The sequence below is a fragment of the Mytilus californianus genome, unplaced genomic scaffold, assembly GCF_021869535.1.
Source record: "Mytilus californianus isolate M0D057914Y unplaced genomic scaffold, xbMytCali1.0.p SCAF_10, whole genome shotgun sequence".
NCBI classification, from domain to species: Eukaryota; Metazoa; Mollusca; class Bivalvia; order Mytilida; family Mytilidae; genus Mytilus; species Mytilus californianus.
In genome coordinates, this window is record NW_026262582.1 from 77,238,160 (window position 1) to 77,310,248 (window position 72,089).

At 31.1% G+C, this 72,089-nt stretch overlaps 1 protein-coding gene and 1 long non-coding RNA gene across 2 annotated transcripts; one reads left to right on the forward strand and one right to left on the reverse strand.

Annotated features, from left to right (window-relative positions):
• Window positions 1-542: 542 nt before the first annotated feature.
• Window positions 543-6,896, forward strand: LOC127718625 (uncharacterized). Its single transcript, XR_007989942.1, has 3 exons — window positions 543-624; window positions 2,720-2,894; window positions 6,689-6,896. It is a non-coding gene; the product is annotated as an uncharacterized LOC127718625 (long non-coding RNA).
• A 22,415-nt stretch (window positions 6,897-29,311) lies between these two features.
• Window positions 29,312-52,977, reverse strand: LOC127718584 (hemicentin-1-like). The gene is made up of 13 exons (XM_052224649.1): window positions 52,936-52,977; window positions 51,558-51,851; window positions 49,622-49,924; window positions 43,755-44,102; window positions 42,753-43,040; window positions 40,893-41,210; window positions 40,087-40,386; window positions 39,587-39,886; window positions 38,877-39,170; window positions 37,631-37,681; window positions 33,963-34,026; window positions 30,806-30,834; window positions 29,312-29,766 (listed from the first exon to the last, which is right to left on the reverse strand). Exons 2-13 carry the CDS (start codon window positions 51,778-51,780, stop codon window positions 29,738-29,740), a joined length of 2,547 nt encoding a protein of 848 aa, XP_052080609.1. The 5' UTR covers window positions 51,781-51,851; window positions 52,936-52,977; the 3' UTR covers window positions 29,312-29,737.
• Between the last annotated feature and the right edge of the window lie 19,112 nt (window positions 52,978-72,089).

Consider the following 72,089-nt stretch of genomic DNA (forward strand, 5'->3'; position numbering starts at 1 on the left):
TGGTATAACTGTTTTCTGATTATTTCTTGTTGAATTCATCATGAACTATCCTTGTTTAAATATTTCGGAAATTTCCAAACACACAATTCCTGACAATAAAAATTGATACATCTTATATGTTTTGAGTCTTTAGCACAACAACAAAAAAATCATTTATGACTTACAGAATCAGAATATACGTATCTGATATTACTACAACAGTTTGGATGCATAATGCTGTGCTTCGGGCCGTTTCTAGTAAATTGGAAAGTTGTAACACTAACAGTGTTGCTTATGAATTACTTAATCGGTATTCTTACCTTATACTTTCTACAAATGCAATTCTCTTTGCCATTTAAATCTAAAAAAAGTATTTTAATTGAGTGTAAAATAATGAACATTACGAGATGTACAATGAATCAAATGACAAAAGAAAAATAATGGGGATCAAGTACACTTGTGACGTCTAGACTAAGATATGTATGGATTATGTAAATCAAGTTTGCATTTATCTATTTATTATACCACTTTTCATGCTGAAGAGTTACATTGAACACACATATGTTTTTGTAGATCAGATCAACATGAATTGCAAGGTGATGTTTTTGTCTGAATTGGTGATTTTGTTCTGCCTTATTGGTCAAGGTCAGTAATGGAAACGTTTTTAAAACAAATATAACTAGTTCAATTTAACGATTTAAACACACAAAAATAGCTACAAAAAACAACAAAAAAAAACCCAGCCCAAACAGATATACAATTGAATTACAAATAACCGAGACTTCTTTTTATTTTGTGTTTCATAAAAAGTGAATACGAAATTTTCTAGTTTACGCAAAAAATAAAACTAGTTATACAGTGTGTATATTATTTACTGGATAAGTTTATTTGTTTATTTAGATACAGTTTAATTTATTTATTACTTTGTTCCTTTATCTAGTTGTTTCTCTACTTTTAATACGTGTTGTGCTTGCAAACGTATTTTTTTTTAAAATATTCTGACATTTTTCATTTATTAAATAATTACTTGAGGTAGTATGGGGGTATAATCGACCACTGATCGAAAATTTTTAAACTTTGCCAAAATGTAGTATATATTGTGATTTTTTCCTCAACATAAAGATAATACATTGGGTCATCTAGTTGTTTTCAAACTACATATTGTGAAACAAACGATATATAGTGTATGAATCATACAGAGATAAAGTAGCATTGCATGAATACAAAGTTAAAATAGCTCTCATAAATTTCGTAATACTGAAAGAAAAATATGGGTTCACCGTAAGTTCGTTTTTTTTTTCTGCTATCAAATACAATTAAACAATATTCTGTATGTTCCTCTATAAATTATAAAATGTATATGAGTTACCCCTAAAAAATATGTTAGGTAAAAACATGAAATAAATCAACAATATTTTACCTTTGTGTACATTTGTCTTTCATTTCCTTTTTCAAATGCCCGTGGTTATTTTGTTGGTAGTTTGACAGCATATCTTTATTTAATCTTTAATTTTTGGGATATATGTCTACATAGGTCAAGGAGCAATTATAATTGTAATTCGATAGGTCACATTCGGTGCAAAAAGGACGGAATTGTAGTTACGACAATTGTAATATATACCTCGTCATATACGACGAATACATTACCATTGTTGTGACTACAATTCCGTTCTTTTTTCGCGTATTGTAAAGTCAATCAACTCATGAAGGCGTCTTTTAAAATTTCGAAAGGATGATTTCAACTTCAGCACTTGGAACTCTTGGTTTAATACCTTCCTAGTGAGCAACAACCCTCTATCATGAAAGGAAATGGAAGCCCCCCCCCCCCCCCCCCCTGACATATTGTATCAACTGGGACGTTATACTCCATATGCAGAAGCTGCTAAAAAGTTGTTACATAGAAAAGGAAAGTTCAGAATTGGGAAGCTGCAATGATCTCTTTTGTCGTAAAGTGTGCTTTCAACCGACCATCATTGTTAATATCAAGATGTTTGTCAAGATATGAGACAAACTTAACTGTATCTGTTGTATCCTTTTATGTGTACATGATCCGATTATGGGTAATGCACAACAATTAAGATTTACAGCAAAAGGCAAAGCAGTAAATTTTATTTCTCTTTAGACATCTGCAACTTTCATTATTATGATGCATGTTTAGAAACAGCTATAACTATGTTCAGGCTATTAGATTTAAAAAAAAAATAAATTAAATTAGGTAAATCAAATAGTGTTAGATACAGTGTCAATTAAACATCAGCCAAGCGATAAATATTCATGCAAAAGATACAAAATTACGTGCGTTTGGCATAGAAATATTTACTTTGTTCACTTTGTCATTTTCTCTTTTGTTTTCAATTGTATGTTTAAATGTTCTGATAACGGTTAGTGCACAGCTTCTAAGATTTGCAGCAAATATGAAAGCAGTTAACTTCTCAAGTCAATACTCGTCTGTTTTAATTAAACGAAAGACATATCACAATGACATAATTGACCGATGCATACATATCCCACGTATGTGAACTCGTAAAAAATATACCCTAATCGAAGAGTGCGCCTGCATATCATATAGCAAATTGAGACGGGGAACATTATAATTGAGTACAAAACAAACAAATCAGTTCACAGTTTTGAGGGAAAAAATAGGTTATGCTGTTATGAAGCTACTAATGATTGAAAAGTTATTAATTTAAAAGTAAAAATTGACAATAATGTATTCAATCCCTTTTAATTCACATTCCAGGTCTACAATTCAAGCTTATCGTTTCAACTTATGGTAAGATTAAAGAAGTAAACTTGCAGACTAGGGCCGTCACACATCTTTTGACCGATCTGGGAAGTGAAATTAATTCTATGGATTATGATTATGAAAATGAATACATTTATTTTCCAAGATACAGTAAAAACGACATTTTAAGGTATGTCCAACTATTTTCAATTACATTTTAAAATCCGTATTATGCATTTATAAGTATATTAATATGTTTGAGTGATTTTTTTTTATTAATGTTCACCTTTCATTTAACATGTATATTTATGTTGTTCAAGACATTTTTCCTCTCTCAAATGCATACCAACAGCTATTAAACCTCAGTATGTAATGAGAACGACTGTTATGGTTTTAGACTGACAAGAATTAATATAGTGCATTATTTAATGTCCCCCAAAATAAACTTTGATATAAAAGCAGTTCAGTTGCTGTCCGTATACTCAAAGTCACAGTATGGCACCTCTCTGCAAGTTCCAAATTGTACCTAGCACCTTTTAAATTATATATGTGTGCTAGATGTCGATAAACAAACACATATATGTAAAGAAACTTTAAATATTGACGCTTTCAAGGCGTATACCTTTTTGTAAATTTTCGTTATTTAAATGAGGGTAGGTTGGTTGTGGTTATATACAAGTAACCAAGTCTAAAAATATATGTTTGCGTTGCTTATTACTCCAGTAATCCTTTAAAGGACAAAAACATAGGCGGAAGATATAGTAAACTCTCTAGTCGATGACAACCTGATAACCCCGTAGCAACATAAAATAAACTACCAAAGACAAAAATAGTATACATATCAAAACACAAATAACTATAGACTGAGGAACACGAACCTCAACAAAATGGAGATGACCATATGTGCTCCGAAAGAGTAATCAGACTCTGCCAAACATTTGACACCCGTTGTGTGTATCCTATAAAATATGCTCGTAAGATATGTTAAGTGATTAAGCATCACACAACAGCGGATTTGTAATTTGGTAAGAAATTACCAAATGTATAAGACATCAGGAATGTTCATAAGCCCCGAAACTGAATCAAAATTTCGAAATTGAAATACGTTTTCATGACAAAGATAGACAATATAGAATTAACAAGATATGATATGATTGCCAATAAGACAATTCTCCAACAGATGCCAAATGACATAGAAGTTAACGACTGTAGGTCACCATATAGCCTTCAACAATTAGCAAATCATATATCGCGTATAGCACGCTATAAAAGGATCCGAAATGACAAATATAAAACAATCAAAACAAGAAATCTAACGGCCTGGTTTATGAACAAAACAATAAACGAAAAACAAATATAACATACAGCAACAAACAAATTCTCCGAAAAAACAGTCTCTTGATTTGTGATAGACACCAACAAAGCGTGCTTTAAAATGTTTGCTGGCCCTTAACCCTCCCGTACACTGGTACAGTGTTGTGACAATACAACATATGAACAAACTATACAAATCAGTTGAAAATGGCTTAACTCACCAGATCGATAGAAAGCACATAAAAACCTTAACAAAAACACAAAAGACACAAAGTAGTACTCGCAGTTACTAAAACTAGTTCAACAGCAATATCAACTAATAAAATAACTTGTGTCTAAGACTAAACTATCAATCGGCATATATACAACATCAAATACATTTAGTGTAAAGACGTCATCAACTTTTAAACAAAAAAATGGCCTTGTACAATGCCAAAATATAGGCATCGATAGATTGTAAAACAGTGAATGTACATACGTGTATAACAATGATATTTAGTTCGGTTTGGCTCAGTAAACAATATCCCAGTGAACATTATAATGTGCTATCTTGTTTGTATTACAGCCTAATTTCCAAACCAATTTTTTTTTTTTATCTTTTAGTAATGTGTGGTAACGAAATCCTTCAATCACTAATTTACTAGTAATACACAAATTACGTTTATAAGAATCTAAACCCTCACTACAGACACGGGCATAGCGAACAAGTTGGTATATATACACCGTAACATGGTGCAAAAGGAATATCACCATTAAATAAAAAGGAAAATTTATAAATAGGAAACGAAAAATAGTCCTTTGTGAAGTAAAAAAGTGATGAGTTTCCCGTTTAGACCTGACATATCTAAATCTAGGAAAAGACGGCTATTACAATCTATTTTTGATATGTTTAAAGTGAATTCATCTTTTGTAAATTTCAGTAGTATATTAAGAAAATTCTTGCTTATCTAACGAAAAAATATGATCAAGTTACCTGTGATTGTTAACAGTACTGGAACAATATAAAAATAAGGAGATGTGGTATGATTGCAAATGAAACAACTATCCACCAAAGTTCAAATGAAGTGGTTGTAAGCAATTATAGGCAACCGTACGGCCTTCAACAATGAGAAAAACCAATACCATGTGGTCGGCTATAGAAACTGCAATGAAAAATATGAAACAATATTTCAGCTTTTTTTATTAGAGAAAACGGCTTTTTATGAGTTCCATCCGATGAATTTGCAATCAAATTATCCAACGACAATTTAACTGAATAGGAACACTTTTGTTTGATAAGGTTGTGTGGAAGTGTAGTGTTAAGAGTTGAAAAGTAAAACCTGTCAACCGAATTCAAACAACCATCAAAAGTACGTTATTTATCTAAACTACCAACATAATGTTTTACGAATAAAAAAAAATTCATTTCACTACTTCCATATAATTTAATACAAACTTCAATGATAATGTTAAGGGACTAGTTAAACATTTTAAAGGCAATAAAAGATAAGTTGTAGTACACTTATTGAAAGCCGTGATAAAACTATATTTTACGGATTGTTTGTGTTGTTCAGGTAACTAATACATAGTAGGGACTTTAAAATGGTCAGATGGGATGTTGTGATGATATGATTGTTTACTCTATGACTCTCTGTGCAGCTCAAATATCTATCTCTACAAGTAATTAGAGGTTTAGACCAAGGTTATTCCACCATTTTCTACATAAAAAATGCCTATATCAAGTCAGGAATATGACAGATGTTTTTCATTTATTTGTTGTGTGAGCTTTTGATTTTGCAATTTCATAAGAGATTTTCCGTTTTAAATTTTCCTTGCAGTTTGGTATTTTTGTTATTTTTCTTTTCATCTCAAGGTAGAAGAATTTAGAATTATTTCTTAAGACCTTCCTTTTACATGTATACGGTATACCACCACGACTTTCCTGGCTTCTTTGTCGGCCGATACGAACACAAACCGCTTCGCATGTACTTGAATTTGAAGTTTGTCGTATTCTAGAAATAAGCGTTTTATATACCCTTTTACCAGGAAGAAATGACCTTACCCCTATTTGGCAAAACTATGAACATTTTGGATCCACTATGCTCTTCAGCTTCGTAATTTGTTTTGCCTTTTTAACTTTGTTTGATTCGAGGGTTACTGACGAGTCTTTTGTAGACGAAACGCGTATCTGGCGGATATAATTTTAGTCCTGGTATCTATGATGAACATATTTATCTATTTATTTTTAAATTTATTTCAACATGTTAAATTCAAATATCCACAATATTCATACATTTATCTAAATTACAAAAATTATTAAAATACAATGAAAGAGCGCTTACGTTCTACAAATTTACTTCAGCAAAACTTTTTTTTCTTCCCTCATGAGGAAACTGCAGCTTCTGTGACATCGTGGCAGCATCGCCTAGACTGTATTCAGCCACTAAACCACTCGATCAGCTATATTAAAACATAGCTTTTGTTAATCGAGTAATGGTTTTTTTCTGTCGGCGATCTATAGGGTTGTTATATATAAATATATATATAAACACGTTTAGCGCATTTTCGGCTTTGAAATTACAATTCATTTGTTCTAGTTGAAAGGAATGTATTCCTTCATATTAGATACATACGAATAATAAGTTACATGAGTTGATGATAACAATTTGTTTTGTACTTTTCTTTTATCAGATTTCATTATCCATCAAACTATACGTACCAGACAGAAAATGTCACAATGGCAAATAACCCTATAGGTATAGCAATTGACCCGGTATACCACCATGTGTATTGGATAGAACGATATACGGGAAAGCTTTATCAGAGTAATATGGATGGGTCAAATCAATTGTTAATATTACAGGATGATCCAATGTTTGCTTTAACATTAGATGTTACTAACAGGTGTGTCTATGTCTATCCAATATATCAAAAATTATGATTTAAACAATGAAAAAAAAAACCCAAATACTGCTACATTGTTCACACATCTCTCGGCCATGAAAGTGAACGTATAGTTTTGATTTTTTTTGAAACAACAAAACTAGGCTTATTGTGTCATCATCGTAAAAACCATACATTTTGTATCCATGTTTGACTCATCATTTGAAAATAATAGTTAAAATAGAAATGTGGTTTCTTAAAATTGCTGTCAACATTGATTTTCTTTTTAACATGATGATACATTTTTGTTATCTAGACAAGGATAAAAGTCCAAACAAACCGCGTTGTATGTTAATTATGTTACTGCTTGTACATTTGTGTCGTTTCTCTCTTTGACACAACACAAAGTATGCTCTGTGACTCGTACATGTTTGCAAAGACTTTTTTACATCTCGAAGTTTGTTTTCTAAAAAAAGAGCACCTCGAACGAATAACAATGCGTTGAAATGTGAAATATTAAAGGAAATATCCTCCTCAAAACGATACGGCAATGCTAAAACATCGGGCAATGCAAATGAGAAAGAAAAATCAAAAGCCGAACAGATACTACATGTATGTTATCTTCTGTGTATATAGAAAAACCCAAATGTATGAACTTAATTTGGATTTGGATCGAAAAATCAAATATATATGCATTTTAAAAATGAAGTGCTACACATAGATTTGCACCTCGTATGAAAATATTTAACTAATTTGAACATTTATATAATAGGTGGGTGTATTACAGTATAATTGACACCGCAAACCACGCAATAAGGCGAGCTAGATTGAATGGGACTGAAATACAGACTTTTACAGATATTCATACACAAACAGTATCTGGTTTGAGCATAGGTATGCTACCCGATCATAACTTAAATGACCATAGCACAATAACATCATTGCGGGATGTAGAAAAACCGAACCGCGCCAAAAGTATATAACCAAAAATGGACTAAGCAGTAATGGTTAAAAATGTACAAAGAACATTACAGTTCACAACGTCAGTACCTAGAATCTATACTTCAAGACCGTTATGTATTATTTGTGAAGTTGATACGGAAAATTCATCAACAAGGTCTTGGTATCTTTCATTTTTTTTTTTAGAAAAAGGACGAGAGGTTTTTTTAACATAACCCTGGTTGATCAACTTTCTGCTCAGACACGGGTAACGTTTCATTAAGTCTGAGTAGCAGCTACAAGCTCTTGAATGAGTTGGGAAATGTTTATCCCGTATGCAGGTTAGATTGATATATTGCTGTTAGGGTGCGGGAAATTCCTAATTTCAAAACTAAAATCGTATCTTTTGTCATAGATTCTGGTACTGAGAAGACTGTTTGGGTCAAATTACAGGTATAAGTCTAAAATTAAGGCTGAGAAAGCCGTGTCTGTTGTTAAGTGAATGTCTAGTTCTGAAGGATATATTATTAGAACCCAATAAAATAAACTTAATACACAAATATTACGAAATAAAAAAGCGGAATTATAATTTGATCAGTTTAATGCATACGCTATTGTCTACCTTTCCTGTTGAGTTAAAGCCGGGAGTTATATACATCTGCAGTAAAGTTTAGAATAGTTAGGTTCTAACACTTTCTGTTATTGAATGCAGAAGTTTTGTGTACGTTACACTATTAATTATGACATGTTAAGTCACAAGACTATTGTTAACATTAAGCCAACTCTATCTGAGAGCATGGAACACAAACCATAATAGATGGCGTCTTTGAGATCATCAACATATATTATTACAACTATTACATGCACAGAAAAATTATTAACTTTTAATTTATAAACATAGACAATGTTACCAGTTTAACATTTTTTGTAAATGCATGGAATAAATTATCAATAAAACAATCTTCATATTAGATTCCAACGAAGGGCACATTTATTGGATGGAGTATATAACTGGGGATTTGATGTCTTCAAATATTAATGGAACTGCCGTAACACAAGTTTTCATGACGAGTACAACCAATACAAACAGAGGCATTCATGCATATAATAGCATAATATACTGTTCAAATGGCAATCAAGTACAAAAGGTCACAGTTTCATCAGTAGTTACATCGAATGTCATATACACAGACAAAGAACAAATTTATGGTGTATTTATTTACAATGAAAACTGTAAGTATGTTAACCGGCATCATCTTTTCTTGAAAACAAATATATATTTTTTAACACAACGGATTGCTATTTAGTTGTATCATTGATACTTTCCATTTGCTTGGAAATACTTGACACTTTGAACTTGGAACTTACAGATGCAATGTATTCTGCAATAAGAATATTCTTATATAAAGATAGTATTAAATAGATTAAGATATACGTTTCCTATTTTCATGATATTAAAAATGCAAACCCGCAGTTGTCTTTAAATATTTCATTATTTAATTTGTCAAACGTTTTGATATATTGTTGTCTCAACACATTTATATTAATTTCTGTATCTATGTTTTTTTAATATGTTAGAGCAGCTTTATGCCTCCGCTTCCACGCATATGATTATAACCAAAAACTAGATAATGCTTTGACATATTTATGAATAATTTAATTTGCTTCAATTACAACTAATCCTGTATATAGAATTGAAGAATCACGTTTGGCGATGCGTGATACTAGTATTGAATATTGCAGTTCTTATAATATCAAATCAATAAATACAAATATCACCCACCCTAAATAGTTTCTTGATGTTATTGTATTATTCCCTCGTCAGATTTTCAGTTCATAAATGTCAGCGAAATTTGTTTATGGGAACAAAATGACATCAGTAGCCGATACATAATTGATACATCTGTGTAAATATTCATTTACATTAAAAAATAACCTATTTCTATTTATTTATTTTGCATTTATGTTAAAATTGTTTTTAGTTTTGCAAGTATTTTATTCTCCTGTTTGCTTTGAAGATATGTTTAGTTTTAATTTAGATATCTAGGGACATAACATATAGTTTGACTCCAGTGACAGACATTTAAGAGTGAGATTTTTTTTATCGGTCGTCCCACTGTATATATTACTCTGCTCAGCTCATAATACAATTGCATATCACCACTTTGTGACGTCAAATACGTTGACCCGGCCTTAATAACTTTGACCCGGACATTTCAGCGACGTCACAATATATGAACCAACGTTGATAAGTTTGACCCGAACTTATCAAGTGATCTTCAGTTTTGCTGGCGAATCAAAGAAAACACTTGTTTCTATTATGCAAAATATGCAAATACAACCCGATAAATCGATTATTTGGATGTCTGAACCTTGATATTATCAGATTATTATATGGCATTTTTTATATCAGATGTATTATCAGCCCAAGGTTCATTATCAGCCCAAGAGCCAAAGGCTGATAATGTATCATTCGGTATTCACGGGGTTGCAGTTGCTACTCTGATGTTGACCGAGGGCTGATAAAATATCTGATATTAAAAATGAAATATCATGATCTTTTTATCATATGCTTCAGCAATAGAGAAAAAAAAAACAGTTTAATATATTGATCGTGTTAAGTCGTTCTCAAGTAGAAGTTCAAAAAGTGAAAAGTTTACGGATGTCGGACGCCAAATGTTATACATCCGATATGAAATCTTTCTATCATATGCCACAACAGAGGAGAAAAACAACAGTATATTATATGTTTATATTGACGATAACAACAAAAATTCAATAAAACATAATGAAAACTGTTCGTTGTGCTCACTCGACAAAAAGTTTCATATTGTGACTCGCAGCTTATATTCTACGATATCAATATGCAGACAACCTGATAATCGGTACATATCAATTGATTAAGATGGAAATGCCCATTTTTCAAATTTTTTACTGTTTGATAACTTTGTCAAAGCTAGTACTGCATTCAGGAATTGCTAACATGTAACTATGCACTTTAAGGGAACAATGAAATAAATCGTGACCCTATAATGCAATGTGCGCATGCACATTTAATAGCAAATATAAATTGATGTAGTTCACATTTGTTTTTCGAATAAAGAATGTACATATGTTAATAATGAAACAAGGAAACACAAAAAAAGGTAAATTTTTTTTTATTAATCAAATGTGTTTGATAACACTCAAATATATTGTAGCTTTCAATGAACAGAAAATTCAGATGCGGATTGCAGTACGCCGGGATGTAATAGAATAACAATAACCGTAACTGTCTTTCTTATCGATCAATGTAAGTATTATGCTTTTCCTATGTAAATAAGTCCATACATAAACTTTAATTGTTGTTATATTCACTTTAAATTTCCAAGAGTCTGCAAATATCATATTTTGCACTCAACCAGTAAGGTCGAGCACAGATGTTATTTGACAAGACTCAACATAATCTTAGCAGTACTTACCAAACGGTATAGGTTTTTCTCATTGATGAAGGCCGTACGGTTGCCTATAATTGCTTTCATCCACTTCATTTGAACTTTGACGGATAGTTGTCCTACTGGCAATCATACCACATCTCCCTATTTTTATATTAACTGTAGTTGTCCTTGGTTTAGACTTTATTTAATAAGTCTGATTGAGTACTTGATTATCTAGGTATAGTCTGAATATGGTCTCTACAAATGCTCGGCAAATAACGACTCTTGCATTGACCATTTTCGAATACGTCTAGACGACACGATCAGGCGTGACCTTCAAATCTAGTCTCGACTGTTCTTGACGTAATCTTAATAAGCGCATTAATGTCAATTACATATTGATCTTACAAAATGCCAGGTTATTTGGTAGTTTCATTTATTGCTGTCAAATTTGAGGATTCAATTAATAAGCATAAAAAGCTAGAATTTTCTGTTCAGACCAAATTTAGATAGTCCCCTATAACACTTTCTACAAGTTTTACAATTCAACCTTGATTTTGTTAAAACTCTACAGCTATCTCAATTTTTATTGATTTTACAAAGTGTCACGTTATTTGGTTGCTAAGTTTATTGCTGTCAAATTTAAGGAATTATTTAGTAGGAAAAAACCTAGACTTTTCACTTCAGACTAAACTCAGATAATACCTTTTAAACATTTCTGTGACTTATTCAAATAAACTTGAATTTGCATAATCTCCACAGCTATCTCAATTATATATTGATCTTACAAAATATAAGTTTCTTTGGGGGTTTTAGTATTGTTGCATATTAAACGATTTAATTAAAGTTAGATGTTTCAATTCGGACTAAATTCAATTAATTTCCTTTAAAAATTCTATAATTTTTTAATCAACTTGGATGTTCATAAAACTGGACAGCTATTTCAATTATATATTGAACCAAACTACCAAATAAGCTGGCATTTTGTAAGATCATTATATAATGTCATCAAGGCAGATACAAGTAACCAAGGATCCTTCTTTTTGTTACATTGTTTCACTTTTTTTAATCGGTGACCACAAATGAGTAATCACTCCTATTACATGTTGCAATACGTTATGCTGAAATAGTATTGTATATGTACTTTTTATCGCGGTGCTTTTATTTTCACGATTTCCGCAGTAGTTATATTATCGCGAAAATAAATTCACACGAATTTTAATACCTTGCATAGAAATAAGAAGATGTGGTATGAGTGCCAATGAGACAACTCTCCATCCCAGTCACAATGTGTAAAAAGTAAACAATTATAGGTCAAAGTACGGCCTTCAACACGGACCCTTGGCTCACACTAAACAGAAAGCTATAAAGTGCCCCAAAATGACATGCATATTTAATACCATTTAATACATATCACCGTCACCGGCATTCTACAAATTACCAAGATACACAGTACCTTTCTATGAGTAATTCACGCAGTAATTATTAGAAGTCCAGTTTCATTAAGGGAATAGACGCTTTTTTTTCACGAAAATGTCCATATTCAAGTCAATGCTTCTGAAACGTAGACATGTATAATAACCGGTTAAGATAGACATGGATTTTGAGTTCTACATTTGTAAGTGCCGGTTTTTATAATGATACTGTATCTAGTTAATGATTTAACCATCCATATGCAACATATATATATATATATATATGAGATCAAAGTTGACAAATAGCTTCTTGATCTGGATTAAGAAACACAGGACTTAGCAACGCGTACTGAAACTAAGTTTTTGTTTTCTTACCTTGGACGTAAAAAGTCGGAATGCGGATACATATGTTCAAACTCTGTTAGGTCATTTTTTAGTAGCAACAAACAAAATAACTATGTCAATTGGACGTTGCTTTGATACTATATCTGCCCTTGTATTTTTACTTGATAACATTTTTGTTCGCTTTGGAGATTCCGTATATCGTCAAGTTATCGGAATTCCAATGGGGACTAACTGTGCACCACTTATTGCGGACCTGTTTTTGTATTGTTATGAGTTACAATTTATGACTAAAATCAGCAAAGACCCATCGAAACAACATCTGATACAGCGAGAGAAATTTATGTATTACTGAAAAATTATTACACCAGGGTTTTCGATATCATAAACTAGTCAACACATTTACTAAATTTTATCATCGGTATAAGGACATCATTCGTAAATATAACTCAATATGCAGACATCTTATACGTTCGGGTATTTCACATCCAATCTTTTATGGTAATATTCTTTACAAAGCACAAACATGTCAGTATTCAACTCAAAAGCTAACAAAACCTTTAAACAGACTTATTAAGAAGGGATATAGTTACGATACTGTTGTCAGGTCATTAAAGATTGCATATTTTGGCTTTAATATTGATTCACTTATAGGGTCTTTGCATCGGAATTAAATACATTTATTCTAAAAACAGTTGTTGGCATGACACGGGTTATGTTCTTCTCATATATTTTATGACGGTATAATACTAAACCCCTAACAGGAGGGATTGTGCCTGATATTCATATGATGAAGACATAATCTTTCAATCAGTTTAATTGAGGTCTGGAGCTGGCATGTCGGTAACTGCTAGTAGTCTGTTGTTATTTATGTATTATTGTCATTTTGTTTATTTTCTTTTGTTTTCTATTCTGACATTGGACTCGGACTTCTCTTATACTGAGTTTTACTGTGCGTACTGGTGTGCGTTTGTTTTTGCTACATTGGCTAGATGTATAGGGGGAGGGTTGAGATCTCAAAAAACATGTTTAACCCCGCCGCATTTTTGCTCCTGTCCCAAGTCAGGAGCCTCTGGCCTTTGTTAGTCTTGTATCATTTTTAATTTTAGTTTCCTGTGTATAATTTGGAGTTAAGTATGACGTCCATTATCACTGAACTAGTACACAATTTTATTTAACTAGTATACATATTTGTTTAGGGGCCAGCTGAAGGACGCCTCCGGGTGCGGGAGTTTCTCGCTGCATTGAAGGTCCATTGGTGGCCTTCGGCTGTTGTCTGCTCTATGGTCTGGTTGTTGTCTCTTTGACACATTCCCCATTTCCATTGTCAATTTTATGATGTCTTATGTCTTATGTCCCGTTCCGTTGTCAATCTTCAACACCGGACATTTAAAAACTTTTCATACGCTTCAGAATATCTAATTAAAGTTTGCTAAAAGAAGATATTCAGGTGAAAGGTGTGAGTGTTTTGTATATTAATGAAGAAATCAAATATGTCCGTTGTCATGGACGAAATGTACATTGTCGAATAGCCAATGTAAATGACGTAATATCGTCTCATGGTGATGGATAAGCCAATCAAATTAACGCAGATTTCCGTGCAGTGTGATACGAGATATATCTCGTCATGCTAGAAACAGATAACAGGCCGCAAAGAATGTTTGCTTATTCAGAAGTTAACAGATTAATACAAACAGTATTACCGGAAGTTGTTTACTTCTAATTGTAAAAGCTTGTTTCGCAGTATATTTTCTATGAATGTATTGATATTTGGTAGCATTTGTTACAGACTTTTGTTTCTAATTGAAAGGAAATGTAAGACGTTGCAAAACGCTTTCCCTTTTTTTTCTCAACCCATTCGAAGTTAGTTGAATAACGATTTGTTATAAATTTTATTTATTAATTTGACAGATAGTGGGAATTGCGACCGAAAAATTGATGCAATGGAGAAAACCCTACAGGACTTGGTGTTAAATTATACAAATACACTTAATCAGCTGACACCGACGGTTGAAACTGTAGCTTCAGGTACTAGTTTGTAAAATACTAACTTAATTTTAATTATTATTCGTAGATTGTGATCTACGTTTTTGTACATTGATCTTACTTTAAAAAATACTGTATCAGACATAATGATTGGAAATAAATATTTCTACCAAAGGAGTGGGGGTCGGACGGAGGACGAATAGCGCTAGCAAACAATTTATATTACCTCGTCGTTTCCTGTTAGTGTTGTCTATCATATATGTTGCTGTTGCCACATTTGATATTTCAATTATTGTTTAAGTAGAGTACAGGCCGTTTTTTCTATCGATTGAATTGTTTCAATTATGTTAAGTGATGCCGTTTGGGCGTCTATGCTATATACTGCGTTCTTTGTGGAAAGTCATACGGGGACGTATAGCTGGTTACTCAAACGTCGTGTGGACTCTAACCAGCTATTGTCTTGCTTTTTTAGTCCATGTTGGAAACATTGAATATCTCAGCACTTTGTAGAATTTTAAAATTTTGATACTACAAAAGCGTTTAAGCCATGCAAAAAAACTCATAATAGATACCAGGATTGAAATTTTGTATTTGCGCCAGATCCGCGTTTCGTCTACAACAGAATAATCAGTGGCGCTCGAATAAAAAAAAGATAAAAAAAAAAAGCCAAACAAAGTACGAATTTGAAGGGCCTTGGGGATCAAACATTCATAAGATTTTTGCCAAATATAGCTTAGGTAATATATTCCTGAAGTAGAAAGCTGCTATTGAAACAATAAAAGAAAACTTTTTAAAATTTTATGTTTATTGAATTATGAATAAGATAGAAATAGTTTGGTGAATGTAATAGACACAGCAGCAAATCATAAAATTACAATAAGACTGAAGATATAAGAGTGAATATTTGTGTCCTGCATTATTTTTAGTTGTAATATCTGTCCTGTCTTTTTATTTTTCATTCTATACGGTCCTGCCTTTTTTCACATAAATTATCATCCTACCTTTTTTTGTTTTTGCCAAGATGCTCATCCTGTCCTTTTTTCAATCAGAACTTCTGTCCTGCCTTTTTTTCAAATTTCACTCCCCCCCCCCCCCCTCCCCTGAAAATCAAATAGTACCTTCTTATATTTTCATTTTGGGTTGCTGGATAAAGATAGTAGTACACAACATAGTAAAACATGAAAATATGGACACTCAGAAGAATACTGAACTCCCAAAATATATGTATATAGAATGTACACAAGTACAATCACATGCATATTGAAGAACACGAAATGGAAAAATTTCAGGACTTTTCCTTAATTTGGTTAGTTTTCAAATACCAAACAAAAACTCGATGTGGATTATAAATTTGGATATCATTACCGTGTTGAAACGATTGTATTATTAGAAATTACGTTGTATTTGTGGACATTGCTAAAATCTATTGCACGCTAGGTATATGATTTTTCTTTCTATACACCGTTGCGATCATATTCCAATAGTTGCCGATGCAATAAGAAGCTTTCATTATAAAAAAAAGAAGATGTGATATCAATGCCAATGAGACTTCTCTTCACAAGAGACCAACGGATTTCAACAATGAGCAAAGCCCATAACTAATAGTCAGCTTTAAAGGACCCCGAAACCACAAATGTAAAACAATTCAAACGAGAAAACTAACGGCCTAATTAATGTATAAAAAATAAAAGAAAAAATCGATTATACATCAAGATATTTTTCTAGCAATCACGTGAGGAATAATGTCAAGAAGACTAAAACTACCCAGATGGAAAACTTGTATTGAACATCTAGAAAGGTTTACTTTTCCATTTGATTATGAATTATATTAAACAGCTAGCTGCCAGGAGCCATACCAGAAGATAGGAAAAGGATGTTATTTTATCAGTGATGCCATAGTTTCGGGTAGTGCAGCCTTTGTACGTATGCATTACATATTATTATGCTTTTATAAGAATTGCAAGATAGCAAATTGTTAAATACAGTTTTAATATCCTTTTTTCTAAAACAAATGTTATGCTTAATGTACCTACATTCACGTCCGTGTATGTCCATTAAATAACGAAAAATAACAAGATGATGAGTGTATTGAATAGCATTGTACCGAATATACGAGAAGATATGTGAATGTATAAAGCTGTATACAAAATGCTGAGACATACCAACGCGATAAAATGAAGCCAGTATATTTCCTTGAGGAATGTATGACAGATATTCTATATTGCTTACGAAATAATGCACCAATATCTATTTGAGATTATGTTCACGTATACTAGTTTCCATGAGTATACTTTTGTAGTCTTCAACTATATTCTATTTTAAAATCATACTGATATCGGTTCTTATAATATCTGATTAGTTAATGTTCTTTTTTCTTACTATTGATGAGTAATCTTTATAATTATAAGTTTCATTTTCCCCTTAATTTTGCATGTTAAAAGTTATACCGATATCAGTTCACTAGTCAATGTTCTTTATTCTTATAAACCAGGCGAGCTGTACAGACAATGGTGCTTATTTGGCTAACTTTGAAACCATTGAAGAGGCCATGGTAATGAAATAAGGGACATCAGTTGCCACGTAGTCTAGTAGTTCAGGTACTGTATCGATCACTAGTCTGTCAACACTGAGGATATGAATTTGACTCCAATCTTATTGACTAAGATTGCCAGATTTCTTGCTTAAGACAGATGGTTTTCTTTAGGTACTTCGGATTCATATATGAAAAAAACAAACTGTCAAAAATCCAATAGTGCGGAAAGTTACAATACACACCGATTAATCAACCAGTAAGATAAAACGTATTTCTCCGTTTATCATAAAACATGAATGTACGGTGACCTTTAGTTGTTAATTTCTGTGTAATTTGGCCTCTTGTGGAGAGTTGTTTCATTGGCAATCATACCACATCTTCTTTTTTATATGAAGCGTTGTTTTGTTTAATGCCACTCCCTTTTAATCTTTTTTTTTTAAAGAATAGAATATCTTATCTCCATTATCTGACCAGATTGAGTATTGCAACAGCACATCACAAGAACACATTATGCAAAACAATAAACAAAAAACAAAACCGAAAAACAGCAACAAACAACAACAACCACTTAACTACAGACACATATAGAATGTAGCGGGGTTAAACTAGTTAACCTTGGACAGTGGTGTAACCTTACAACATAAGCACACGATATACAAATCAGTTAATAAGGGCCTAACTCATCAGACATGTCAAATGGATACAAAGCAGAAATTCATCTAACGAAAATCCACAGCGAACGCTTGTCTAAACTTAGTTTGCCAAAGTTATACCGTTTATAATGTAAAACACCAACATATTTCGTCTCCAAATATGGTACCTTTGATTGACAGTTTATGATGTCAATGGTTACACCGAAATGAACGAGATCACTCCCAGTTTTGGTGGGGTTCGTATTGCTTAGTCTTTAGTTTTCTGTGTTGTGTCTCGCGTACTATTATTTGTCTGTTTGTCTTTTTCTTTTTTTGACATGTATGCGCTGTCAGTTTATTTTCGATCTATGATTTTGACTGTCCCTCTGGTATCTGTCGCCCCTCTTTTAGTGTGACTCGCACACATTCAGTTATTATTTATGAATGTACACTACATTTTTTATACATCTTATGAACCTATTGATCAATCGTATAAATCTATTTATTTATTCAACATTGTTTTGAACAGGAAGCTGCTAGAAGATAGAGAAAGGCCGTTACATGGTCTTCAGGAAAGTAACATAGATTGTAAAGTATAAACATTTGCTAATGTAAATCGTACACTCTTCAATCGGATACTATGCCGTCGTGTTGATATATTTTTAAACAAGTTCCGATTTGACTTTCTAAACCTGTACTTAACTAAAATTCTAGCTCACCCAAACCCAAAACAGGTTGCATGCATGTGCCTTTAGTTTAACCTAAACTATGTCGCTTTTCGTTAGACTGTTCAACATGACATTTGTTTTCCTAATGTTGCTTCCTGCACTGAATAATAACGCTCAAGCTCCTCTTTATGCTGAATTTAATATGTCAAATTTGAATCAACAACTGAGAGAGATGTTTAACCAGGAAGTCGTACAGAATACAGTTAAAGGTAAGTGGTTGAGAAACGTCTAGTATATAGAACGATGAAAGCAAATAAGGATTTCCTTTTTTGTATGCACGTATGTTTTTTTTTTAACTTTTCTTTATTAGAAATAGACGGGGAAAACATGTTAAAAAGCCAACAAATGAGCTAAAATGTTAGACTATACAAGAATGTTAAGGAAATTCGCATAGCGTAAATAATTCGATCAAAGGTGAGTTTTAACAAGGTGCGTAGTTTGACGAACTTTGTAGATGGAAAGTGTAAGCATGAGAGTCAATCGATGCAGGTGAAAACGTGGAACGTTACTTGTTACGTATATCATAGTGTATAGATGGGAGTTAGAGGTAGGTCGAAACAAGAAATTACGTCAATGTGGGTTCATGCAGATAAAACTTTGTTAAGTATTCAGTCCGCCTTATTCTCATCCTTAACACTCCTTTTTTCATAGTAGCAAGGTTTTGTATTCAAATGTGTATTATTTATATTGAATTGGATAACGAGTATCTGTTGTGAATTAAGAGTGCACGTTAATATTTATAGTTAACCATGGAGACCGTTTTGACATTTCTAAACATCTAATCATATGCATGTGAACATCGGAACGTAATTTAACTTCATTTATTATTTAAGTCAAATTACATCTTTCTTGTGACCAAGCTTGTTAAACTTACCTATGGATTTGTCGAACATAAAAAATAAGTACTATACCAGAGGTTACAGCAATATGAATGCATTTAATAAACATAACTTATTAAATCCACGAGTGGATAAAAGTCTCATTGACAATCTCACCACATATCCTGATTCCTATCGTCGAGATAACTGCGTATCTTATCCGGATTAATTATTAAGTAGTATATAGAAAAGATGAATATTTTGATATACTAAGGCTTTTCTACCTCAGGAATAGATTACCTTAGCTGTATTTGGCAAAACTTTTAGAAATTGTTGGTCCTCAATGCTCTTCAACTTCGAACCTTGCGTTTTTCACTTTGTTAGATTCAAGCGTCATTGGTGAGCCTTTTGTAGACGAAGCGCGCGTCTGCCGAAAATACAAAATTTTAATTCTGGTATCTATGATGAGTTTATTTAATATGGAATACTAAAAATAATTAGGCCATCACACAAAAGCTAAACAATATTACATATGCTAGCTTTATTCGCGTGAATTTAGTGGCTAGGCAATTATAAGTATCATGTAATCAAGTGTTTTGATGATATTCTCATGGTGTTTTTCCCTTGACATATGTCAGTTTTAAAATGTTTGATTTTACAATGGTTTACTTATATTTGTTTTCCTTTTATATCTGTTTGTTTTGCTCATACATTGCAGTCAATATAATGTAATTATATGGGACTCTCATACAATTCAGAGGTTTTGCATGCTAGGAAACCAGCTTTATTCTACCATTTTCTACATAAGGAAATGCATTTATGAATCAGGAATATGACAGTTGTTTTCCATTCGTTTGATGTGTTTGAGCTTTTGATTTTGCCGTTTTATAAAGGTTTTGTGAATTTGAATACCTTGGAGTTAGGTATTTTTGTGATTTTACTTTCACTTATATCACAGGCGAGCTGTACAGACCCTGGTGCATACCTTGCTAATTTTGAAACCCTTGAAGAAGCCATGATCATGAAATTGTTCGTTCGGGAGAGGAATTTGGGTAATTGTTTCAAAATATTTGCAGAAGTGACTGTTTAATAGAAACTAAGAATTCTCGATTGTAAACTATACCGTGTTTTTGATAAGAAAATATCAAATTGTTTTCGATTTGACATTCATTGAGAACAATTCCTGATACTAATTAACTGTACCAGATATAATATAAGAAAAAGGATATAAATTAAGATTCCAAGTGAGACACGTTTTCATTTGAGTTCAAATGGCGATGATTAGTTTTGACAATTTGATGTCTCCCCAGTGATGCTCGAGGACAAAATATTTTAAAAAAGTAACTTTATACATGTACAAACATTGAGTAGCTAATCAAACGAAAAAGTACTTAAGTAATAACCAAGGCCGCTTAAAAAATCAGAACTATGATAATAAAAATATAATCGTGGATGTGAAAATGATTTTCAAAATCTTACGACAAAATAATTCAATATCTGTATTGTTAAGTCAGTGCTTCAACAGACGTATAAATTCTGCTTAACTTTACGTTCCAGCTCATCCACACTAAAACATACCTGCATGTATAAGCTCAGACAATTTTGGATTTCTTTATAATGTTTACTAGGACACTAAATTCAATATTTACTTTGAAAGTTTACGTAATACATTATACTATCAAGTCAGGTGGTAAATACAGTTTGGCACTGAAACAGCAGTTTTTTTTTTATATATTACAGCGACTGATTGTATTCGTTTTAATAGTTATATTTCATAAAATGTCTTAAAAGGGTTCTGCTGCTACTCTCGATCTCTTTCAAACGCTACCATTGGTTAACAAAGCAACGATGATTACATTGTAATAAAATGCATAGGTATTGCAAATTTCATGATGATGATAAATATGATTTCCTTACAGGTAAACACTACTACGTTGATGGACGTAATATCAATAGATACCTACCAAATGAAGATTGGAGATGGATTAAACGTGGTAAAGCCATAAAGATGACGTATTTTGCCTTTGCCTTTCATCAGGGACCTGATGGTAGAATTGACAGTGAAAACGACTGCATGTTTTTCAATGCTAGAGATAGATACAAGTTCCATGATCATGGATGTGACAACGGAAGTAACCTTGCTGGTTATACTTGTGAAATTTAACTTGTGTTATACCAATTTTAAGAACATCAATGAATAATATAAACTGATCTTAACAATTTTATCTGAAATAAGGAAGCTTTAATTTTTGCTGATGTTTTTTTTCAATATTTTTATTCCTTAACACATAACGTCATTACTACATTTTGTAATGTAAACAACAGAATGTGCTAAAATATAATATATTAAAACAATGATAATATCTACCTTGCCATAAAAAAAAAATTGTGAATCACTTCGACATATTAGACAAACGGAAGAAGTGAGCATTAGATGTAACCGAAAAAAAAAGGATTTTCAGTCGGCTGTATTGTATCTGCAAATTGTAATAAATTTTGTAAGAATTTAATTAATCGTACTTAATCGTATGCTAAGTTAGTAAAACAAATTCTCAGACTACTTAATCTGCCGACAATATAGATGGGATTGTAGTTACAACAATTGGATCATACCGGCTCTTATCTGTGATACGGATATTCCATAATGGTCAGCCAATTTGTGATGGCGTCCGTAAAATAACGACGGGATAACTTCAACTTCACCACTTGGAATTATTGGTTTTCAAGTCAGGAAAATGGATACATACATGTAACTACAGATTAATTCATGCAAAATGGGGATTACACTCAACTTCATCGCTCAACTTTAATGATATGCATTGATCAGTGCTGATATAATGTAGATATCAAAATGTTTCAGCAATCGTTAAGTAAGGGCGACAGCTATTTGAGGGAGTCCATGTACAAATATGATAACAAAAGATCGTCTATATATATAAGGCACTTTGTTTCCTTCAATATAGTAACTGATATTTATTTTGATAAACAACCATTCTTTACAGAGTTTAATGTGTGCATTTGCATATACAACTCGAAATGCGTGTTTAACACCAAGACATTATTCATACATATAAGCTGGTTTGTCCCAGGCATTAGTTTTATACTTGTATTTTCCGTAGAAACTACCTAGCAACTTGCATTTTGCAAAACAACTATACTGTTATGTTCTTATATCGTTAATTGTATGATGGTATGATACTAAACCCCTAACAATGCTAACGGGATGGATTGTGCTTGATTTTCATATTATGAAGACATAATCTTTCAATCAGTTTAATTGAGGTCTGAAGCTGGCATTTCAGTAACTGCTAATAGTCCTTTGTTAATTTATGTTGATTATTGTCGTTTTGCGTAGTTTATTCTGTTACCTATTCTAACATCGGACTCGGACTTCTTGTAAATTGAATTTTACTGTGCGTATTGCTGCAGTGTAAATATACTCTCTTAGTTTTTAAAGTCCTGATTGAAATGAGTTTGAAAGACATATTTTTTACTGTTTAATTATAAGCCAATCACATTTCCTTGTGCCTCTCAGAAGTCAAAATTTAAACTCTATTCGACATACAATGTTTTTGTCATATATAAATCAATATAAATAAGAAGATGTGGTATGAGTGCCAATGAGATAACTCTCCATCCAAGTCAAAATGTATAAAAAGTAAACAATGGTAGGTCAAAGTACGGTCTTCAATACGGAGCCTTGGCTCACACCGAACAGCAAGCTATAAAGGGCCCCACAATGACTAGTGTAAAACAATTCAAACAGGAAAACCAACGGTCTCATCTATATAAAAAACGAGAAACGAGAAACCGTGATGAACCACACCAACAAATGACAACCACTGAACAACAGGCTCCTGACTTAGGACAGGTGCAAACAAATGCAGCGTGCTCTTCATTTGGTGATTATGTTATTGAACATGTGTAGATAAAGAGAAACAGATAATAATGAGGTAATTGCAGTTAAAGCAGTAAAAAGTAAAATAACAAAAATACCGAATTCCAGGGAAAATACAAAACGGAAAGTCCCTTGTCAAATGGCAAAATCAAAAGCTCAAACACATCAAACATATGTAAAACAACTGTCATATTCCTAAATTACATTACATAATTTCATTTCAAGTATTTACTAATCAATGTTAAATCGATATGGGAACCACTCCTCAAAACCAACTGTTGGTGAAGGAATTTCTGTATTTACAATTTCTTAATAGTGGTACTTTATATGTACAATACCACACCTTCACTGGCTTCTCATTACCTGTTCTATTACTATAGTATATCAATAACGTATGGATGGTAAATTTGGAATGTTTTGACTTCATTTTGACCTACAGAAAAGTCGCAGATTCTCTAAAAACTACTAGTAGAAATTAATAATTCGTTGTACAGTTGAAGAAGTCGATTTCAAAGTACAAAACGCATAAGTTAGTACTAATAAGTAATTAAATAAAAAACATATTAACGCAAATACTGAATTCCTAAGTAAATTCAAATGGGGTAAGTCCATACAAACTGATACAATCAAATGAAAATTATGTCAACCAACGACACGATAGGAGAGAACTGTCATGTTCATGAGTAAGTACAGGCCATTTGAAGAAAATTGTGTGTAAAACCTGGTTTTGTAGTAAGTAAAACATCCCCGCGGCATGACAATTATTTACAGTTCAGTTATATTGACAAAATTAGAACCCAAACAGACACAATTCGTTAATTTTACCCGAAAAGAATCATAAATAGTTAGTTATTACTATATTTCTATGAATGATAATTATTTTTTAAAATTAATAACATGTATAGTGTAAAAAATTTGTAAATGTTTAAATAAACACAGTTTAAGATATTTAGAGGAAATCTACAAACAAAATATGTGTTGATCAATGAATAATTTATATTTTGGATGTAACACATCTTCCGATTGGCTGAAAGTTTTTTGTCTATCAGCTCATAGACATAATTTTTTTCATGTGATCGTGACGTCATCAACGTTTTTGCATGATTTACTCTTTAAAGATGGAATTTAGAATTAAATTATGAGGAATGGTTTTGTCCATCGTATTAAGGAATGACGGTATTATTTTTTCTGTCTATTTGAAATAACCTAAAAATGTGGTGCACACTTTTAAATAACCCGCTGCGCGGGTTATTCAGTGAGCACCACATTTTTTATGTTATTTCTTCAAAGACAGAAAAATGATACAGTCATTCCTTAATAAGATGGACAAAAGCTGACAATTATGTAATATTGAGAAGAAGGTCATCAAAACAATTCATCAATAAAAGATCAATATGTTTATGATGTGAACGCCTACTGCAAATGTATGAATGAACTAGTACAAAACCACTACAAAAAATGTAACTTATGTTGTCAATGCAAAGCATATTATAATTTATCATGACAGTAGTATGATCGTATGATCGTTTGAGGAAGACTTTAGTATAAATTTACCAGTGACAGACACTTTGATGTGCTGCAAAAATAAATTAGTTTATTACTTTCTAATTATTTTGGTGTGTCATCAAAAGCTTTAAAAAGGTACAGAAAAACTCACAAAACAGTGGACTTCAAGTCGTCTTAATCTCTAATCTGGTAACATATACCATGATATAAACGTAAAAAACATGATAAGAAAATATTCAACAATCGTCATTTAAGGGCGATAACTACTTGAAGGAGTATATGTAAATTGATGGTTTCAATCATTTTTGTTGTTTACAATTGATGTGTAGCTTTTATAGTTTTCAAGATAATACACAGAAATGCTTGGTTTCACTAAGAAATGGTAATTCAATTACTATAACGCATATACTAAGTCAAAATTGGTTCTTTTTTTATAATTTTGCGTTGTTGTCGATCTTAAAGGTATTGTACTTGGATCTTGAAAAAATAATGAACACTTATTGTTTTCTAGTTTACACTTTCTGTTTTAGCTTTCAAGATATACATGATAAAGACAGCAATGCTTACATATGACAAACAACTGCAATGATTGATATTTGAGGTAAAATGATGTCAATGATGATCTATGTCGACGAATGTCGATTTCGTGCACTTACCCGTAGATTTCCGATTGCACATTGATAATGATATTACGTCGAAGTAAGAACCGATTGTTCGATGCCGTCTCTTACGCTAATTGACCCCGTGTCAACCTGTGTTACTCATATATGATTAAAAACAACTCAAGATTGGCGTATTCAGTAGATCAATGATTGTTTGACTAGTTTTGATTACTGTCGATGTATAAAAGTTTCCATCATAAGAATACAAATAAATGTTAAGATGATTGAGTAAAAAAAACATACTAAAGAAAAATACATATAAGATATGTACTTTTCTAAGAAAAAAATCTAAATTTTTATAATATAAGCACTTTAATATATCTTGCATAGCTGATCATGATGCGTGTTAACTCTGCACATAGTTTGTAAGATATTAGGCAGATATAACTAACAAATAACCGTCATCTAAGGTTTATAACCCTAAAAGTCTTATAAAAAGTATAGACAGTCAATTAACGAGTCAGTCAATTAACATGTAGCTAGGCTGTTCGTTTTTCTCAATTGAATTGTTTCAAATTTTTCACGACGGAGCCTTTTATAGGCGACTGTACGGTATGAGTTTTTCTCATTGGTGAATGCCGTGCGGTTGCCTGTAAATGATTACATCCACTTCATTTGGTGGATAGTTGTCTCATTGGCAATCATACCAGATCTCCTTATTTTTAAAATAATTGCAGGTTGTTTTTGTCTTAAAGTTTTTGATTAAAAGGACACTACGTTAAAATAACAACTGTATAATCAATCCATGCTTTTATTTATATAGTTCTTGAAATGTGGAATAATTTTCCTGAGAGTAGGTAAATTCTGGCACTTGCACATTTTTTCTGCAAGATTTTCTGTTTTTAGAAAAATTCTATTCGTGTGTACTTTCTACTTTAATCCCAAAGTTAGCCATGGCGTTGTCAGTTTATTTTCAATGTATGAGTTTGACTGTCCCTCTGGTATCTTTCGCCCCTTTTTTAAGTGTTATTCATTGCAGCGGCTGGGCTATTGATAAACCGAGATATGAAAAACAACTTTAGCCTTGAAAACCAGAAATCCTGTGAAGCTCATCTAAATTGCATTTTGAAAAGGTTTAGTGACGATAAACGAGTAATGCCAAATGATGAAGGTATACTGTGTTCTATCAGTTTGAAATCTTGTCAATCCATTTTATGTTTAAATAATATTTTTTTTGGGTTAAACTGGACATATGATGGTCAGTTTCCATCTTTAAAGATGCACACAATTTCCAGAATATAATTTAAACCCCCCATTACTTGCCTGTTTATCATTAAATTCATGTTATGTAAAATCAGAAAGTGTTACTACTTAGATCTGTGGGCACTTAAACAAATACTTAAAATCACAGTTCAAACCTATAAAAAAAAAGATTCGACTGGTTAATAACTGAGGACGCTCGACTCTCTAGAGAGTTGACTTGTTAGCAAGCAAATGAACTATGTAATGTTATCTATAACTCAAGTGCTTCAAAAGGGGGAGTTGTATTACACCCAGTCATTCAAGACCCTCATGAAAAGGAAAACGTTTAGTATTTTTCATATATGTATGAATATTTGAAATCAAAATGCAGTATTAAAGTAATTGGGCAGGAGGTAATTTCCATGTCGTAGAGATTTATTCATCTGTGTCTAAAAGATAAGTTAGCTCTCCAAATATAATAGGATGTTAAGCAATCAAGAACCAATCAATCAATCCAACTATGAAATGTCTAAGTTCAATGAATATGTTACAATCGAGCGAATAATTCTCAGAAACAGGGGTGATCATAGGTTCTCCGGAAAGGTACGCAAATCTTTTTCTGCATGTAGCATACGTCTTGTTGTTGCTGTAAGTACAAAACCGGTAATAATTTTATCGGGTAGTTCATATTCGAGGGAAGAGGACGGGATTGTGGTTACGATAATTGAAAAATATCCGTCGTCATCTGTGATTCCACAACGGTCAACCAATTCGTGATGGCGTCCGTACTATGTTCGAAGGGATGATTTCAACTTCACCACGTGTAACTCTTGGTTTAATAGCTTCGTTGTAAACAGTTATCTTTTAACAATTCTTTCGATGTTTTCGATCGATAACGTGCTTGTTGTGGTCCTTTGAAATTGGTTGACAGTTTTGTCATCTAGACTCATTTACGCTACACTTTGGCACAGTTTTATCAAACAAATAAATCTTACTTAATTAGATTGTCGTTTGAAAAACCGTATTGCAAATGTTTTGCTGCAACTCATTTAAAGCCTTTCTCTCTAATGAATATGTTAGATATACTTATAGAAATATGATGAGATGATTAAATCTGTAAATATTCACCTTGACAATATCTATGCAAGTTTCGGCAATACAGTTTATTGACAGGTTGTAGTATCTTATAGGCACTTTTTGTGTCCCTTAAATATCAGACTTGTTCCTGGATTGTTATGAAACACAGATTATGGCAAAACTCAGTATGGACCAGTCTAAACCACATTTGTGAGAACACTTACTGCTATCTTGATGATATGTTTTCGTTATATAATCATGAATTGCCTTAATACACTGCCAAATTACCTATCTATTCATAAATTTAGATATATCAGTTTCACATGGCAAACTCTACAAAAAACTTTACGACAAAAAGGACGTTTTATTCGGTCCAATTTGTTAAATTTCCTTTCATTGGACGGTGATTTGTTTTTAACCATCTGACGTTGTTTAGATATCCCAATTTCTTCTCTGTGTCTTTGTCTGTATTAATGATTTGGATTTTAATGAACGGTATCTATCTTTAACTGGTTAATTATTTAGTCAAGAATTTTGATTTTCGGATATTACTGTATTGTATTTTAAGCTTGGCCTTCGTGAAACGTAGATTTTACTGTCGCATATTGAGTTCACCTAGTGATGCGTAGCTCATGTCAAACATAAACGCTAGACGTATTAATACTTTTCGTACCCTTCTGAATGGTTTAAATAATGACAAAATGAGACTTTTTTGTTTATTGTGTGAGAAATTACATAGCAAAAAAAAAAAACGGAATTTAAAATGGTTGCATTACTTGTTACGGACTGATAGAACGTGGAGTCTAATCCATCAAAATATTTGTCAACGTCCAATGAAAATTATCGTTCTAAACGAATTAAAATTGTCATTTTCACGATTTGTTTAAAAGTTTTATAACAAGTTTAGCCGTTTGAAAAGTGTAAACGTCAAGAAAATGTTTTGCTGTTTTTTTTTTCATTTTTTTTTTTCATTTACGAATAATACGTATAATGGCTGCTCTTTATTGATTTGTTAATAATTTGTATTTTCAAAGACGGCATCATGTTTATTTTAAATCTAAATTTGTTTTTGCGCAGGTTATTTCCACATGAACAGATCGATGATATTTTTACATTAACTAAACTAAAATAAATCGTTCAATTTGAATCACTCAATGGACACTGTTTCTAAGAGTACAATAAGTACTGAAAAAATCCTTTTAAACATTTTTAAAGACGGACAATGTTTATTTTTCAATGTTATTGTACAATAGTCATTGCAATAAAGATACACGTTTAAAAGAAAACAAAACTAATAGAGTGTGTAGGTGTTTATTTATATCTACCAATGAACTACTAAAATAAACTAAAAAATAATTAAGTACATATACATACAAAAGTTAAAGTATTTTTGATGATTTATCAACATCACCGAAAGATGAGATATAGGAATACGATAAAACCACTCAAAACACTCATTTTTCAAGTACTCTACATTTATGTATACGGTTTCTACAATATGCATATCAGAACTAACTGTTAGGTGATGTTTTAAAATGTAAAATTCTACTCTGTTAGATATAAATTAAATCAGAATTCAGTATAAGTTTAATAAATGAAACAAACGAGTAATGTTACATGCATCGTTTTAAGAACTTCAAATCGAATTAAATTACACCAACATAGATTATTCATTGTCAGCCAATACATGGTTTCGTTGAGTCCCATGGTTTCATGAATGCTGCTAACAACTACTTATCACCTTTTTGGATCCTGAAATAGAAAATGTCGAATTTAGAAGTGTAATTGTGTAAAGTATACAGCAAAGGCTAAATACATTATACTTATATTATTCCACAGTTATATGTAAAAAAACTTGGTAAATCGCATGACCACCAAACAGTTTATACATGTATTCAGTCGTTTCAAGACGTCACGATTATAAATTTTATTTAGGCGAAATACTACTGTAATTCTTCAAAACATATTTGATCAGGTTGTAATTTTCAGTGCATATCTAATAAAATTAAACTAAAACTTATCCTTCAATTCCGCCAGGCAAACATTGACTCTTGGTGGTTTTGGGTACTATTAATGGACCTCTTAGCTAATATAGCTCCTCATATATTCAAATGCTAATACACCTTTGATCTTCATTGTTAAGAAGGTTTGAGCGTTCCTGATAAGGGGAAATCAGGAAAATCGTTTCGAACAAATATAATGTATTATTTCTATTTTGATAAAAAACATGCGTGAAAGATAATTACGATTGTAGGAAGTGATTAATACACTGCTTTCTCATTTAAAATGCAAGGTTCTTTTTGCTATTTTTTTATTTGTCGAAAGAAACCTATCTCGTTTGTCTAAATTTTTACAAATAATTACGAATTTACAATATCCTAGTTTTGATTGATTTATAAGCGTGAATTCCTTGACTGGAATATACCATTTTAGATTTCTGCATTTTAACGATAAAAGTCGATTTCATGTGTAGGTACTGATTAATTCAAAAATTGATATAGCGAACATAATCAACATAGATGAAAGCAAAATAATAAAAAAAAACAATATACGATGCGATTTCTCTGGTCAGATCACTGCATAGTAATGTTTGCCTCAGAATTTAATAATAAAAAAAACAATATACGATGCGATTTCTCTGGTCAGATCACTGCATAGTAATGTTTGCCTCAGAATTTAATAAAAACAATCTCGCTTTTCATTCATAAGATTGTTCTCATTAGTCGCAAAATATGTGATCAAACTTTAAGTGTTATTTTCCTCCATCTAAAATGTGCATAAGCTTCCATACCATTTCCATATTTTGCAGTGTTCTTGGGACTGAAACAGAAAAATATTTCTTATAATATGCAAATTATATAGTATGCATTGTAGTTAATTCATGAATGATATTATTCAATTCAAAATGTATTTATTTCAAACGTATTATGCAATCTTGTCTAAGTATACAGTTCGTTGGTTTACTTGCAGAACTGAACGGTGATGGCTATTTGATTTCAAATGATATTTTCCTTTACCAAAATCGAATTTAAGTCAAAGGTATAAACAAACACAGATAGGTCTTTTAGTTTCTATTTAAGATCCAAACATACACACAAAATAGTGTTCACTTGAAAGGAAATCAAATAGGATCTGTATAATTTTTTATGTATAAATTAATTTTCCCGTGAACAGAATTATACAGTAAAACCTGTATAAAGCGGAAGGCTAGGGGACTATGGAAAAGGGCCGGTTTGGACAGTGGGCCGGTTTATTCAGGTTTCCATTTTGACCGGAAGTTAATGACTTGTGACGTCCGATATATTGCATGTAAAAGTTCTGTCTGTCTGATTGTAAGCTATAAACTCATTAATACAAAACGCAATAACATAATAACTTCGCATGATCGTTGTTTTGAATCTCCTTATTCATTGGCTTATACATTTAAGAAACTGGTTGTTCCTCAAGGTCAAAAAAATAATATTTTAACCGTTTTTTCCATATCCTAGTATGTAAAATAGACCTCGGTTGCATCAATATTCGACATGTCACTTTCACTTTCACTTTGTGTTCATGGTTTTCATTTGCATCATAATCCTCGAGCGTGTTGTGACACGAGAGTTTCGTTTTACTTCCATCGTTCATTTCCGACGTTGGTATAGCCGATTAAAAAGCCAGAATTTTATTAAACGAAATTTCATCAAGATCAAAACATTGTCCTACAGTGTACAATACTGATTGATTGTTGTCATCCGGGTGTTCTTCATTATCAGGGTCATTGGTTTAGGGGTTCACACCAGGGAACCCAGGATGTAAATTTTCTAACTCTAAAAAAATTATCTAAGTTACAACGTAAGATCTATCCGAGATATATTCGTTGTGTCTTTTAGTTTAATTTACACTTTTATAGTGTTTTATTAATACAGCTCACTACTGTACCATCGTAAGTTCACGGTTTAACACCTGGCTAATTGATTATCCTGAAAAGCCATCTTGTATAAACAAATATGTCTTGATTGCATATCGATCAATACTGTTTGATTAATTAATTATTAATTAGACAAACCGATTTTGACAGGTAATAATTGATGTAATTAAGAGTATTGGGACTGAATCATTAGCCCGGAATTCGGAATACACAGATGCCGGTTTACAAAGGGTATTTTAACAAAGACTTTGAAGGGGAAAAAATGGGACTTTAATTTTCGGCTGGAATGGACAGGAAACCGGTTTATTCAGGGTCCAGTTTACTCAGGTTTGACTGTAACTCTTGTTTTCTTTTTCCAAAGAAGTATTTTGTTGAAATGTTTTTTCGTATGTCCGTTTCGCATGTTTTATATTATAATAATAAAAAGTCGGGAGTTGGTTATCGGGGAAATGTTTATTCATGATATGACTTGATATTAAGGATAAGATACAAATATAATTTGACAACTTTCTTCAGAGACTTTTGATTTCAAATAGTTTATAATTAAATCGAGATTAAAATTGGAATTAGTACATAATTATAAGAACAAAAAGTTCCGATTGATTACATTGTTGATATTTGAATATGTTGAATCATAGCTGTAGTTAAATCTTTTTAATAATTAATCCCTATTTTCCTCGATTTTTAGCATTTTTAGAGAGAGAAAACGGATAAATACATGAGATTAACTTTTAAATTCATGTTTCTATTAATCCTCATATAGCATGCAATACACTAAGTTTCTTGGGTTAGTGAAATAAGGTATGTTGCAAGTAAATGCGTTGCAAAAAAAATTACATACATGCTATTGAAGAAATAAACTTCTTCGCTTGAAATAAGGTAATTGCCCGTTACTGAAAAATTGAACTACATTATGAATTTAAACAATTATTTTGGTCTGAAACAGGTATTAAAAGACTGACAAATATGTTCTTAAGTCATGTTCAGTGTTTCAGTCATTTTTCAGACTAATCCACTGCAGTAAATTCAGCACTGTTCACACAATTCTGTTGAAGACAATTTAGACTGGTTCAGTCTCTGTTCGGGTTATTAGTTGTTCTCATTTAACTGTACACATTTATATCAGACTGAATTGTCTGAAAAAAGCTACTTAACAGTTTTGGTTTGACTACAAGCGTAATGTCTGAACTGTATCAATGTGTATTGAATTCATCGGAAAATTAACTTACACTCATAACAAGACTTCACCTTTGCTGTTTTCAGGCTTTCCACATGAAGTTAAGAGTACAATTACTGTGTAATACTAAATTGCATATACTTTTGATCTTTTTTTCTTATTTTTATAAATAGATTTTAAAACCCCTACCTAAAGCCCTTTATCTAAAGACACGAAAATCAACTGATGTTGCTTATTTAATTGCGAAGTGCAATGTTTGATCAAGACAGACTGCGAACGGAAAATGTATACCCGTGTTTGCCATTTGCAATTGTTTCTCCTTTGACATTTTGTGACTTGATTATTTTTGTTACTGGCTAGATACTTTATATCCTTAACATATTATTGATGATGATATCGATGTTATTTAGACAATATAAAGTTAAAAGATTATTATGTGAAGTAATGGATCAATATACAAGATAAGACGCGTATGTACTAATATTTAAAACGCTTTAAATTTAAGTAAAATCTAAAAAGATTCAGAACTTCACAATTTTGCATCTTACAATCAGGAACGTGACATTATTTCAAATATAAGAATAAGCCATGTATTTATTATGTTACTATTTAAAGGGAAACTAACTAAAACATTATTTTGAGTTAGTTAATGTCATGCTTATAACAGTAAGCAATACATATTTCCACAAACAAAATGCACATTTTGACAATGTTATTCATTATCTTGTACAATGTTAAATGTCATACTTTAAAAACCTTCTTTGCGAAGTGATAAAAATTAAGGAAACATATCTTTTTAAAATGACGAGACATGGGCACGCATATTTGATTTGAATTTACGAAGAAACAAAAACTTTTACATACCTTGTGCCATGCATACTTCTACTGTCATTTGTCGTAGTTCTGTATTTTTTCCTCTTTTGATCATCTATTGAGCAAAACACAATTTGAATGAAAGTGTTCCGTCATATTTTCTTTCCGTAAATTGTTTTGTTGTACATTAGGCCGTTTGTTTTCTCAACTGAACTGTTTCATAATTTCCATGTCGGGGCTTTTTATAGCAGACTATACGGTATGGGTTTTTCTCCTTGTTGAAAGCAGTAACATTGCCTATAATTGCTTACATCCTATTCATTTTAACGTTGGTGGATAGTTGTCTCATTGGTCAACATACCACATCTCCTTTTTTATATAACAGTCAAACGATTTTCAATAGTTTTTGTTTTGTGATGGAGAGTTACCTATGCTTTCTGTTTTTTTATATTGTTTTGCTGTGCATGTGCTGATTTTGTGTCATGGTTTGCTATCCCATCCTTTGTTTTCCTATTACCACATGTGTCTGAATTTCTCGCCATTTCTATAGATAAGAATAAAAACGATTGACTTTAAATAATTATTGTATGTTAGAAGGATATGTTGTGCGAGTACTGACATCACCTCGTTTTATCTATTTATCCAAGTTAAAGTAAACATTTACTTCACTGGTAACCCAATTTTAATCTGAAACGGTCATTTTCATTAGAATAGCTGTTGAAAGACTAAATACTTAATTGTCATTTTCGGTCTTTCAATCAATATTCAGATGTATCCACTTTGGTAAATTTAGTATTGTTTAGACAATTCGCTTGTGGTCAATTAAGATCTGTTCTGTGTTTGTTCGGACTATTCAGTACTGTTTTACCTGTACATATCAACATCATGCTGAATTGTCTGCAAAGCTACCGAACAGAACTGAATTGACTGTAAGGGAATTGCCTGAACAGTACTGAATTGACCGCCGTGGAAAATTAGATGAATAAAATAGCATGACTGAATGTTTTATTAATGAAACTTTTCAGATGATGTTCAGATCAAAATGATAGTTTCAGATCAAAATTATTTTATTAGTGCTTGTAAGTCGCTTCCGGTGAAGTCATAATCTCTGTAAAGCTACGATAATTGGAACATGAAAACTGTCAGTGGTGACACACATAGTCGCTGACCAAGGCAGTCACAATTGAAAGGATGACTTAATCTGTGTGCCATTAAGAACTCGTAATGCAATAGTTTTCTTGGAAGCAGCGACCCTTAATCATGGTAGTAGTAAACGCTGTACGGGACATTACATCAATGTGGACATTTTAACTCTGTATTCATTTGTTACTGGATTGATCCTAGATAGAAATGGATAGTTCAGAATAAGTAAATTGTAATCATTCTATTTTGGCGTAAAATGTTGTTTTGAACCTCCACTCCTTGTCAAATCGAGATTTTCGACAACATATGAAGTAAACGTATAGATATTGCTGATAACGTTATTTAAAATTCTGTAAAAAAGATGCAATTAAGATTGCCTTCAAATCGGAAGAATTCTGAGAGAGGACACTCTATAGCGGAAAAATAGGGTTTGGGTTGACGCTAGCTTTTTTTCGTTTTTCTTTGAAAAGTCTTATATTTTGTCCGCCTCCTTAACATAAAGGAATGAGTTTGCAGTAAAACAAAATCAATTGAATTCCATGGTGATGCATATTGTGTACCCTTTGACATTTACATTTAACAAAATTGAAGTTAATCTAATGATAATGTGTCCCTTCCTGTAACTTCATATGTGTATTTTCTTTTAAGAACCAAACTTGGACTATTTTTTAAGTTTTTCTTTAAGTGTGGAATTGTGAGTTTTTGTACTAAAGGCATATAAGTCATTTGTTGTAACCAATTGCATTAGAATGGTGATTTAGACTTGATGCACTCTTATAAGTTTTTGTCTTAAGTATCAAAATCAGATTTATATCTATCATACAGAAAACACTATTACAGTGTTTCAAAAGCTTGTGTTTGGAATAGTATTAATATTGATAATGAATTGGAAAACAGGTTGTTTTGACTATTGTTAGACCCAGAAATAACATATTTAATAAGGAAATGTGGAATTATTGATAGGGAGACAAGTATCAAGAGCTCAAATGACGTAGATGTAAACACTTTTAGGTCTTCAGTAATGAGAAAGAACATTATCGCGTAGTCACCTATAAAAAGGCACCGGCATCAAAAATGTAAAAATGTAAACTAATGGTTTAAATTATAACAAACCAACATACGAGAAGCACTTATGACAGACCCGAACAAACGATAACCTCTGTTTGAAAAGTAATTTATAAAATGTGGGTAACCAGTAGAGGGAAGCAAGATCCTGGTCTTGATCTTTGGTTGAATTTCAACAGATACATAACTTTTAAACATATAGATGATTATTCAACAGAGAGACCATTTCAAAGGTGTCTTCTCCAGTACATTTTGTGGGACTGTATATTGTGGTCCAAAGTCAATATCGTATTCCTCTATCAAGCTGTTCATACAAAGTATTAACATTCAAATACGATAATTTTGGGTTAAATCCACGAGGACAAACTAAACGGCGTTTTGAAATTATCAATTACATAAGAATATTGCTATTTCCAATCTAATTCATTCTTTTTGTTTGCACCTGTCCTATATCAGGAACTTGTTGCTCAGTGGTTGTCGTTTGTTGATGTGGTTCATAATTGATTTTCGTTTCTCGTTTTTTATATAGATTAGACCGTTGGTTTTCCTGTTTGAATGGTTTTACAATAGTCATATTTGGGACCCTTAATAGCTAGCTGTTCGGTGTGAGCCAAGGCTCCATGTTGCAGGCCGTACTTTGACCTATAATGGTTTACCTTTAACAAATTGTTACTTTGATGGAGAGTTGTCTCAAAGGCATTCGTACCACATCTTATATCTATCGTTTTATAGGCCTTATTATGACTTTGAAATGAAGAACAGCAATACAAGCGATGTTGCTTTGCTTGTTGTGTATATTGCTGTGCGTGTACTGAGTTTGTGTCATGGATGTATACTCCATATCCTTTCTTTTCTATAAGATTGAATTTATCAGTTTTGTTATCTTAGTACTATTTCACAATGACACTATTGCTTTGTCCCAATTCAAATCAATTATACACTGACCCTGCTTTCTGGAGCGCTTGTAAGCCAAGTAAGCGACAACTAGTGACCCAACTCCTGCTACTGCACTCACCGCACCTATTATTCCTTTAACTACTGTGTCAGCTGTGAAAGTATTGATAACCTCGATATAAAATTATAAAATTAAAACATTTAGAAAAAGTTAAATAATAAAAACTTGTAAGCTAGTAGTGGATGTTCACCTTGGCATTGTCTAGAAAGAAACCAACATCACACATAAAGGGACTGCGGTTGGTGCATTGTAAAACGTATTACTTAACATGACACTCCAAAAGAACATAATATTGTCTCGATTACGGACAATATGTTAGAAGAGAACATCATCACACTCTAAAAGTTATTTGAATCGTTTACCGTCCACACATAGGTCTAATCAATACATTTATATTTATTAATTGGGCATATAATATGATTTTTGCAATCTGAAAATGAAGAGTGTTTGCTTCAACATTGCCACAAATAAATGATGATCAAATGTAAGAGATAATTTTACAACAATTTAGTATAGCATTCAGTATAGGAAGGATATTTTCTGATACCATACGTACTGTAGTCTTCGTTATCCTCAGATTTAGTATCTGGTGTAACACCTGCCTTAACTAAAAAAAAAACAAAATAAACTTTACAATAAAATTTCACAAATCTATTAAAATCATATGATACTGTAACAACAGTATTTAATGAAAAATGAAATATGATTGTTTAAAATTAGAAGTAGAACTATAGATGGGAAATGGTATCAAACTGTCCCGAAAAGAATAAGTTTTGCAAACATTATCAATCATTTCTTCATGAACAATGTTCACATAGTTCAATCTAGCATTTTATGAACAATAGATAAATATATTCAATCTCGAAATATGTATGTGAATTTGACACAAGGAACAATGCAATATATACCTAATCGATTGACTGGTTATTGATAGATTGAAAGAGAAAAAGAGTAACATTTAAACAAGACCACGGTTTACACACTTTTGATTACATGCATGCATAGCAGTACACACTTAAACTGTTGATGCACCGGTCTCGCTCATTTTACAGCTCGTGCGATTTCCTAAAGTTTTGTTTGTCAACTTGTACATCTTGTTTGACTCTTTTGAATTTAATTTTGAGATTTAAACATAGGTAAACATCTGTTGCCTTAATTTTGTCACTGTTTTTAGTTCTGGGAGTATGACATTTTTTATTTGCATTTGTTCAGTTATAGAGGATTCTTCAAAGCAATAACTATATCTAGAGACAACAATTGCTTTAAGAATTGAATGCTCTTTTTAATATTTTTATTGGGTTGAAAATTTTGTACGAAGCACAGGAGCATTTCATACTAAAATGTGCGCATTACCAATGCGTGTACAACTATATAATTAACCAAAGAGAGCATTCGATTGGTAAAATAATATTTGTATGCTACGACCATGAAATTATGAGTTATATCAAGCTTTTCTTTTTTTTTAATATCCATTGTTGTGGCGTTGTCATGGGAAGCATGCGTTGTCATGGATTTAAATATAAAACAAACATGCAATGTAACTTTATAATGATACGTCCTTCAAGAAATACATAAAAGATATAATAAATCAGAAAAAGATAGAAATGATATACATTTACCTTTGTCTCATTTAGTAAGCAGCATTTAAATTTCAAACGTTACATTTTGCACTGTCAATTGCATTATTTTTGTTGTTGTGTCCTACATATGTGTATCTTCAGTATTTTGTGACAAACACAATACGAAAAATAGAACAATTTAAATTAGAAGACACGTTAGTGTAAAAAAAATCATTAGCCCACCTGTCAATTTTGCTGGAAAGCTTCTACCTGTACCGACAGAATTAACTGCCAAACATGTATATTCGCCAGTCATCGATTCCATTGCCAATGGAATGATAAGCGATGGATTGTCAATGGTGACTCCCATGATTCCGATCGAAGCAGATGAAAGTCTTGTTATTGAGCCATGTATATATCTTTCCCAGTACACCCTTGAAATTGCCGGAAAGCCATTTTTAATAGAACAAGTAAGAGTTATTGTATAACCAATGCCTGTAAGGTGCGTTATAGATGGAACATCAACTTCAGGAAGACCTGCAACAATTAATAGTATTACAACGTTGTTCGTTCATCATGTTCATAGTTTGAATAACATTTTAATCAAAGTTAAATGGGACCTTAATCTTTATTATTTTTTTTACCGATACCACTTGCCCATATGCCATAAACATGAACATCATTTACTCTCTGGCAAATATTTCGAAAACTAGTAAAATTAATCGTTAGCTATACTGAAATGATTTTCCGATTATATGTAAGGGCATTTATCGACTTTGGTCTATAATAATGGAAAACTGAGGTGACGCTACTGTTGAGACATTATCTTACACACATTTTGCCGTGCATAACCAATAAATTACATTGCAGTAGTGGTTAAAATAAATGTTCAGCCCTATAAATTTGAAGTTAAATCCAGAAGTCTTTTTTATACACGTTTAAACAAATATTACCTCCTATAACATTGAGTTCAATTGCTGAACTATAGCCCATTCCAAATTCATTGACTGCAAAGCATTTGTAAAGTCCGGCATCCGAATCTGTTGCGTGGATCAATATTAGTGATGGATTTGCAACAGTAATGCCTTCGGTTCCACTGGTCCCATTATCTATAACTTTTTTGATACCATTAAATTCTACTTCCCAGTAAATTTTGGTTGCAGGTGGTATAGCGTTCACAGCACATAATATGTGTACTTTTTCACCATACTTCACTTGTGGCAAATCCGTTGTGATACTAATATATGGCAGCTCTGAAACACAGAGAATAATGTCTAGACGGTTGATAGTTCATAAATGTATCAAATTAGGTAGCATATTTTTAGTTTCTGATTACTTTTTATCGATAATATTATTAACAGAACATCGAATAATCTGTAGGTAAAAAGTTATTGTAATTTTAAAAATCCGACATCACAAGATAGCATATTAATCTTTTTTGAAAGAACCTTACCACCGATGACTTCTAAATTTGTGGCTTCACTGTATCCTGTTCCGACATCATTTGAAGCTATACATCTGTAAGATCCGTTATCTGATGTAGTGGTTTTTACTATAGTCAGCGATGGTGCATCAAATGAAACTCCCTGCACTCCAGCTGTCCAACTATTAATCACTTTTTTCGTACCATTAAATTCTCTCTCCCAGTAAACATTTTTGATAGGTGGATTAGATGTTATATTGCAGAAAATTGTTACGTTTTCACCGTACTTTATTGAATACCTAGTATCTTTAACATAAACAATCGGCACATCTGCAATCGAAATGTGGAACATTAAAATTTCTGATATCATGCGAATTTAATGTAACAATTATCATAAAAATAGGATTATCATATTATCTTCAACCAACAGAATATATTGACAGAAAACACAGAAAGCCAAAAAAAAAATATGAACAGAATAAAACGTAAAAACCCTTGGTATCATGGTTATGTCTGAAAAGAGTCAAGAAGAGAATGTTTACGTTCGTTTAGAATAATTAATATGTTCAGTTCTACCGGGAAAAAATGCATAGAATGCGTATAAACATATGTGGTCTGACAGTTTGTTCCATGAAGTAGCCATTTTTAATGACATAATGTTACTATTCCTTTTTAAATATATAAGGAGATAGATGATATTATGGAAATATCAAATGCATGTAATAGATTTAAAACTTAAACAAAGACTAAATAACGAAAGCCAAAATGTAAACGAAAAAAAAAACATAAATAAAAATAAATACAAAACAGACCCACCCATGTATACAATAACATACCTCCTATGATAGTAACATGTATTGGTCTGCTATGTCCGGTTCCAATGTCATTTGTAGCAAAACAAGTGAAAATTCCAAATTCGGATGTTGTTATATTTGAAATAGTGAGCGATGGTACTTTGATGGAACTTCCAGTTACCCCTTCGGTATCTTCTGAAATTTTTGTTATAACTCCATTATTATTGTACTTCCAATATATATCTGTGACGGGATTCTGTTCTGATGTATGGACTGAACATGTCATGGTAAGAGAACTTCCATATGTCACGATATACCGGTTTGATTCAATATTTACAATAGGAGGCATGTACCTCGGTTCTACAATAGAAAACAATCATCTGTTATTCTATCTGACAAATAACCTGAATTGTTCAACACTTTTATATGTTAGGTGTTGGAGAATATAAAAAATAATAATAATAATTTTTCTATCAAAGTGTCACATACTTGTCTACAAAGTTATAGACAGATTAAATAATATACATTGCACAATAATAAAATAAGACAAATACCAAGCCTAGATACGCTTATATAAATCATAAATATAAGTTTCTGTTTGGATATCTTATCGATAAGACGTCTTATTTAGTGATGCATTTAGGACAATATTTAGGAAATGACTGCATTGTATTTATGTAGTGTCCTTTATAACGACCTACACCTCAATACATAAGGCGACTTGTAAATAATTAGCATGGTATCAAAATGTCGACGATTTCGACATAATTTAAGAATAACACAGCTTTAACAGTAATATTAAAAAGTAGATGTTTTCTGATTTTGTTTTGATTAGTAGGTTCGCATTGTTGTTGAATTTTCCTAAAGGGGCATTAGCTAAGAGACATAGAAAGAATTAAAATATGAATTGTTTTTGTTCAAACATTAATGAAAGTGAAATAGTGAAGTAAAAATTCGCTTTTAGTAACCAGTTTGGTTCAGTTTTGTCAAAGTAGGCAAATGAACATTTTTAATAAATTATACACTTGCAAGTGATTAATTTGATCTCATTAAATCAGTATTCTTGTGAACTTCAATTGAATCACTTTGCCAGAGATGTATAACGCATGAACTAGGCGTGATCAGCTAGTGAAAGGGAACAAAAATGTCAACTTTGAAAGTGAAACAAGGTTGACTGATTCGATCTACAAAACTAATTCTTATACAGGTAAAAACGACTATGAACATATTGTTTTAACCTTTAATATGAAATCAAACAGACCTAGAATATTCGATTTTATATTTATGTTTACAACGGGTATATATAACCGTCGGCATTCTTCAGAATCAGATGGCGTGTAGATAAAATTATACAAAACATGATGATACAAATTGTCGAGTTCAAGCATCGTAAATTGTTTATTTTAGAGTGCTTTTTATATACGTTTCAGTGTGTTATAAGCCAATTACGAAAATTTGAATCAAATCGGTGAACATCGATTTGACAGCCATTGCTCCTTTTGCACGTTGTTGTGTGCATGTTTTGTTTAAACATATTTACTTCATTTTCACCAAAAATGTATGAGATTTGGGTATAGGTAGCCTACTGTTGATTTTGATCTTGATTATTTTCCCACTGAAACAGTTAATAGATTAAACGCGTGCCTGATGTACGGTTATATAAGCCTAGTATAATCATTTTATCCGCTTTGTTCATCATAACATATTTGTATCGCAAAGATTTTACTGAGGAATTATTCCAAAAAAGAAAATTGGGTGACAAAAAGAGCCTCCATGGAATATTCATCCCTAATTTACTTTTTATATTTTTATCTAAAAACTGTAATGCTATCCAGCAGCAAAGCTATGGAAGACATACACATTTTATTGTGATCGCTAAAATAAAAAAAAACAAAATCTTACCACCATATACAGTTACATTCACTGCTTTGCTTTGTCCAATTCCAAGAACATTTTCGACATAACAGATGTACAGTCCTGTGTCGTCTTGAGATACTCGTTGAAGGTACAGTATTGAAAAAGACTCAGACTGTACTTCTCTATAATACCAAGTTGAAATAATACCATGCGATTCTTTTTTCCAGTATACATTGAAGTGTATAGGAGCAGACGTGATGTTACACTGAAGAGTTATATTACCACCGTATACGACATTGTATGGTCCAGGTTCAACATGCACAAGTGGAATATCTATAAACAGGTGATCAAATTGAACGTAATAAAACATATTTGAGATTGAATATGCACGCATACAAAGCCATATGTAACCGTATGCATCTTGCATTGTCGACAATGGAACTGCATTTATTTCTTTGAAATTTCAATGATTGAAAATACCTTTTCTGAGATTAATTACCAATGTATATATACATGTTTTCACTTAAAAAAAAACATCAGTCATCTGTTATCTGCGATAGAAGAAATTTTCTTTAATCAATAATTAACTTCATATATCCAGTTGCTTTTTTAGTTTCTTGAAAATCATGACATTTAATATTTCTAATTCTGTTTTAGTGTTTTCTGTCCAATATGATTTTTTTGGATGAGTTTTTGTTGTCTTAAGATATGTTAAATGAATATTTACGACATGGTCTCTTATCATGCTAATATTGACTTCAAAGTTAAAGATAACTAGTTTTAGAACTGAAGTTAATGCTCTTCAACTTATTGTTTGATTTGACCATGCAAGTGTTTTGTTTTGAGCGACAATGAGTTTTATTGGACCTGTTAATATCTTTAGTACATGTTAAGTTGTTGTTATCTGTAACATCTTATTTTATGCATATGGATATTGAACAAAATTTATCCTGTTTGATTCTTTTATAATAGTTAAATTATATTTGTTTCGTTTAATATACCTTTGGCGTTTTTCTACTAGACGATATAGCATTTTAAATTACTAACCTCCAATAATTCTCAGATTAATTGATCGAACACCTTCAGTAGAGAATTCATTAGTACCAAAGCACCGGTACCGAGCACTATCGTTGAAGGAAAGCGATTTTATTGTCAGAAAATGATATTCCAAGATGAAACCGTCTTTTTCGGGAATATGACGTGAATAATTCCTTAAGGTAACTTTTCCATTTTCATAATATTTGGGACTTACAATGTAAGAATCATCAGCTGTGTATTTATTCCAGGTAACCCTGAAACCATATCGTATTTCATATTCTACGCTGCACCAAAATGTAACTTCCGAACCATACACTTTTGTTTGATCAGTTAAATTAGTCTCGAATAATATCTCTCCTACAAATATAAATTTAATTTGTTCTCCATTGAACTTCAAAATACATTTCATTACAAATATTTAATATTTTAAGATTTAGAATCCATATAATTCAAAATTGATTAACTTGTGCTATATCTATATTAAGTCAATAACAATTTACCGATGTTCAAATCTAATAAACACAGGAAGGAGCAAGGCCAATTGGAACAGGAATGCACTAACTAAAACAATTGACAACAAGTCAAAAAAGTATAATCCCTAAATACTTCAAGAGCTATTGAAAAAATATTATCGGTTATATAATAAGCTAACATTAAAGATGTATTACCATGGAATGTTTTGTGTGAGAAAAGAATAAATTGTTTCAAAAAACACAAATTGCTCTTGTTTGCTGAATAAATTTGATTGTAAGTTATGTTTTATTAAATACCTACTTTTTTTAGGAATGAGGCGGTTCCGAATTAAACATTTACCTTAGGCATCTGTCAATTATAAAAGACTGTATATTGACTGTTCATGTTTTGATTGTTCTGTGACATTGGTTTGCTGTCTCATCAAACTATAAATTGGTATCGCATTTTATTCAAAATCAAGCAGTTTGCTTTGGTATAGAATTATTGTCATCATTGTACTTCTCCCGAACAACAGTAATCCCTTGCTAAAGTGTAGAATCCATTGTCTGTTTAGAATGTATAAATATGCAGCCACATTCGTTTAAAATAGAAGCGTTATATTCGAGAGTTTCACGTTCCCATCCTATTTAAGAACCTTTGGAGCACCATTTTAAATAAAAAGTCGTGCAAATTTACTCTAAATATCAGCAAACTGTTGATCTAACCTGGCCAGGATTCAAACTAATGGTATTGTGATATCGGGACAGTGTAGGGATTCAGAGTATAACGATCTTTTGATTGGCATTACGACCCGTGTCAATGATAAATGATAAATGAGCCATGCTCCCTGATGTAATATGTAAATGCTGCTCTGAATCCCTACACTAAGTATTAGATCAATATTATGAACTTCGCTATATTTTTTTCAGTCGAATAACAACACCTTGTAAGAGCTGTTTAGTGTCCCAACATATCCATCTAATGTTTGTGCCTTTTAGACTATATTCGATACAAAACTTTAAAAAAAGTAGATTAACAAAAATACAGAATACCATGGAAATTCAAAACAAAAAGTCATGTATTCAATGGCAAAAAATAAGCTAAAACACATCAAACGAATGAAAAAAAACTGTCATATTCCTGACTTTGTACAGACATTTCTTTTTGTTAAAAAGTTTCTTAGTGCTTGTTTAATTCAAGTAACAGGACGACGAATATACCATTATAATGTCATACGAATTACATATTATTTTTCTCATTGGTGATGTTGAAACAAAACACATTACTTCCGAAATCATCATATTTTAATACTTTCAACATAGAACCCACGAAGAACCAAATTTCAAATATAGGACGAGTGCATCTGGATTTTAACCTGCTTATCACAAAATGTATAACATTGGGTTGTGTAAGGCAACTAAAACAAGTATCAAGTATTTCTATGTATACACTTTTTTGGATGTGAACATCCTGACATATTACATTTGTATACATGTATTTCTGAATTGTCGTTGGGGCATCACATATCAATCATTGAAGAATTTGTTTAAAAAATAAAATCAAGACTACAAATTCTAATCAAAAGTAATTTCGCTAAACATGTTTCGTTTATATCTTGGATGATTTTTTTTAAAGGGTTTAAAATTTCCTATGATTTTCGAGGTTCTTCAAAATCGATCATAATTACCAAATCAATAAACAAGAAATAATGAACGGTTTTGACCCAAGAAATAAGGGGTTTGACAACTATTTTAAACTTGCACATACTGTTTGTAAATGCATACAATCAAGAAATATGAATAAAAAACTGAAGCGGTTTTATGACATACAGTCACAATCACATCATTGTATGCATCGTTTCTGTATTTATTTCCAGTATGCATAGTTGAAAAACAACAAAATAAATAAGAAAAAGCCTTATATAACTACATGTATCGACATATTCTCAATAAATATAAAGTTGTTTCTAAAAATGCACAGTTGGTCGTAAATGCCGGTACAAGAAAGTTTTGTTAAAGCGTTAAGGTCAATCATATGAAACTGTGCATTTTTATAATGATTAAAATTGAGAATGGAAATTGGGAATGTGTCAAAGAGACAACAACCCGACCATAGAGCAGACAACAGCCGCAGCGAGAAACACCCGGAGGAGTCCTTCAGCTGGCCCCTAAACAAATATGTTACTAGTTCAGTGATAATGGACGTCATACTAAACTCCAAATTATACACAAGAAACTAAACTTAAAAATCATACAAGACTAACAAAAGCCAGAGGCTCCTGACTTCGGACAGGCGCAAAAATGCGGCGGGGTTAAACATGTTTTTTGAGATCTCAATCCTCCCCGTATACCTCTATCCAATGTAGAAAAACAAACGCACAACACTACGCATAGTAAAACACAGTTTAAGAGAAGTCCGAGTCCGATGTCAGAATAGGTAACAAAAGAAACTAAACAAAATAAAAATAATACATAAATTAACAAAGGACTACTAGCAGTTACTGACATGCCACCTCCAGACCTCAATTAAACTGATTGAAAGATTATGTCTTCATCATATGAATATCTAGCACAATTTCTCCCGTTAGGGGTTTATTATCATACCATCATAAAATATATGAGAAGAACATAACCCGTATCATGCCAACAACTGGTTTTAGAATAAATATGTTTAATTCAGATGCAAAGACCCTATAAGTGAATCAATATTAATGCCAAAATATGCAATCTTTAATGACCTGACAACAGCATCGTCACTATATCCCTTCTTAATAAGTCTGTTTTAAAGGTTTTATTAGCTTTTGAGGTGCAAACTGACATTTTTGTGCTTTGTAAAGAATATTACCATAAAAGATTGGATGTGAAATACCTGAACGTATAAGATGTCTACATGTTGAGTTATATTTACGAATGATGTCCTTGTACCGATGATAAAATGTAGTAAATGTTTTGACTAGTTTGTGATAACGAAAACCCTGGTGTAATAATTTTTCAGTAATACATAAATTTCTCTCGCTAAAATCGAATACGTTGTTACATACACGAGCGAATCGTAACAGTTGAGATATATAAACACCATAAGATGGTGACAAGGGAACGTCACCATCTCAAAATCATCTCTTTTATCATAATATTTTGTATTAATCTTCCCGTTCACGATATAGATATCAAGACCGAGAAAGAGCAGTGGTCATTGTTAGTATTAGCTTTATTTAAAGTTAGTTCAACAGGATAAATTTCTTTAGTATACATGCTGAAGTCATCATTATTGAGAGCCAATATATCATCCAAATATCTAAAAGTGTTGTTAAATTTTTGTATCAAATATTGTTTCGATAGGTCTTTGCTGATTTTAGTCATAAATTGTAACTTATAAGAATACAAAAACAGGCCCGCAATAAGTGGTGCACAGTTAGTCCCCATTGGAATTCCGATAACTTGACGATATACGAAATCGCCAAAGCGAACAAAAATGTTATCTAGTAAAAATTCAAGGGCATATATAGTATCAAAGCATGTCCAATTGACATAGTTCTTTTGTTTGTTGCTACTAAAAAATGACCTAAAAGAGTTTGAACATATGTATTCGCATTCTGACTTTGTAAATGCCCATTCAATTAGATGTGTGAGTTTTTTCTTGATAAGAATATGAGGCAAAGTGGTATGTAGGGTAGAAAAATCAAAACTTTGAACATATTCAAAATCACCAATATATGCATGCAATTTACCAAGTACTTCCAACGAATTGTTGACACTCCAAAAGTAATTAATTCCACTATTTTCAAAGGCTTTATTTGAACAATTTATTATCAGGTTTTTGATTGTACCAAGTGTACTAGTAAGTAGAATAGACAATTTAGTAGTGGAACAATGGCTTGAAGACGAAATAAATCTATTTTTGTAAGGTGTTTTGGGTAGCTTCCGAAGCCAGTACATTGTTGGGACTTTCATTGTATTTGGTTCTGCTTGTAAAGAAGTAGCTAAAAGTTTGTTTGTTACAGATGCCGATTTCCGAAAATGGAGTCAGTTGTAATGTTGGTGAATTCGTGATTTCCTTTTGCAGAACCTCGTTGTAAAATTTACGTCAAACAATAATGATATTATTAGCAGCTTTATCAGCCGGGACAAAAACAAATTCCTTGGCTAATTCTTTTAGTTTATATTTGATACGAGAAATAGGGTTTTTATGGTTGTTGTTTAGAGTAAAATGATCTTTAAAATGTTGTATACGTATATCAACTATGTTCATTGCTGAATTAAAAAAAGATTCCAAAGATTTCTTGTCAGCTTTTTCTCGTTTTATCCATTTCAAACAGTAAGTACGCAGTGAGTCGTTGATGATATTACGACACTCATTCCAATAAAAAATTGACGGGGGACGATATTTAGGTCCTTTACTGAGGAATGATTTTAACTCTTGGTCGCGAACGACGTTAAGGTCTCCTGTTATAACATGGGAAATGGGGCCATAAATGTATTCGGAATTACTGCAATTACATGACGTATGTGTATTTTCACTGATATTTACATCTTTACACACATTGCTATAATCAAACACATATTTCCGGGTAGATTCCTTGTAAACATAACAATTAAGAGGGAGTTCAGTATTATCAAAATATCCAGGAATTCGTTCTTTAACAGAATGATCGTTAGAAATACCGGCAATATTTACAAAATCAAAACCTTTATTGACACACTTGATTTTAATAAAATGTTTTTTTATGATCTTCAGAGCGATCAATTTTAGGAAACAGTTTAGTATAACAATATGCTATTATAATTTGAACGATTTCATACTTAGGACTGCAATATGGAATTTTTTGAAATATTCTAATATTTGATAATTTAGCCATCCATTTTTTTTTGTATTTAGATAGAGACACATTTCTTTAAAACTCTATTCCATTATAATGATAGGAATCAAAATATGATTTGATTGTTTTATGTTTAGTTATCATTGTGTTCAATCCAGGCTCCTTCTTGTGAAAATAAACCAAAACCTAAATTATGTTGGAAAGTGTCTATCAGATGAAAAATAATCAATGTATGGTAATGATGTCTTTTAATACAAATGTTCACAAGGAGCATGTTAAATTTGAACAATGTTTTCAATATGTAGTTCTGAATTAAATGTTGATTATAAGACCAACGGGGGCCCTTAGAACTGCTCTGTATGTGTTGTACATGGTCTCGGGCATACACAGATAGGTACTTATTCAGAAACATGTGTCATTGTCTACAAACCTGTCAGCAGCCCGTTTGTTTTTCATAAAATTTAAATTACTTGTTTATGTGTCTGTTTTTGGCTAATCATGTTTCAAATGATTTGTGGCACTCTATTTGTATACATGTTTGATTTACCAAAAATATAAATAATTGATTCAATTTGCTTTGTGGTTGGAACCATTTTTAGGATCTTACCGCCTAATACTGTCAGAGTGGTCGGTTCGCTCTTTCCAGTTCCTAAAATATTAACAGCAAAGCATGTGTATTGTCCTGCATCATATTTCGTTATCCGACGGATGTCCAATGACGGTTTAGTCAACGTAGCCATGTATTTATCATAATGACTAAAAGATGTAATATTTCTTAGTGTGCCATTATACATGTGTTGCCAGTATATATCGGTATGATTTGGAGTAGAAACGATGAGACATTCTAGAGTCATGTGTTCATAATACCCTTTGCTATATTGCAATGTGGGAATTGTAACCTTTGGAACACCTGTAAAATGCAGTAAAATTATATTATTATTTTTTTTAAAGTTGGTTAAAACAATCGTTTTATTTTTTGTTCATAGTTCGTGTAGTTATTTAAAGTTTTATTTAACTTCAATTGATTGTAACCTTCCATTTTACATGTTTAAGTAAACATATGTCAAACGTACAACACATATTACAAGGTAATCCCTAAAACAAAATAGTATCACAAAAATACTGAACTTCGAGGATAAATTCAAAACGGAAAGTCCCTAATCAAATGACACAATAAAAAGCTCTAACATATCAAACTATACAACTACTGTAATATTCCTGACATGGTACAGGCGTTTTTTGATGCAGACAATGGAGAATTAAACCTGGTGTTATAGCTAGCTACACCTCTCACTTGCATGACAGTCAAATTAAATTTCATTGTATTGACAACTTAGTGTGAACAGCACAAACGGACATAATAGGTCAAAATGTCAAAAAAAGTGGTACATCAGTCAACATTGAGTTATTATCTTAATCACTTTAAAAACAAACAAATATGTAAACAAACATGTACCATGGCACAATAACACAATGACGGGATGTATAAGTAAACATAATATGTAACAAAGAAACACAAAAAGGCATATAGACAAAGCATATTGGCAAACATGAAAGACGTTTAATCTCACTATACTTCACAGTGTAAGCGTTCAATTCTTTTTTTAGCCTTGCCTATACAATTTTTCTAAGTTCGTCTTTGCTTGATGGAGTTAAACGCTAGTTCTTATTGATTTTTCAGAATTGTAGAACTACTCATGCAACTATTTAAACGCCCATGTATATTCTTGTTAAATGCTTTCCTCTGAATATCTGACAACTCTACAACAGACTAGAGTCATGTGATAGCCTAAGGTTTGAGGTGCTCACAGAATAAATATTTTGAGGTAAAAACCTTTTTTTTTTCTTCATCCGGGTCTTAACTTTATAAATGTTTTTGCGACAACTGTGCCTGCAATATACCTTATTTTATTCTAATACATTGTTATTTAAAAAAGAGTAATTGACAAAAAAAAGTACGCGTAAGCTATATAAAGTTATACTTAATACTCGCATGAAAAAAGAATAACAGAAATGGCTAACTCAACGGTAGATTTAAAAAGCGGAAAGTCAATTAAATTTGTGTTATAATTGTTCACTATCAGATTACATCAATTTGCCGTTTTCCTAAATTATATAGCATAAGATTCTTCAGTGTGAGCTGTTTGCACTTTTGCATCTCTATAATGTGATAATGTATTAGAACATAAAACCTGGAAACACTGTCTTTCTGTTTTATCTGTATGCAAAAAAAAATTGTTTCATATGAGTAATAGTAGGGTTTGTATGTGCAAAAAAGATTACTCAGCCAAGTTGGCTACTAGGCTACATGCAATGTAATTTACATCAATCGAATACCTATTTTTTATTGGTTGAAGTTAGGGGGTTGTTACAGAGTAAGTGTTGTTTAGGGGAATTTTCATTGAAAGTTTTGTGTAGGTTGCAAAGACTTTCACTAATAGATTTGCAGTCAATGTGTTTGTATCGTAAAAGTGTAAATATATGACAACCTTATTGTATCTCATTTTTTTTCAATATCTAGTAATTATGTATGTCTTACACACCTCCAAAAACGGTAACATTCACAGGATTACTTTTTCCAACTCCATTCTCATTTTGAGCATGGCATATGTATTGCCCAGATTCTTCGAAAGTAACACGAGACATAAATTTTAAAACAGGAGAAAACGTTATGTTTCCTCCATAGTACGAAGTTCGTTTTATGCCATTAAGATCGCGTGTCCAGTAAACGTTGTAGTGAGATGGGTTAGACGTGATGTTACACATCAAGGTGATATCTTGACCGTATTCAACACTGTAAGGTCCTGGTTCAACATGCGCAATCGGAACACCAAAATCTAAAATATCATAGAAAGAAGTATACAGTGTTCCTATTTTATTAATGCCACTATGAACAAAACTAACTGTCTTGTATTGTATTACATCAGGAACTATTTGTAAAGAATCCTACTTTAATTAAATATTCCTTTTTTGATACTGAGATTTTGAATATTTACATTTTATCCTCAAAATCAATAGGCATTCCCCTCCACTTTGTATTCCATCTTTGAGTTTAAATCCAACCAGACAAGTGACTCATGCTACCATAAGACAATTAAAAAAAAACATATTTCTAAACAAATTTGTGTACGTAACAAGAACATCAAACATCAATCACTATGATCTATGCCTGTCAAATAATAAACATGGATTCGTTTTGATGGTCACTATGACAAACAGACAAAAGGAAGATCATCCGGTTTAAAGGGATAAACGTAATAGGAACAAACTAACAGACAAAGTGATGACTTTACGCACTCGAACAATTATCGCAGAAAATCGCAGACGCAGCGAGACTGATTAGTCGTTAACAGATCTACATTAACCACTTATCGTATAAATCAAATCTTTGATGTTATGGTCATTATATTGCATTGTTAAAGATTGTCGCATTATGGATATTTAAAACTGGCAAAACTGTAGTAACTGTTGTCGGCTAAATAGTATATGTCGTAGCCATAACTAGCACTATATGTTCGTGCTGAAATGAACTTTATAAAATGACATAGAGTTGCCGACATTCAAATCAACCGTTCCTTAATAGGTATTTTTTTTTTCATAAGCAATAATATCCCATCTTCAAAATGTATTTGCGTACTAGTACTTTCGGCTTGAAACGCGATATTTCAGATAATCATTTTTACAGGTATAATACTTTGAGCTAGCGTCTAAGAATTTGACTCAATACTCTATGAAATGTTTCAGTACTTACTTTTCTTTTTATGGTTGTGAGATATGAGGCAATAGAAACCCGTATGTGTGTTCAATCTTATACAGTACATGTACTTTACCATATCTCTTTTGGTCAGGTAAATTTGTCAAAATAATTGTCAATGATAAAACACAAACGAACTTTCTTATAAGTTTCATCGAAAAACTTACCCCCTAAGAAAGACACTGCCAATTCTACATTGCAAAAAAATGAAAAAAAAATAACAAACCAGTATAGTATTATTCAATATCCCCGACAGAACGTAGTGAGGCCATACTATCTACGTAATAGGTAAATTGTGTAAGGAATGAAAAATACGTAGCGATTTCTTAAACCTTAAATGTTACTTACTGACTCATTTTCTATAAAAATTTATCAGTGAATGTAGATATATTTAGATTTGTCGCATTATAGATCTCGTACAATCACTGATAATACGAAAACGACTTATATAAGTGGGGTATACGTCACTGAAACGGTTATTTTTATTTTACAAATAACGAATAAAATAACAATGTAAAAATATGTCAACATTCCTATGTTGGGACGTGCACATTATAAAGTGACGTGAATCATTCCTTTTATATGGTCGATCAGTACATTAACAGGAACGTGCATAAAAATGACACTTTTCAATGTCATGGATAGATTCTGGCGCTCGTTAACATGTTTAAATAATAGAGGAAAATCATTAGTTGTATTACACCAGTATGACAGTCGCATTATGTGGACAACGATGTGAGAAAAAATTAAACAGACATGATTGGTAAAAATGTCAAAAATAGGTACAGCAGTAAACATTATGTTATAATTGTAATCACTATAAAAACGAACAAATATGAAACAAAGAAACACAAAAAGGCGTAAAGACAAAGCACATTAGCAAAATTGAAAGACAAGAATACAAAAATTTACCATGATAGCACAATAACACAATAATGGGATGTAAAAGTACAGAGCCACGTCATATGTAACAACAAAACACAATAAATGCATATAGACAAGCACATAAGCAAAATGAAAGACAAGAATACAAAAATATACTTTAGTACAATAACACAATGTCAGGATGTATAAGTACAGAGCCACGTCAAATGGATATCACCAAAACAGAAGTAAACAGTAAAAGTAATATTCATAAAGGCAAAATAAAAGAATATTATAACATGTATATACACGATAAACAAAGTCAGTACACAGAATCTTTACTTCCAAACTGTGATATATTATCTTCCGATGAAATTAAAATAATTTCGTTTGTCAGAGATATTGGTACTGAGATGACTGCGTTTGTCAAATTCGAGGTATAAGTCTAAAAATGAGGCGGATGAAGCCGTGCCTGTTCTGTTGTCTCCTTAATTTTCATGTAAATGGAAAGAACATCATCAATATATCTGATTGTGAAATTAAATGATATGGCTTCTTTCATCTCTTTGTTTTTGACAAGTGTCTGAGGGAACTCCTATGAAAATAAAAAGATATCGTCAAGGAGAGGCGCATATTCGTTCCCATAGAAATGCCGACAATTTGTTGAAAAAGTCTTTCTCCTAATTCAACAAATAAATTGTGAATAAGAAATTCCATCATACTGATCCCTTGCGGACACTACATTCAGGAACCCTAAGCCGGCCATTCAAAAGAAGCACAAGCCTCCATCTACCAGGAGACGAAATGCAGAGCATTTCAGCCAGTGGATGGACTCCAAAAAAAGCCGTTGCATCTGCTGCTACCCCTTTAACTACCCCCAGTAAAAGCGTAGATACCATCTGTCAGACGCAAGCCAGGGATACAGTTATTGGTATACCACTTATATCAACAAAATATCGTGGAGAACAAGAGGGAGTAAACATCAAGACGGAGAGTGTCACTAGTCCGTACAACTCCCAGAAGGCATGTCATCGCCATTACTTCTATACGCCATCCAAAACTAGAAGTAAGGATAGACTTCACATAAGGGTTTGACATCGATGGCCCCGACCTACTTCGCACACTATCACATACCTCGCCAACATACATGCCAGATCCAGAGGCCATCATACTGCCTTTGCCTTACAAGAACTACAAGACACTCCGTACCAACCTCAACCGCGCCAGATCGGAGCAAGATGAAAGGAAAAAGAACAGCAGATCCAACACTGCACGAATAGGTTATTGCAGTCCGCAATATATATCAAAATATCTTGGACGATACAACCAAACATCGGTATGTGTATCATGTTTTACCTTTCTGTTCAGTATTAACAAAATATGCCGTACAGTATCCCAAAGTAATAAATTTATAATGTATGCTATTATTATTTGTATGTTGAAAAGCATTGTGGATTATTTCTTTTAGACGATATTTCAATTTCACATGGGGAATGGTGGTATACAGTGTTGAAAAATCAAAAGTGTTAACAGAACTACAACCACAAAAAGATCGAGATTTAAAATTATCCAAAAGTTCTTTTTTATCTACATATGATTAATATAAATACGCGAGTAAACAGTTACACAGTATTTGTGATGACCCTCTTTCACAGCGGACATAATTGTTGTCAATCTAATGGACCATTATTTAGTCAAACATGCAGATTAGCCTGCTATGTATCTTGTTTGTACGGAAATTTGCGAAGCTTATGTATACAATACAAACAATTTACATGTAAGTCTTCCGATTTGTTGTTCAATGATACAGTACTTGCAACCTTAGGCGTTACTATTTAAGCGATCAATCAGCGGTCATCTAAAGGCATTTATAATGACTGATTGCATTTGACGTTGCATTATTTCTAATATAAAAGAAGAAAAATTTGCATTTTTAAGCAACACGAACAAAAATTAATTATCTTTTCCCTTAAATTCATCATAATTTATGAAAAACACCAATCCTGATGTACAAAAAGTACTGAAATCAAATGACGGTTCATAGTTTCTATCAAAATAAAGAAATTATTGCATTCATATCCAACACCAGCAAAAGTTTAAGCCTTATATATTTAAAATTCTCATAAAAAAACTTATCTTGAGGCCTTTGAAATAACTAGTTACAAAAAACATTGCATTTTTTTTTTATCAAAAAAAGAAAAATTGAAAATTTTAAACAATGCGAACAACATTTTAGCATATTTTCTCTGATATTCTTTTAATTTTATGAAAAAACAACCAATCCTGAACTACAAAAAGTACAAAAATCCAATGGCGGTCAATAATTTCCATAAAAAATAAATGATGATTGCACTGTTATTCAACAAAAACAAAAGTTTATGCATATCTATCCTTCAATTATTCACAATTTATACAAAATTACTTATCTAAAGTCATTTATAATGACTGATTGCAATTGACGTTGCATTATTTCTGATATAAAAGAAGAAATATTTGCATTTTTAAGCAACTCAACAAAAATTTAGAATCTTTTCCCTGAAATTCAGCAGAATTTATGAAAAACACCAATCCTTATGTACAAAAAGTACTGAATTCAAATGGTGGTTCACAATTTCTACCAAAAAAAGAAATATGCATTCATATTCAACATAAGCAAAAGTTTAAGCCTTATATATTTAAAATTCTCATAAAAAATCTTATCTTGAGGCCGTTGAAATAACTAGTTACAAAAAACATTGCATTTTTTTTTTTTATCAGAAAAAGAAAAATTGAAAATTTTTAACAATGCGAACAACATTTTAGTATATTTTCTCTGATATTCTTTTAATTTTATGAAAAACAACCAATCCTGAACTACAAAAAATACAAAAATCCAATGGCGGTCAATAATTTCCATTAAAATGAGAAAATGATTGCATTCTTGTTCAACAAAAACAAAAGTTTATGCATATATATCCTTCAATTATTCACATCTTATACAAAAGTACTGATCTAAATGCATTTATAATGTCTGATTGCAATTGACGTTGCATTATTTCTGATATAAAAGAAGAAATATTTGCATTTTTAAGCAACACGAACAAAAATTTAGTATCTTTTCCCTTAAAATCAGCATATTTTATGAAAAAACAACCAATCCTGATGTACAAAAAATACTGAAATCTAATGGCAGTTCATAATTTCTATTAAAATATAGAAATTATTACATTCATATTCAACAAAAACAAAAGTTTATGCATATCTATCCTTCAATTATTCACATTTTATACAAAATTACTTATCTAAAGGCATTTATAATGTCTGATTGCAATTGACGTTGCATTATGTCTGATATAAAAGAAGAAATATTTGCTTTTTAAGCAAAGCGACAACAAAAATTTAATATCTTTTCCCTGAAATTCAGCAGAATTTATGAAAAACACCAATCCTGATGTACAAAAAGTACTGAAATCAAATGGCGGTTCATAATTTCTATCAAAAAAAAGAAATTATTGCATTCATATTCAACACAAGCAAAAGTTTAAACCTTATATATTTAAAATTCTCATTAAAAATCTTATCTTGAGGCTGTTGAAATAACTAGTTACAAAAAACATTGCATTTTTTTTATCAAAAAATGAAAAATTGAAAATTTTTAACAATTTGAACAACATTTTTGCATATTTTCTCTGATATTCTTTTAATTTTATGAAAAACAACCAATCCTGAACTACAAAAAGTACAAAAATCCAATGGCGGTCAATAATTTCCATTAAAATAAAGAATGATTGCATTCTTATTCAACAAAAACAAAAGTTTATGCATATTTATTCTTCAATTATTCACATTTTATACAAAACTACTTATCTTAAGGCATTTATAATGACTGATTCCAATTGACGTTGCATTATTTCTGATATAAAACAAGAAATATTTGCATTTTTAAGCAACACTAACAAAAATTTAGTATCTTTTCCCTTAAATTCAGCATATTTTATGAAAAACAACCAATCCTGATGTACAAAAAGTAATGAAATCTAATGGCGGTTAATAATTTCTATCAAAATAAAGAAATAATTACATTAGTATTCAACACAAACAAAAATTTAAGTATTTTTCTCCTTACATAATTAAAATTCTGATAAAAAATCTTATCTTGAGGCCTTTGAAATAACTAGTGACAAATAACATTGCATTTTTTTTTATCAAAAAAGGAGAAATTGGTAATTTTAAACAATGCGAACAACATTTTAGTATATTTTGTCTGATATACTTTTAATTTTATGAAAAACAACCAATCCTGAACTACAAAAAGTACAAAATCCAATGGTGGTCAATAATTTCCATTAAAATAAAGAAATGATTGCATTCTTTTTCAACAAAAAACAAAAGTTTATGTATATTTATCCTTCAATTATTCACATTTTATACAAAATTATTCATCTAAAGGCATTTATAATGACTGATTGAATTTGACGTTGCATTATTTCTTATATAAAAGAAGAAAAATTTGCATTTTTAAGCAACACAAACAAAAATTTATTATCTTTTCCCTGAAATTCATCATTCTTTATTTAAAACACCAATCCTGATGAACAAAAAGTACTGAAATCAAATGGCGGTTCATAATTTCTATCAAAATAAAGAAATTATTGCATTCATATTCAACACCAGCAAAAGTTTGAGCCTTATATAATTAAAATTCTCATAAAAAATCTTATCTTGAGGCCTTTGAAATAACTAGTTACAAGTAACATTGCATTTTTTTTTATCAAAAAAAGAAAAATTGAAAATTTTAAACAATGAGAATAACATTTTAGCATATTTTCTCTGATATTCTTTTAATTTTATGAAAAACAACCAATCCTGAACTACAAAAAGTACAAAATCCAATGGCGGTCAATAATTTTCATTAAAATAAAGAAATGATTGCATTCTTTTTCAACAAAAACAAAAGTTTATGTATATTTATCCTTCAATTATTCACATTTTATACAAAATCATTTGTCTAAAGGCATTTATAATGACTGATTGAATTTGACGTTGCATTATTTCTAATATAAAAGAAGAAAAATTTGCATTTTTAAGCAACATGAACAAAAATGTATTATCTTTTCCCTGAAATTCATCATAATTTATGAAAAACAACCAATCCTGATGTACAAAAAGTACAAAAATCCAATGGCGGTCAATAATTTCCATTAAAATGAAAAAATGATTGCATTTTTGTTCAACAAAAACAAAAGTTTATGCATATATATCCTTCAATTATTCACATCTTATACAAAAGTACTGATCTAAATGCATTTATAATGTCTGATTGCAATTGACTTTGCATTATTTCTGATATAAAAGAAGAAATATTTGCATTTTTAAACAACACGAACAAAAATTTAGTATCTTTCCCCTTAAATTCAGCATATTTTATGAAAAAACAACCAATCCTGATGTACAAAAAATACTGAAATCTAATGACAGTTCATAATTTCTATCAAAATATAGAAATTATTACATTCATATTCAACAAAAACAAAAGTTTATGCATATCTATCCTTCAATTATTCACATTTTATACAAAATTACTTATTTAAAGTCATTTATAATGACTGATTGCAATTGACGTTGCATTATTTCTGATATAAAAGAAGAAATATTTGCTTTTTAAGCAAAGCGACAACAAATATTTTATATCTTTTCCCAGAAATTCAGCAGAATTTATGAAAAACACCAATCCTGATGTACAAAAAGTACTGAAATCAAATGGCGATTCATAATTTCCATTAAAATAAAGAAATGATTGCATTCTTATTCAACAAAAACAAAAGTTAATGCATATTTATTCTTCAATTATTCACATTTTATACAAAATTACTTATCTAAATGCATTTATAATGACTGATTGCAATTGACGTTGCATTATTTCTGATATAAAACAAGAAATATTTGCATTTTTAAGCAACACGAACAAAAATTTAGTATCTTTTCCCTTAAATTCAGCATATTTTATGAAAAACAACCAATCCTGATGTACAAAAAGTACTGAAATCTAACGGCGGTTCATAATTTTATCAAAATAAAGAAATTATTACATTCGTATTCAACAAAAACAAGTTTATGCATATTTATCCTTCAATTATCCACATTTTATACAAAATTACTTATCTAAATGCATTTATTATGACTGATTGCAATTGACATTGCATTATTTCTGATATAAAAGAAGAAATATTTGCTTTTTTAAGCAACACGAACAAAAATTTAGTATCTTTTCCCTGAAATTCAGCAGAATTTATGAAAAACAACCAATCCTGATGTACAAAAAGTAATGAAATCTAATGGCGGTTAATAATTTCTATCAAAATAAAGAAATAATTACATTAGTATTCAACACAAACAAAAATTTAAGTATTATTCTCTTTACATAATTAAAATTCTGATAAAAAAATCTTATTTTGAGGCCTTTGAAATAACTAGTGACAAATAACATTGCATTTTTTTTTATCAAAAAAAGAGAAATTGGTAATTTTAAACAATGCGAACAACATTTTAGTATATTTTGTCTGATATACTTTTAATTTTATGAAAAACAACCAATCCTGATGTACAAAAAGTAATGAAATCTAATGGCGGTTAATAATTTCTATCAAAATAAAGAAATAATTACATTAGTATTCAACACAAACAAAAATTTAAGTATTTTTCTCCTTACAAAATTAAAATTCTGATAAAAAAATCTTATCTTGAGGCCTTTGAAATAACTAGTGACAAATAACATTGCATTTTTTTTTATCAAAAAAAGAGAAATTGGTAATTTTAAACAATGCGAACAACATTTTAGTATATTTTGTCTGATATACTTTTAATTTTATGAAAAACAACCAATCCTGATGTACAAAAAGTAATGAAATCTAATGGCGGTTAATAATTTCTATCAAAATAAAGAAATAATTACATTAGTATTCAACACAAACAAAAATTTAAGTATTTTTCTCCATACATAATTAAAATTCTGATAAAAAAATCTTATCTTGAGGCCTTTGAAATAACTAGTGACAAATAACATTGCATTTTTTTTTATCAAAAAAAGAGAAATTGGTAATTTTAAACAATGCGAACAACATTTTAGTATATTTTGTCTGATATACTTTTAATTTTATGAAAAACAACCAATCCTGAACTACAAAAAGTACAAAATCCAATGGTGGTCAATAATTTCCATTAAAATAAAGAAATGATTGCATTCTTTTTCAACAAAAACAAAAGTTTTTGTATATTTATCCTTCAATTATTCACATTTTATACAAAATTATTTATCTAAAGGCATTTATAATGACTGATTGAATTTGACGTTGCATTATTTCTTATATAAAAGAAGAAAAATTTGCATTTTTAAGCAACACAAACAAAAATTTATTATCTTTTCCCTGAAATTCATCATTCTTTATTTAAAACACCAATCCTGATGTACAAAAAGTACTGAAATCAAATGGCGGTTCATAATTTCTATCAAAATAAAGAAATTATTGCATTCATATTCAACACCAGCAAAAGTTTAAGCCTTATATATTTAAAATTCTCATAAAAAATCTTATCTTGAGGCCTTTGAAATAACTAGTTACAAGTAACATTGCCTTTTTTTTATTCAAAAAAAGAAAAATTGAAAATTTTAAACAATGAGAATAACATTTTAGCATATTTTCTCTGATATTCTTTTAATTTTATGAAAAACAACCAATCCTGAACTACAAAAAGTACAAAATCCAATGGCGGTCAATAATTTTCATTAAAATAAAGAAATGATTGCATTCTTTTTCAACAAAAACAAAAGTTTATGTATATTTATCCTTCAATTATTCACATTTTATACAAAATCATTTGTCTAAAGGCATTTATAATGACTGATTGAATTTGACGTTGCATTATTTCTAATATAAAAGAAGAAAAATTTGCATTTTTAAGCAACATGAACAAAAATGTATTATCTTTTCCCTGAAATTCATCATAATTTATGAAAAACAACCAATCCTGATGTACAAAAAGTACAAAAATCCAATGGCGGTCAATAATTTCCATTAAAATGAAAAAATGATTGCATTCTTGTTAAACAAAAACAAAAGTTTATGCATATATATCCTTCAATTATTCACATCTTATACAAAAGTACTGATCTAAATGCATTTATAATGTCTGATTGCAATTGACGTTGCATTATTTCTGATATAAAAGAAAAAATATTTGCATTTCTAAGCAACACGAACAAAAATTTAGTATCTTTTCCCTTAAATTCAGCATATTTTATGAAAAAACAACCAATCCTGATGTACAAAAAATACTGAAATCTAATGACAGTTCATAATTTCTATCAAAATATAGAAATTATTACATTCATATTCAACAAAAACAAAAGTTTATGCATATCTATCCTTCAATTATTCACATTTTATACAAAATTACTTATCTAAAGTCATTTATAATGACTGATTGCAATTGACGTTGCATTATTTCTGATATAAAAGAAGAAATATTTGCTTTTTAAGCAAAGAGACAACAAATATTTTATATCTTTTCCCTGAAATTCATCAGAATTTATGAAAAACACCAATCCTGATGTACAAAAAGTACTGAAATCAAATGGCGATTCATAATTTCCATTAAAATAAAGAAATGATTGCATTCTTATTCAACAAAAACAAAAGTTAATGCATATTTATTCTTCAATTATTCACATTTTATACAAAATTACTTATCTAAAGGCATTTATAATGACTGATTGCAATTGACGTTGCATTATTTCTGATATAAAACAAGAAATATTTGCATTTTTAAGCAACACGAACAAAAATTTAGTATCTTTTCCCTTAAATTCAGCATATTTTATGAAAAACAACCAATCCTGATGTACAAAAAGTACTGAAATCTAACGGCTGTTCATAATTTTATCAAAATAAAGAAATTATTACATTCGTATTCAACAAAAACAAGTTTATGCATATTTATCCTTCAATTATCCACATTTTATACAAAATTACTTATCTAAAGGCATTTATTATGACTGATTGCAATTGACATTGCATTATTTCTGATATAAAAGAAGAAATATTTGCTTTTTTAAGCAACGCGAACAAAAATTTAGTATCTTTTCCCTGAAATTCAGCAGAATTTATGAAAAACAACCAATCCTGATGTACAAAAAGTAATGAAATCTAATGGCGGTTAATAATTTCTATCAAAATAAAGAAATAATTACATTAGTATTCAACACAAACAAAAATTTAAGTATTTTTCTCCTTACATAATTAAAATTCTGATAAAAAAAATCTTATCTTGAGGCCTTTGAAATAACTAGTGACAAATAACATTGCATTTTTTTTTATCAAAAAAAGAGAAATTGGTAATTTTAAACAATGCGAACAACATTTTAGTATATTTTGTCTGATATACTTTTAATTTTATGAAAAACAACCAATCCTGATGTACAAAAAGTAATGAAATCTAATGGCGGTTAATAATTTCTATCAAAATAAAGAAATAATTACATTAGTATTCAACAAAAACAAAAATTTAAGTATTTTTCTCCTTACATAATTAAAATTCTGATAAAAAAATCTTATCTTGAGGCCTTTGAAATAACTAGTGACAAATAACATTGCATTTTTTTTTATCAAAAAAAGAGAAATTGGTAATTTTAAACAATGCGAACAACATTTAAGTATATTTTGTCTGATATACTTTTAATTTTATGAAAAACAACCAATCCTGAACTACAAAAAGTACAAAATTCAATGGTGGTCAATAATTTCCATTAAAATAAAGAAATGATTGCATTCTTTTTCAACAAAAACAAAAGTTTATGTATATTTATCCTTTAATTATTCACATTTTATACAAAATTATTCATCTAAAGGCATTTATAATGACTGATTGAATTTGACGTTGCATTATTTCTAATATAAAAGAAGAAAAATTTGCATTTTTAAGCAACACAAACAAAAATTAATTATCTTTTCCCTGAAATTCATCATTCTTTATTTAAAACACCAATCCTGATGTACAAAAAGTACTGAAATCAAATGACGGTTCATAATTTCTATCAAAATAAAGAAATTATTGCATTCATATTCAACACCAGCAAAAGTTTAAGCCTTATATAATTAAAATTCTCATAAAAAATCTTATCTTGAGGCCTTTGAAATAACTAGTTACAAGTAACATTGCATTTTTTTTTATCAAAAAAAGAAAAATTAAAAATTTTAAACAATGAGAATAACATTTTAGCATATTTTCTCTGATATTCTTTTAATTTTATGAAAAACAACCAATCCTGAACTACAAAAAGTACAAAATCCAATGGCGGTCAATAATTTTCATTACAATAAAGAAATGATTGCATTCTTTTTCAACAAAAACAAAAGTTTATGTATATTTATCCTTCAATTATTCACATTTTATACAAAATCATTTGTCTAAAGGCATTTATAATGACTGATTGAATTTGACGTTGCATTATTTCTAATATAAAAGAAGAAAAATTTGCATTTTTAAGCAACATGAACAAAAATGTATTATCTTTTCCCTGAAATTCATCATAATTTATGAAAAACAACCAATCCTGATGTACAAAAAAGTACTGAAATCAAACAGGGATTCATAATTTCTATCAAAACTAAGAAATTATTGCATTCATATTCAACACAAACAAAAGTTTAAACAGAGACATATAATACTTATATGTCTCTGGTTTAAGTAATTTTCTCCATACATTATTAAAATTCTTGTAAAAAAGTCTTATCTTAAGGCCTTTGAAATAACTAGTTACAAAAAACATTGCATTTTTTTTTTTTATCAAAAAAAGAAAAATTGATAATTTTAAACAAAGCGAACAACATTTTCGTATATTTTCTATGATATTCTTTTAATTTTAGGAAAAACAACCAATCCTGAACTACAAAAAGTACAAAAATCCAATGGCAGTCAATAATTTCCATTAAAATAAAGAATGATTGCATTCTCTATCAAAATAAGAGAATATGAAGTAATACATATAATGCGTGAAAAGTAATTTATATATATTTTTTTATGTGTTATTGCGACCAAGTTGATTACAAATTAACGAGTAAAGGTGTCTTCGTAGAGGTCCGCGTTTATCGAATGTAAATACTTTGGAGTTTGTTTTACATAAACATTTTAACTATATACGGATCCGTCCGATCCGTGCATATAATTACTTTACTGATCGATCGCTGACCATTGTCACGGTAACTCTCACATTGCTTATTTGACGTATCTGACGGATTCTATGGGTCATCGATCACCGATCATTCACCGATCAGTCAAGTTCACGTCAAACAGTAACGCCTAAGGTTGCAAGTACTGTATGTGTATTGAAGCCATGAAGGACTTATGATTCCTTTAAATCTCATCCTTGTCAAAAGACACTCGTAGTAGTACGACTTACATACAAACACAATATTATTTGAAGCTTCGTCCGCACGAACAAGAACATACTTATCGTAAAGAGATGATAGACATTTCACAGCATATTTATCTTTAATAACGGAGTTTGGTCGATCATTCACACAGTTTTTCAACTTTTGAATGTGATGTTTTATCAGAGACAGGCTGCTTATTTTGGCCCATTCTTACAACGTGTCTAGTTCATACTATTTTCGTTTAACATGACTTCAAATGGAACACCAATCTGTGATAGCAGTATTTCATTCAAAAAGAACACAACTCAAATGGAAAAAGAATTACCATATCAAACAATATTGTTCTTACTTTTACAAAAAACAATATACGAAACAACATGCAGTGCCTGCAATTAGAATTATTTTAACGAAATGATAAAAGTAACAGTACACAGACAACAGATTATTCTACAAAATCTCTACAAAGTTTATCCGGTATGGCATATAGTAACCTGCACCAGAGAGCACCCTATACATAGATTGCATAGTTCGATAACTGAGATTGACAGAATAATAACAGAAAAGAAATTCGTAAATATTTTCCAATCCGGATAAATCCAGGGATAAACAATCGAAATACCTTCATATAAGAAGAATCCATATATTCGTAACGTTTCGTGATGTCCCCGATTGAACCGTAAAGTTCATTTATACAGAACATAATCGTCCAAATTTCACCGCAAAATTATATTTTCCTAAAGTCATTTAGCTTTTAAAGCATAACGTCAAGTTAAACGGGGGCAAAACCTAAAAAATATTTTCTTTTGTATTGAATATGATGATTAAACAGATTCTCGGGACAAGACAATGTGTCCTCCAGTTACGGTTTGGAAGGTGTTGTAGGTCGAAAGGTAGTATTGTCTGTGCCATAGCGATAACACCGACCACGATCAAGCACCCACAGTTAGATGAACAACTTATATTATAATATTCAGAAACAGTCTTTGTTAAATTATCGAAAAAACGCAAAGCTACTAGTGCTTTGTGGTTGTTTAGCATGCAGTGAATGAGAGAAAAATAGATCAAAAATAATTGTTCATCTGTATGTTTAATTTTTTTTTCAATTTGTCTACACCTGATTTGTCCATCAGCCTGGAAAAAAGATTAAGTAGTTGCTTTATTGTTTGTACAATCACAACGTTCATATAAACTGGCTTAAGACGGGTACACAAAAGTTTCTGAAAAGTAAAACTACCACCACCTCAACATAAAATCTTACCTGATAAAATGAGCAAGATAGTCGTTGGTGTACTACAGTTCGAAGGCATAATCTACATTCAATACAAAACAAGAATTAACATTTCTTTTAATATTTTGACAAAGTGTACATTTGTAGTTCCTTTTTTAAAACCATTACATGTACATTTCATTTAAGTATTGTCGGATACATATAACAGATGGCGATGTTGTATATAATATTTCAGCCAATTTTCCAGTTTCAAATGCTTGATTTTTAGTGGTTCGGTAGAAGGGGGGATATAAATTATCTTTCAAAATCTTCTGGTGAAATGTTTCTTGTTGGTAAGATGATTGTAAGGAAAAACTTAATAAAAGGCAAAATGTTATCAGCCTTAATACACTTATATTAATCCAATGTTTTCAAAACGTTAAAGTTAGATAATTTCTCAAAAAGTAATGAACTTTTGTAAATGTGTAACAACCCAACTTCTCTTTTAAAGTCAGCACTCGTAAAACTGCCTAAATTGTATTTTTGATCACAAAATGTGATGGTCGCATGTGAATACTTCTAAATATCATTGTTGTAAAGTTGAATAGTTCTGCCGAGATAACCTTTCGACCAATTCACCGGTAACCTGGTAGATAAGTTGATATTTGAAGTTCTTTTTTACAGGTTCTACAAATAAAGAGTTCTATGATCAGATAAAAAGAAATGTATCCTTGTCATCATACTGAAAAGCTTTGAGCATTATTTTGAATAATTCAATACTACCATTTCTAAAATGTTCTTGGTTTGAACTGTTTGACAATGTCTGATTAGTTATCAAAGGTACCAGGATTATAATTTAATACGCCAGACGCGCGTTTCATCTTCATAAGACTCATCAGTGACGCTCAGATCAAAAAAGTTATCAAGCCAAACAAGTACAAAGTAGAAGAGCATTGAGGACCCGAAATTCTAAAAAGTTGTGTCGGCTAAGGTATTCTATTCCTGGGATAAGAAAATCCTTAGTTTTTCGAAAAATTTAAAGTTTTGTCAACAAGAAATTTATTAAAATTACCATATAATTGATATTCATGTCAACACCGAAGTGCTGACTACTGGGCTGGTGATACCCTCGGGAACGAAACGTCCACCAGCAGTGGCATGGACATGGTGTATATAGTTATCAAAGGTACCAGCATTATAATTTAGTACGCCAGACGCGCGTTTCGTCTTCATAATACTCATCAGTGACGCTCAGATCAATATGGTTATAAATCTAAAAAAGTACTGAATTGGTTTATTGTATCATTTTATCTGGCAATTTTCAGTCGTCATTTCGTTTAAAGTATGACAAAGCCTTGGACGATGGAGATGGCATATACATATGAAAGGTTTATGAAATATAAAATCGAAACTAAATGCATGAGGTTAATTGTAAAATGTAATCAGCTTATAACTGTTAAAAAAAAATGATTATAATATTTATTTAAGATATTATTCCAAGCTGATATAAAGTTGAAACATTGGAATGTTTCAATGTTAACAATAGCAAACCAATAAACTGGACAATTGATCTGTCAAATTAAGTTCCATGGCGATTATTCTAAAATTTTAACAAGATGTATTATTGATTTCAATACACATTTATTTCAAATCTATAGAAACAGAAAAAAGATCCGATGTTCGCTCATTTCGACGGTTAACTCGTCACCCGATTAACCGTTGACAATGTTGCTTAACGTGTTCGCAAATCTCAATAAAATTATAAATTGTATAGTCTACCCTTCAGATCATGCACGATTAAACCGTTTTCGAACAACCTATCGTTAATCCTTTTTTTCACAATAGTGCAAAGTATAACAAAGTGTAGATTGTATCGAAGTAATAACCAAACTTATCTTTTAACCCTCACACATATTATATGGTGTATTCGTTACAATTTGTCATCTCAGTTTTATTGTCTGTGAAATTCTACTCAGTATGAGGCTATCATTTTGACCTCCGAATGTAATCCCAAACCATTTTTGTGCGTAAAAAATAATTTCGTACTCATCACGTTGTCTTTCAAATATTCAAATATAAAAAAAATGTCATTTTCTAATTATTTGTTGATTTATACAATGAATGAAACTATGCAATACATGAAAATGATGTATCTTGCTTTTAACAAATAAACAGATGTTAATTCTGCACTGGCGTACACTTTATAATTTTTTAGTAGACCATAAGCAATGAAAGTAAGAGTTGTATTTAGTAGTTTCTCTTACCAGATATTAAGTAAAAAATATGAATTTTCCTAGACGCAAATTATTACTTATCATGCCTACTTAGCATGCCGTTCCTTACGTTTAATTTAGTATTTAAATATACAGATACACAAATGTCATGATCTAACTTGAAATTATTCTCAGTGAATAACACAATTTTTCGAAAATTTAATAACCGAAATAAAGCGCACAGTCAGGTTCTTAAAATAGGTATCTCATAATATTTCTGTACAGTAACGATTTGAACAATAGACCGAGGATATGCATTGTATATGACTTTAAAGATATGTGCATATCATATTTCATTTCTTTCAACGTTAGAAGAAAATATAGTAAATAAACAGGTTAATGTTGTTAACTTTGCATTAACAAACAGACCTTTAACAAGATAATAAAACTTTAATAAGGAAATGTTGTATTGCAGTTAAAAGTCAATTTGACATGGATTATAAACTGTATAAATTGAAATGTAGTTAAAAACTGGTCAAATTAAAATGATTCCTGTATCAGTGTTTAATAAAAGCATTGTCTAGTTTGTCCAGTCAAATTCAAAGATCGAAAACGCCATGGTTAACAAAGAAAAAGACAAACAGACAAATAATAGTACACAAGACACAACATAGAAAAACTAAAGGCTAAGCAACACGATCCCTCCAAAAAACTAGGTGTTATCTCAGGTGCTCTGGAAGGGTAAGCAGATCCTGCTCCATATGTGGCACCCGTCGCGTTGCTCATGTAATTACAAATCTGGTAAATAGTCTAATTCGGTAGGTCACATTCGTGAAAAGGGAAGGGGATTGTAGTTACGACACAATTTTATGTTAATAAGTACTAGTATTGTAATTTTCATTGTTATTAATACATGTTATATCAGTATTACAAACCTAATCTAGAACTTTATCCTATTTTTTGGAAATTTTTAGAAATTTAAATGTGACGTCACTTTGTGTGTCGATCTCATCAGCTAACATATGATACGTTGTTCGGCTGTGCCTTTTTTTATGTGCTGATTTAGGTTGTTTTACGTACTCGTTTTTATTCTGTAGTTGTATCGTGTTTCTTGTGGTTAGTACTTCGCTTTGAATAAAGAAAGGCGTGTGTTCATACAAATTGTATTGAAGTAATGAGACGTTGCGCACAAGGCAACGTTACGTAAACAATAGGCAACATAAAACAATAGGCATCGTTATTGACGTCAGTTACATAGTAAATGAATAGCGGCAAATACTTGACACTGGGGGCGCCAAGAAGTGAAAATTAATAAAATATTATCAAGTAGAAATTAACATACAAAGTGTGAAATGATAATTAACCATTTAAAGTCCATGTAATGAATAGAAATAGAACTATCTAATCACTATGATCATTATCAAAATTATGGCGCACTTGATAATTATATTGTCATGAAAATATTAAGTCCATGTTTGAATCTTTAGCTTGGCTTCAGTTTTACTCGGCGCTCTGTATCCATGGGTTTTCATTATTCCTGGTTTCCTGCTCAATGTGTGTATCATACAATTGTTATTCATTGTGTTACTGTTTAATAGATACGTCTCAAAGAAGTCTTTGTTAAATATAACTGAATTGTCAGGTACTTCTCCCATTGATTCTATTTTCCCAAAACGTTTCAAATCGACTTCTTCTGTCTTGTGTTGTGACATGAAAGCTGAGGATGTGGGTCCAGCTGAGTCTTTTATTGGTCCAGAAAGTAAATATCCGAGTTTTGATTCTACTGCGGTCGGGCCTGGTCCACGGATAACTTTGTCTTCTACGATATTCTAGTAGTAATCAGAACCTATTAAAAGTGAAATCTTGAATTTATTCATGTCGCTTACAGGGTGCTCTAATCTAAGTCTACTGAGGTATGGCAGTTTAGCAGCATTGTATGTCGTGCGATTGTGTAACGATGCTGCGATAGTAGGGACAATCAATACTTCCATTTGTATTTTCTTTTCAATATGAGTCTGTAAATCTATTACGGCAATGTCTAAATTGCGTACATTTCTGTTTGCATCTCCAAATGCTGCTATGCATACTGTCGATGTTCCATTTGGTTTCAATTGTAATTCTGTAGTAAACTCTTTGCTTATAAACGACTTCATCTAAAAGAATATTAGCAGTAGCTGACATGTCATCTACCTAAACTGGTGAGATGGCTGTTTTCAACAATACGTGACCGGTAACGTCTGTACTTTGTTTGACGCTCAACAGCGACGTGTAGAATGTTACTGTATCATTGTTGCTCTCTTCTGTTTTTACAATTGCATTTTGCGGTAAGGGTTTTATTGTACTTTCTCTTTCTTGATTTTTATTTCTGTCACAAACGCTAGTGTGATGTTTACTATAACAATTTCTACATCTAAATCGTGAGCGGCATTCCGAAACTTTGTGATTGCCAAGGCAATTGTAGCATAACTTATTCTGTTTAAAAAAAATCTAGGCGGCTCTCTCTGTCTGCAACATTGGTACATTCGAGGGAGGAATACGATTGTTTGCAGTAAATACAGGTTTTGGGTTTGAACTGATTAGTTAATGATTGAGGTCTTGCAATGATTTTGGGTTCAACTGCTGTGTGAAATGACGCTGTGGGAGTGAAACTGTCTAATTTGTCAGAATTACTAACTTCCTGTACGTACATCTCTTTGCCGATTGCTTCTCTTAGGGACCTTATATCCCAATTCCGTTTTCCGTGTTATCTGGTCATCAGTTTTTATATTTCGTCGAGCAATATTCCAAGTATGATTGGTACTAAAAGTGAACCGAATGTGTCTTACGATTGTCCCCACTTCGGTGTTAACATGTATATCTATTATATAGTAATTTTGTATGAATTTTCTGTTTGCAAAAGTATGATTTATTCTAAATACTAAGGATTTTCTTATCCCAGGCACATAACATAATCAGAAGTATTTGGCACAACTTTTTGGAACTTTTGGTCCTCAATGCTCTTCAGCTTTGAACTTGTTTTGGCTTTCGAACTTGTTTTATCTGAGCGTCACTGATGAGTCTTATGTAGACGAGACGCGCGTCTGGCGTATTAAATTATCAGCCTGGTACCTTTTTAGAGCTATTATTTGTGTGTTTCTCTGTCCTGTATGTTCTCCCATTTATTTGTATTGTAGTCCTGTCATGTAATGTTGTCATTTTAATGTTATATTTAACATTGGCATTGTACTAAGTCAAGGAAATGGCTATTGTTATATTATAGTTCGTTTCTGCGTGTGTTGCATTTTAGTGTTGTGTTTCTGTTGTGTCGTTTTTCTCCTCTTATATTTGATGTGTTTACCTCAGTTTTAGTTTATAACCCGGATCTGTTTTTTTTAATCGAGTTATGAATTTCGAACAGCGGTATACTACTGTTGCCTTTATTGATAAGGAACATATCCGATATCATCTGTGAAACGGTTATTCCATAACGGTCTACCAACTCGTGATTGCGTCCGTAAAATTTACGAAGGAATGATTTCAACTTCATCTTTTGGAACTCTTGGTTTCATAGCTTCTTTATGAGCAGCAACCCTCTATCAAGGAAATCATGATAGGAAATAGAAGCCCGGGAGTATCATATCAATTGGGAT

What these genes read in the sequence shown, in the direction of transcription:
- LOC127718584 (XM_052224649.1), bottom strand. Translation starts at nt 51,780, where the DNA reads ATGTGTAACATCACGTCTAACCCATCTCACTACAACGTTTACTGGACA. An exon ending in CTTTCCAGCAAAATTGACAG is followed by an intron (nt 37,682 to 38,876) that starts GTGGGCTAATGA and finishes TTTTTTTTTTAG; the next exon opens with TTAAGGCAGGTGTTACACCA. An exon ending in AGAAGTATGCATGGCACAAG is followed by an intron (nt 30,835 to 33,962) that starts GTATGTAAAAGT and finishes TTTCTGTTTCAG; the next exon opens with TCCCAAGAACACTGCAAAAT.